A 69,359-nucleotide genomic window follows, 5' to 3' on the forward strand; every position below is an offset into this window, starting at 1 on the left:
ACTTTGCGCCAGAAAGAGGAAACCAGCGGCTGAACAACAGCAGCACTTTTAACCTTGATCAGCTGTTGTTAGAACTTATTTAATATTACTTTCTACACCAGGATCTTTTTCTACGCGGCTGATGGCTGGTAACTGTGCAGGGGCGGATCTAGCAAAGTTTAGTCAGGGGGGCCGATAGGGCATTAACAGGGAAAAGGGGGCACAAAGACATACTTTTCTTTCTTATTCTCATTTTAAATGTCTAGCTTTTAATAAAAAATTATCCGAATCTTACACCCAAAGTTTTAATCTGATGTAAAATGTATAGAAGTCCATTACTGTATATAGTAACTATTAGGTCTAATATACCCTAGTAAGCTATAGTACTTTTTCCTTTGGGAAGATACCATCTGTGCAGTCTGCAATTCTGTTGAATCTATTTAATTATTCTTGAAAAATAATTTATTTTTGTGCATTTTTTTCACACTGCATCAAATTAAAGTTGATTACGTCGATTAAGCATCACGAGGTGGAGGGTGCGGGGTGGTTCCCTATTTTTTTTTTTTTTTTTTTTTTTTTGCTGGGAGTTTTAGAGCCCTATTAGTTAGGTTGCTTAATATTTCTGCTAAGTACTCTTTAAAATACCAGAATAGGGAGGATGGAGTAGGTTTAAGTTTATTAGATTGATCAGTATTGCTGAACTATGAAATATTTTGGGTGCAGTGTATTTTTTTACATACAGGTATAACAGAATAGCTTTAGTGTTTTTGTTTTTTTTAACTTGAGTATGAACTTGTACAAAAAGCAGCAAGATATTAAAAAAAACAGTTTTATTGATTAAAAACCACTATATCGGATTCATATCGGTATCGGCAGATATCCAAATTTATGATATCGGTATCGGACATAATCAGAATCAGAATCAGAAAGGGGTTTATTGCCAAATGTTGAGCAGGTTTACAACATTAGGAAATTGCTGATAAAAAAGTGGTATCGTGCCATCTCTAATATAAATGCATAAACCATCTTCTTAAGCACACCTGCTTAAATCTTCGTTAATCAGCCAATCACATGGCAGCAAATCAATGCATGTAGGCATGTAGACACAGTCAAGACAACCTGCTCGAGTTCAAACTGAGCAACAGAATGGAGATAAAATAATTTAAGTGACTTCGAACGTGGCACAGTTGTTGCTGCAAGATGAACTGGTCTGAGCATTTGTAGAAATTCTGGAATGATTGTGGGGGCACTTTCCCCCACAACAATCTCTATGGTTCACAGAGAATAGTCTGAAAAAGAGAAAATAGCCAGCTCTGCAGATGAAAATGACTTGTTTATGCCAGAAGCAAGAGGAGAGTGGCCAGGGTGTTTCAAGCTGAAAGTAAGGCAACTTTACCTCAAGTAACCACTTGTTAAAACCAAGGTATCGCTGAACCTTTAAGTAGATGAGCTACAGCAGCAGAGGACCACACCAGGTTCTCCTCCTGTCAGCTAGCATGAGGAAACTGAGTCTAGAATTGTCATGGGCAATAGAAGAGTGGAAAAATGTACCTTACATCAGTGGTTCAGGCTGGTGGGCTGGGAGTAATGGTGTGGCACATTTTGGGACAATTAATACCAACTGAGCATTGTTTAAACATCACAGCCTACCTGAATACTGTTGCTTACCATACTCATCCCTTTGTGATCAACTGTACCAATCTTCTAGTGGATGCTTCCAGCTGGATAAGGCACCATGCCAAAAAGCTCAGATCCTGCCAAGCTGGTTTCTTAAAACGTGACATAAAATATGCTGTCCTCAAGTGGCCTCCACAGTTAATCCACTTTTGGGATGTGGTGGAGTGGGAGACTCATCATTGATGTACAGCTGACAAATGTGCAGCAACTGTATGATGTCATCACATGGATCAAAATGTCTGATCAATGTTTTCAGCACCTTGTTGAATCTATGCCACAAAGAATTAAAGCAAAAGCACAAGCAAAGTGTACCTAATAAGTCAGCCAGTGAGTGTATATTTAGCATTAGCATATTTAGCACTTGTGTAATCATGAATACTAGCATCAGTATAGCTGAGCAATAGGGTCGTTTACAATATTATTATTATTACAATATTATTACCTTCATTATTATTAAAAAACAAACAAAGTAGATAAATCACATGGCCTGAACATCAACACTGTCAGATCAAATAAAATTCAATAAACATTTCCCAGCCATTTCCACAGACAGAGCCAGTTGTTGAGGACATTAATATCCACTGCTGATATCAGCAATTGCTTTGTTACATCTCATTAGTTGTTTCCCAGTCATTAGTCTGAGACCTGTCACTTGAGGAAATGTAACAGGGAGGAGTAAAAATGTAATTGTTCCATAATCAGGCCTTAGGAAGTCCCTTTAGTTAAAAATGCCTCTAGTAACTTTTATTTCATAAAGCTTCACAGCAGGCAGATGGACGGAGGTCTGCTGAATGATGGAGAGGACAGACAAGCTCCGGGCGTCTAGTCTGGTTCTTATCTGCTCTGCCGGCTCTTTTCCCAGTCCAGCCCCGATAACCCAGGTCGACAAGCAAAATACAGGATATGACCCAGTAACCTTGAATGGCAGCAGGGGAGTAATAGTGTTTTATTAGGGAAGGTCTTTTCTGTAAACCTTTCTAAAAGGCCGAACGTCTTCAGGAGCTTGACATTTGTGCTTCCCTACAGTATTAGAAACAAAAAAAGGTACTCGAAATAACTAAACCAAAAACAATCAGTAATTTTTGTTGTAAAACAAGACAGATGACAGATTTATTTTTGCACTTTTATTTATTTTTTATTCACAAATTACTGCACTCAGCATGTGTGAACTTCACTTAGCTAAGCTTACAACAGAGCCACACTCTTCCGTACCAGATAGAGCTTTCTGTGCGAGTCCAGACGGGGAACGGGCGCAGATGTTAAACGGTTCGGGGTTTGTTGGCCACTCTTGCAGGGGAAACTCGTCACCCTCCTGTTGTTTTGCTGTTGCTTTGCTCCAGTGTGTATTTGCTGCTTCAAAATCCCACTAGAAAATAAGAACATGTCAAAGTAATCGTACAAAGAATTATAGCAAAGTCATATAAACAGCTAATATTCTGAGACTAATGTGTCTGCTATGCTATAAAAGCATTTGGCGATAATCACATGGCACATATGATATATTAATGCACCCTAATGTTGATTTAAAATACAAACAAAGTATGTATTGATGAATTGGGAGGCAGCTCAGAAGTGTACCATACACTAAGTTAGGGCTGGGCCATATTATACCGTTCACGATAATACCGGTATAATGTTAGGCAACGATAGGAAAATGAAATATCGCGATAGAATGGGAGTAAAACGCGCATGCGCAGTGCCTTTGTTTTCATACGCACATGGCCGGTCGTTGAGTGAAACAGATGAACCAGAATTGGTTTGTAAAAATGGTTTAACTTCAGTGATGTGGAACTGGTTTGGTGTTTGTCCGTCAGATACACAACAAAGCACATTTTTTTTGCAGAACATGCAAGCGGCCATCGTTATTGTCGTATTTGTCGGACTAAGATGCTCTTAAATCTGGGAGTAATCTGGGTCCTAAACTCCGTATATTTCAGGTCAAACAACACTGCAGCATCACTTAAGAGTTAAAAACTGTCTAAATTCTTTCATCTTTAATAAAACGATCAGCATTGCTGCTTTACCAGGTGTAACTATAAAGTTTAACTTCCAGGCATCCATGAAAACAAAAGTTATTACATTTAACGGAGTTAGAAGTTAGCAAGAAGCTAGCGGAAGTTAGCTCGCTAGTTTCGCTAGTTACCTAAGCATGATATAGCATGTTCTGACTGAGAGATTTCTGAAAAAAAAAATCAAACGTACAGCTCTGCTATCACTTCCAACATAAATGAAGACAGGAAACTAAACAGCAGTGACGTTTGTAGGGTTACTGAAGTTGGGCTAGCTGGTATATAATGATGTGCTACGTGATCGCTAGCGACACAGCTATGTTAGCATAACATAAGCAGTGAAGCTGGAGGACGAACACTAACACTTTTCCACTTATAAAAGTTAATGTGAAGGTTCTTCATGGTTAGAGACAAATGCAATCGCATGGCAGGATGCTGTAAACGGACCAAACTTCAGTCAGGAGAACAACTGAGATAATCCATCCACAATACGAGGTTAGTTATTAATTTACTGCAACAACATGGGAATAGAGCAGCTGCCAGAGAATTCAACATTAATGAATCAATGTTACAGAAGTGGAGGAAGCAAGAAGAATGAGTTTAATAAAGTTTGATTTATCTGACTGCTTTGTTTCGCTTAATGTGCCTTATAATCCTGTGCACCTTATGGTCCGAAAAATGTGTACTGCACACTGCAGTTTAATGTTGCAAAGCACCTCTTTTTAACTTCAGTGGATATTATACATGGTTATGCTCAGGATATGTCAGCCCATTTCTACTGGAAATGCCTTTTGGTTAAACTTTCAGCAAGGAATTTGCATTTGCACTGTTACATTTTTATAAAGCTTTAATGTACATAAAAACCAGCTTCTTGTTTAAGTGAAAATAAATGGAAGGTTGTCTTTTTGCGCTAGTAATGTTGTGGAGTTGTATTTTGTCTCGCATCAATTATATCGTCGGTTATATCGTTATCGCAAATTTTCAAATATATATCGTGATAAATATTTTTGGCCATATCGCCCTGCTCTACACTAAGTGTTCCTTAGTTTTCTAGGGGGGCTCATCAATGGTGGTCGTGTTGGATCATGCCCCATGAGAGCGTCAACTCGACACCTACAACACAGGTCTTGTATTGTTCACACAGTGACATTCCTGGCCAGCGAGAGTCAAACAACAGACTATAAACATCTCCCAAAATAGCAGAGGGTACTGGCCCCCTATAGACAAGGCAACCATTTTGCACCACTTCCTAGGCAGACAGACCCAGCCCACTGTTGGTCTTTAATCAAAGATCCTTTACAGCAGAACAATTGGACCACATGGCAAATCTCAAACAATTCCACCCATCACTGTAGCCCTAAGCCTCAGCTCAGCCAAGAACCAGAACTCAGCAGTAATGTGCGTGAAACACAGCACAATGGAGGTTTCAAGCTGCCGGCTGAGGCGACTGTCCAATTATCAGGATCACATGTAAAGTAGGAAAAGCCACTCATTTAAATACTTCAAAAAATGCTCTGTAATCTTTGTTTTAGTTCCCAGTTTGCTTTAAGGCTGTTAGGAAGTTAGGTAACCAAATAAAAAGTAAAAGATTCACTGATAGACCTGAACTCCTCTGGAGCTCTTTGTAATCAGGATTAAACATTAGACACAAAGTCATCTTGGAAAGAATCATTCTTTGTAAGATCGAGTAAAGAGCATCAGTAAATTCCAAGTGCATCAGACAGAAACGGCCCGGCTAAACTTTAAATTGCCTCCTGTTGTCTTTGTGAAGATTAAGCTGAGTGTTCACAGCCAAACAAAGTTATACTTTGTCACATTCAGCATAAACTTACACTTTTCCAACTCGCCTTTACTTCTCGAACAAACCAACTGTGCTAAAAGGGCATTCATGTCTTTTGTTTTTTCCTGTTTGGTGAACAGTATCAACCTGCGATTGTTTGTGCTTTCACCATTTGCCTTTGTTTCTGATTAAATGACATCCTCCATAGCCTGGCTTTCTAGTAAGGGAGTTTTTATGAGCATAAAGGCCTGACAAAGAAAAAAAAACACTTGGAATTTGAATCCTCTTGCAAACTCAGACTGTGTTTTTCAAAAAAGAGAAAACTATATAAATATGAACTGTTCTCTAAAATAAGACTAGTGAAGATTTGATACTGGCTCAGCTATACACTGCAGAAAACTAAAATACAAAACACTGAGCTTGCACTCAGAAAACCACATGCACATCTCTCCATAGACTTCAACTTGTCTGTCCAATAAGAACATGCTGACTATTGTCTCCTTATAAGAACGTCTGAGGGCTGTCTTCTGACTTACTTCCCCCAAAGTCACATGTGCAAAGCACTAAGCATAGTTGCACTATTACGTCTACTTATGAATTCTTCTTACTGCATTTTCATATTTTCATACGCAGACAGTCAATACCATTCCTTTATAATAAAGGATCTCAATCCTAAAGTGGCACTAAAACATAGGCAGTTTTGTCAGTGCCATTCTTATTCACCATTTCCACAAGCTGACTCCAGACCCCCTGTCTTATGATAATGAGTCATGAAGTCATTACCTCTTTAGGAACTTCACCACTGCTGTTGTGCAAATGACTCAATAGCTTAAACTCATAAAAAGACTCATACTAACAGAATCAGGTCATCACAGCATTTCATGTAAGGTGGCGTTACACAAAGGGTTATGTTCATTCATATTTTTATAACAGCCATGCACACTATCCAGCATACAAACATGCTGTCACCACCTAGTGGCACTTTGGAATAACTACATATTATAGCTATCCTTTACACCAGGGGTGGGCAATTCCAGGCCCCGAGGGCTGGTGTCCTGCAGGTTTTAGATCTCACCTTGGGTCAACACACCTGAATCACATGATTAGTTCATTACCAGGCCTCTGAAGAACTGCAGGAGCTAATTTAGCCATTTAAATCAGCAGTGTTGGTTCAAGGACACATCTAAAACCTGCAGGGACACCAGCCCTCAAGGCCCGGAGTTGCCCACCCCTGCTTTACACGGTGAGAACTGACATTTGATGTATTAAGATTACCAGCTTTTTGAAAATATATCATAGCTTTAGAGAGAGGGGGAGAAATGTTTATTTAGTGGTAAATTTGATTCATTTCTTAATTTAAGTGATTGTATCCAAGTAGTCCAAGTCACCTCCAGATCCGAGCTGACCGGCGAGGAGTCACAGGATGTGTCTGTGGAGCAGAAGCCGTCGGCTCTGATCGCTCCAACCCTCCTGCTGGGAGGCTCGCTTCCCACGTCTCCCCTGGGTGACGTCACCTTCTCGAGGGGCATTTTCAAAAATGAAAGCACATCTAGTATTTGAAGAATAACGGTGTGCAGTGAAGAGTTCCTATCAAACAAACTGCTGTTGTAAAAATGTAGTGTCACAACAGATTCTTTGCTTACTTTTCTCGCAGGTTGACTGTTGACATCCATGTATTGGCCCACCTCTCTCATCTTCTGGAGATTTTTTATCTTTGAAGAAAAAGAATACTATTATAGTCACACCAAGGCTTTAGTAAACAAACACTATTAGAAGAACAATGCTAATAGTGTTTGTTGCAGAACGATGCCTGCATAGTGCTACTTCCAAATAACTTAATCCACACAAGAAAGCAGTAAGTAAAAATCCAATATTATCAGTATTACAGTAAAAAGCATGTTTATTATGGAAGTCTGATTGAAAACAAGCTATTAAATTCACTCTGAGAAATCCGAGAAGCAGCCTTGCACACACAATAACAAAAAAGTGGTATGATTAAACAAAACAAGCTTACTTTTGTTTGTGCTGATGAAGGAATTTGCTCTTTTGTCTGTCTCTTCATGGCAGTGTTATTCTTTGCAGGGCGCCGTGAACCACCTAAAAGGCGCTCTGTATCTGCAAAAAGTCTCATAGCCTTCTTGCTGGAGCCTCTCTTGCACCAATGAGTAATTACAATCTGACATGACAGGTTAAAGGTCAACAAACCACACCACAGCATGACTGGCACAGACTCAAGCAAATCACCTAGATCTAGATGTAATGGACAGTAGCCCCGGTTTTAGTGAGAATCCACACTCACCATCAATTTTGTTAGGTACACATGTTCAGCCACTTGTTATTGGAAGTATCTAATCAACCGATCACAGCAGCAACTTCATGCATTTACACATGGTCAAAATGACCTGCTGAAGTTCAGACTGAGCATCAGGATGGGAAAGGAAGGCGATTTAAGTCACTTTGAATGTGGCATGGTTGGTGCCAGATGGGGTGGTCTGAGTATTTCAGAAACTGCTGATCTACCAGGAGTTTCCCAAACATTCTGGTTTACAGAGAATGGTCAGAGAAATAAACAGTGACTCAAATAACAGTCAGTTGTCACAGTCTAGGCAAGCAGAAGAGGATCTCTGAATGCACAGTAGCTTTGGAATGTGGTGGAACAAAAGCTTCACATCATGGATGTAGGGCTGACAACTCTGCAGTAACTGTGTGATGCAATCACATCAATATGGACTCAAACGTCTGAGGAATGTTTCCAGCACCTTGTCGAATCTATGACACAAAGCTCTGAAGGCAAAATGAGGCCCGACCCCATACTAGCAAAAGTGAGTTGTGAATCTCTACACAGTTTGAGTGATGCGTGGTCACACTTACTGTGTAAGGATACAAGAAGGTCTAGAGTCACACAGCCTGCTGATGACAGAAGCCATGGCATCGCTCTCATAAGAAATCTAAACTGAGTGTCACAGAGGAGTATGGCTGCAGTGTAGAGGGCACCAGCCAGTGAGCACAACAGTCCAGAGAAAATGGCAGTGTGGGTCACTTTATGTCCATTGCACTAAAAGGAAGAATACAAATAACACTAGGAACTTTATTAGAACAGTAACATGATTTTAAGTGAATGGTTTGTCACTTACTACTCTGCAGAGTTTGGGGATCCTGGAGGTACAGGCTATGACAAAAGACAGCAGCCCCAGTAGGTAACCCACGATTTCAGTGTTGTCCTACAGACAGACGGTTTTACGATGCAGCAGAAGGACATTTAGAGTAGCTGCAAAATGGCAATTCAAAAACAACAAAACAACCCAGGTGACAGCACTCATACACATGTGTCTGTTTGTGTAACCACACCATTGAAGAACTCCAGCTGGAGACTTGAAGGACAACATGCAGCAGCGTCCTCCCTTTGACGGGCTGCAGTGCTGAAGTATGGGAGACCCTGGACTTCAGAAAACCTCCTGCAACTACCATCAAGACACACACTGCTAGGAGATGCTGTCTCCTCCTCCTCTTCATCATCCTCAGCCTTTTTTCTGAGAGAGAACACCAGAGAGGACGGTTACAGTTAGAAAGCATTTCAATAGGTCCCCTGTTCATTTGTATGGTTATCTGTAGCGCCTCTCTGATAATTGTACCTACTGTTTTGCCAAAAGGGTTTGGTCGGCTGGATGACAATATTTAAACACCTGTGCTACCTTGCTGCTGCACTTTGAATAATGCACAATTGCTAAATTGTTTGGGAATGATAAGGTTTGCATTATTAAGATAAGGAATTTTCTTAATCATACCTGCTTTCGAATTCCAACACAGGAACACTGGAAAGCACCACAAAATACAGTTCACAAAATCCACAGCGGCAGCAAAAGCACCCATTAAAATCTGCAGAGAGGGCAGCGATAAGGAGTTACGGTATTTTAATGCATAAATAGAGTGAAAATACTTGGTTACACGTAGAACTGTGTTACCTGTATATGCAGCTGCCTGGACAGGATGGCTCCAGTTGTACTGCACAGGTTACCGATGAAGCAGTAGAAGAAAACCGCGGTTTCTCCCGGATTTTCTCCCCGAATTTTGCACCTCTGATACACGAACCTTCACAGTTACCACAGGTCAATGTTAGATATGTATTAAATGAATGGGGCCGGTGGGTGATTAATGATAATCTACTTACAGGAGACATGATAGCAGCAAAAGCAGCGCAGAAAGAAAGGTGAGACCAACAGGGACGCAAAGTGTGTCTGCGTCACGGGACAAACAGGTGTTAACTGAATCCACGCAAAAATCAACCAAACTAGTCAGGAAATAGTCTGATCGTTCCCCGACTTGACCATCCGCGATGTGCGCACTTTTCTTCATTTTAAGCGCAAATGCTCAGCGACAATCCGCAGAACCGATCAGAAACTGAGCCATGCTCCTAGTGCACATTTGACTTCTTGCTCATCAAAAGCACAGCGGCAGCTCTCCAAACGGCCCGCACGCGGCAGGGAGGGGCTTACCTGTGCCACCTGTCATTATGGAAATACGTTCAAAGGCACAAGTGAAAATGTGGATTTTCACGCTCTTTCTGTGTTTAGAGATGCCAAAAAATAAATCATCATCCATTTATTTAAAGAGGCGCGTTCATTTGTAGCATTGCGTGTACCTTAGTCCGTTTCAGGAATCTTACGCTTGATCACAGTGACCGCTTGCCAAAAAACGACTACAAATTGTTGTCAATGAGTTGTTGGGCTATGATCTGTCAAGCATATCTCTCATGAATGATAACAAGTGATTTTGAGCCACAAAGCACGTTCCTGTCACAAATGTAGAAGCTGCAGTCAGTTTTTGGCAAATTGACTTTTATATATATCCTTTATTTATCCAAGTCTCAGCAGAAATCTCACCAAATATCACATACAGCTGTTCTTTCAATACATTTAAAGTGGTCAAAAAGGATTGGATCGATTATAATTTAGAACACAGATTAGCTACAATAACAGAGTCATAAAAATACTCGAAAAACAGCTAATGTCTTTGCTTTAGACATAAACCCTTCATAAATCAGGCTGGTTTCAGTCTATCTACCAATATAAGCAAAGACATTAGACATAAAAAAACAGAAACATCAGAAATCACTGCCACAGGTCAGGGGTGTTTGCGATTATTTATTGTATATTATTAATTTGACACTCATGGGAGTTCCCACTTGTTCCCAGGTTTACAACATTTTGTAGCTTGTAGCTATTCTGTGATGGTAAGAAAATCAACTCCAAATTTATTATCTGGTTGATAAATACTCAGTAAGAATTAGAAATGCTCTCAGATTCTTAGACACCTACAACCCTCATGTACTTCTTTAACCTCCTAGGACCTGGCGTCCACATATGTGGACATCACATTATATATATTATAGGGGTGGCTATAGCTCAGGCAGCTGGCTCCCCCAGTTTGCATGCCAAATATCCTTGGGCAAGATACTAACCCCTACTTGCTCTACGATGCATCCATCGGAGTATGAATGTGTATGAATGATAGTTACAAAGCACTCCCTGTATAGATAATAGTGCTCGTGTGAATGGGTGTGTATGGGGTTAATGTGGCGTGTTGTAGAGTGCTTTGAGTACTCCAGGAGAAAAGCGCTATATAAGAACCAGTCCATTTTACATTTTGGGTTGTCTAGACCAAAATACCAAATTTTGCTCTACAAGGGCCTGATATCCACTTACGAGGATGTTATACTGCCTCTGTTTCATTGAAATTTAAAGCCAATGTCCTCATGAGTGGATCTCATTTTTCTCAGAAACAAAACTCTGACACAAAAAAATAAAAATCACATCATTCTTTGTTTTTACATTCATCAGGTCCCAATCAGCCCAAAGTGCAAGGAGAAATTAAAAATGCATCCCATGAAGGAGTTCGGGTAGTTTAACTTATTCAGATTACAAAACTTGCTATTTCATAGTCTTCTATTACAAATACAAAATATTGTATTTACACTGAAGCATTAAGTAATATATTGTTATGGAAATATGACAAAAAAGTGTCACACCAACATGAAAGCACGTGTTTATTCTACGTAACCCGGTTAAGTTACAAAGAGCATTGCTTTAAATGTATAAAAGTCAACATACAGTATTTTAACTGATTCATAGAGACTTTATGTGTCCTCCTTCAATACAATTTTGGATGTTGAATCGATTGGTTGCTCTTTAACTGGTGATCAGCCTGACGGAGTGCACTGCACCATTTTGTTAAAACCAGAGCCGACAGATTATGCACCTCATTAGTTAATGTCATGACGGCCTGACTTTTCCACACTCACAGGATTAAAGGGGGCCTTCATCTTTACAAAGCACTCAGAATTGATTCCCTTGGAATCACACATGAACCGTGCTTCAGGGTTTTTCCTAAAGTACAGTTCACAGATCTAAGTTGCTCAAATTAACTTAGATTTTCTGATCATAATCAGGCATCCAGATGCTTAGTAATCCGCCGTACTTTCTCCTTCTTGTTCCTGTTGCCGTGTTTTTTCCAGGGTTTGCCCACTGCCATCTCTGATTCAGCTTTGCCTGGACCCACAGGTCCACTGCCTGGTTTGTAGCCCATCACAGACTGAATTCCTTTGGAGAGTGCCCGCACGTTCTCCTAAACAGAGGTTCATCATCAACAAAAAGAAAAAATCATTTAACTTCATAATAAACTGCTCCTCTGCTGCAGACACACTTTATATTACCAAAAGTGTTCACTCGTCTGCCTTCACACTCATGTGAACTTGACTGACATCCCATTTTTAATCCATAGAGTTTGATATGATGTCCATCCAACCCTTGCAGCTATAACGGCTTCAACTCTTGTGGGAAGATTTTCCAAAAGGTTTAGGTGTGTTTATGGGAATTTTTGACCATTCTTCCAGAAGTGGATTTGTGAGATTACCACTGAGCTGCTGTCATTCCCAGTGGCTTCCACATTGTTATAATACCACTAAGGCTACGTTCACACTACAGGCGAAAGCGCATCAAATCCGATTTTTTTGACCCTATGCAACCCATATCTGATCATGGTATGACAGTGTGAAAGGCTCAAATCCGATATTTTCAAATCCGATCTGGGTCATTTTCATATGTGGTACTGAATCCGATACATATCCGATGTTTTAGAAAGCGACTGCTGTTTGAACGGTCATGTCGCATTAAATCCGTCTTTTACGTCACTGACACAAGACAGACGCCAAATATCAGCGCCGGAGAAGACATCGCGAACGCTTCCTGGCCCTCCAGCGTAGATGTCAGTGAAACTGCTGGGAAGACAACGTTGGAGAAACGTGAACATTTTATTTGTACTGTATAATCTGCAGATTCTGACAGAAATCTGCAGCTATCCTTTGAAGCACCGCTCCTCTAAAACAGCAATAAGCATAATTATTCGGTTATTTACATTATTATGTAAATAACAAAATAACTTAAAGCAAAAATTGGGAAACGTGAAGTCTGAAGTCTTTATATTAAGGGCCATCAGTCAAACAATATTGTTTGCTCTGGGTCTAAACAGAGCGCCTTGTGTGTGACGTCTTCTTTTGCACATGCGGCCGCTTTGGTTCACACTAGAGCGCGTTTGCTGTCGCATTTTATTTGTAGTGTGAACAAGCAGACAAAAAAATCGGCTTTGATCAAAAAAATCGGAATTGAGCAATAAGACCTGCAGTGTGAACGTAGCCTAAGAGTTAAGTGTGGAATATTTATTAGTGAGGAAATTTCACAACTAGCATTCGATCCCTGGAATTCACTGAGCTCCTGAGAGCATCCCATTCTTCCACAAATGTTTGTTGATGCAGTCCGCGTGACTAGGCGCTTGATTTTACACACCTGTGGGCCTGGAAGTGATTGAAACACCTGAATTCAACGATTGGGATGGGTGACAGAACACTTCTGGTAATATAGCTTATATTACAACATCTACTGACCAAAAATAAGAGATCAGCAGGAATAATTTACCTGATGGAAAAAGTTCTTGTCAACCACGTTTTCGATTCTCTTAATTTTGTGTTGTCTGTTCATTACTGTGGAGAGGTCACTGCTGTCTGAGTCTCTCTTCTCAAACTTTTTGTGCTGCGGCTGGAAGTCTTCAGCTTTTATATGTGGAGGGGGATGGCAGTGCAGAAGCTTGCCCTGTAAGGAAAAGAGCTATCTTAGGCAAAGGACGTTGTAAACATGATGCATAACGTTACAAGAGAACAGCTACACCTTACAAAAGACTGAAGACCTCCACAGTCTGCTTAAACACATAGCCGAACCACAGATGTGCTACAGCTACACTGTTTAACGCTGCAGGTGACAGAGCTGAGCCAAGATGAAAATAACTTATTTATCTCTCCTAGAATTTTCATCTGTTTTTTCCTCCCACTTTGTTAGGCTAAACATTTCATTAATGACCCACACTCACTCAACCACAGTCCAAAATTAAAACGTAAACACAAGCAACATAACTGTGTGTTTTTTCCAACCCACAACAGTTTGCAGTTGTGAACTTACGCTCACATAATCCTTCAGGACGTAACGGGCCGATCTGGACTGATCGGGCTGGCCGTGCGACGTCATGAAACCTCTCATATCTGAAACAGACAAAAAAGAAAAGGCTATGTTATAAAACAAAGAAATTACATCAAGGGGAAAGACAGCTAGCAGCATCTAAGGGTGCCACAGTGAGGTGACAGTATCACAATTTGAGCTAGGGACCTCTGATCAAGGAGGAACACAATACATAAAATTAAATCTATAAAATAGTTTTTTTTAAAGAATCTAAGATGGTTTACTCTCTCGAGTTGTACATATTTCACCTATTGTTAATCTATTCTATCCAGACTCATGATAAATGTCTATTAGCCTCACATCCATATGCCATCAGCAGCTCTTCCGCAGTGGGCGGTCTGTCAGGGTCTTCATCTTCCCGCGGTCTGATAATATTGATGCCATAGGTGCCTTCTAACACATGCCGAGGGATCGTCTGACATATGTGACCAATCTGTTAAGAACTACGTGTCGTAAGCATCAGAATCAATTATAAAGCAGAACAGGCAGAGTCTAGCTTTCTGTCACGTAAAGGATATGAGTGAGATCGCAGGTACGTGGTCTCTCATCTGGTCTATGGGCAGAATCCCAGAGCAGATCATCTCAGCTTTGGTAGAAACGAAGGAGGGCATGACCAGTCCTGGGCAGTCACAGAGACACAGGCCTGGCTCCACATATAACGTCTGTCATAAATGTCAAAAACAAAAACACACAAAAAACACCATCATAATCATCCATCCATCCTTTTTCAGGGGCGCGGGGGGGGGGGCTGGAGCCTATCCCAGCTGTGTTAGGGCGAGAGGCAGGGTACACCCTGGACAGGTCGCCAGTCTGTCGCAGGTCTAACATCATTATTATAATAATTATCATTATTATTAAGCTTCTTGCTGGTGGAATCCCTAACCTGCATTTGAGCAGTAAGTACCTACCTGAAAGTGTTTAGTGTGTCCAGGAGTGGCTGAGACAGAAACCTTCTTGTTCCTCAGAATAGTGTTGATGGTTGAACTCTTTCCCACATTAGGATACCCGACCTGTTGGTTCCACCACATAATGAACATTTAATTGCTTTAAAATAACTCATACTGAGGAAAGTGTGGAGCTTCTTCCCCGACTATGAATCCAATTAAAATGTTTCCTGTTCCTACGATTCTAGTAAAGCATTAAAAAGCACTCCTGGTGAATTCTGCAAAGTGGTTCAAATGCTCTTACTAAATATAAATATACAACTCGATCCCAAAATTCAAAGGCGGTGTGGCTACAGCATGCAATTTACGCTAGACTGACAGATAGATGGTCCTTTTACTCACCAGTCCCACTGTCAGCTGCCCTTCTTTAACCCTGGAGCCGTTGTGAACAGCCTTGAACATTTCCAGCAGCTCATCCTTGCGCAGCAGACGGCTGGAGTTGTGGAAAGATGCATCAGATGAACCAGCAGTCTCTCCCTCTGCTTCTTCCTCGCCTTCTGAACAGGTCTTCCAGTCCTCCTCATCTACGCTTACCTCTTCCTGCTCTTCCTCTATGTCACTCTGTTCTCCCCCGTTGTCCTCATCCTCCTTATTCTTTACCTCTTCCTCTCCATCTGCACCTTTCTGACTCACATCTTCTTTAATTTTCCATCCTCCTTCTTCTGGATCACTCTCTTCACACTCTGGATCGGCCACCTCCATGCCCTGTGAGGGGACAAGTTTCTGCACTATTTTTCACTGGGATTAAAGACGGCAGGATGATGCCAAAAGGTGAGTTTTTCTTCAGTACAATAAATTATCTGTTCCCTAAAAAAAATACAAATGCATCACAGTTCAGAGAAGAGAGAAAAGTTCATCAAGCCTCCGCGCTCTCACCTTTTCCTCTGCATCCAGCCTGTTGCCTTCAGCCAGAGCAGACCAGAAAACTGCCCTCAGCCCCTCTTTCTCAAAGTATTTGGCCCAGACTCGCCTCTGCTCCCTGGTCAGTAGATCAGCTTTGTTCACCAGAAGCATGTTCACCTTATGCTCTGTAACTTCTTTAACATAGGACTCCTGGTGCCACACAACCAGAGAATTATTACAATCACTGCAGTACAGTTTAAATGTATGTAATGATGGATACAAGCAAATGTTGACAGATGAAATATGCAAAATGATTAAACAAAGTGCAATTATTTTCATATATGAAACCAGATTTCTATCATCTGTCCATTATTGAAACAAAGCACTTACAAGGTCCAGACATCTGAACAGCAAAGGATTTCTGGCATCAACAATTTGAACAACGACGTCACTAAAATAAGTAAAAAGAAATGTTTGGGGGTTTTTTTCCCTCAGCATCACATAATGAGAACAGATTCCTCAGGAAATGTGATATGCTGTTGATTTGGGTTCTACCTCCTCTCAATCACTCTCCACAGCTGTCTCCAAAATTCAAGGTTTCTCTCAAACGGGGTGAGAATTAACTTCTGCTCCTCTTCCAGCCTTTGAAGAGAACACTTGTAATTAGATTACAGGCAACAATAATCCAGCACAAATGTATCATAAGTCATTAATTAGAAAATTTTGAATGGTTATCCCTGCATTTCACTACTGATTCTTAACACCAAAAGTGACTCAGAGTACAGAAAAGCTGCATACTGTGCAAGTGCTCGTCTCCACTCCAAGAAGCTGTCTTTCTCTGTCTGTTGAAGCTCGTCTGGACTGGTGCTTTCATCCCAGTGGGGTCTTATAACAAGGAAATACACAACAGATCTTATCAATGCAACATATTATTTATACGTTAGACAAATTAACCTGTGAAAACATGTCGACTCAAATCACCGTCTCGGAATTCTGAGGAAATGTTTGTTGTCTTCGTGCAGCTTCATCAGTTCGCTTTTCTCCTCAGCTGTTAATAAGCCCGCTCGAGCTTCTGCCGGCACAAACTTGATATTGAGCTTCTCTAAGAAAACACAGAAATGAATGAAAGTGATTAGATTAACAAGCAGAATCAAAAAGGCAGATCTGCAGTGGAGATCACATAATATTTAAGACAAAAAATACTTAAAAATACAGGAAGAATTACTTCTGTTAGGTTTATACACGTAAATATTGTGGACTAAAATTCGATGTGGAAGGCTCATTCCCAGTTATCGCAAACACTCGATTGCAGTTGTTGCTACCCAAGGACAACCAGTTGCTAGGTTTATGGGGACAATTACTTTTCCACATAGAACCAGGCAGCTTTGATTTGTCTTTTTCCCTTAGTAAATGATGTCATCATTGAACAATTATCTTTGTCTAATTTATCATTTAATTTGTTGATGTCCTGAAATGTGCAAGTGTGACAATTATTCAAAAAAATAAGAATTCAGAAATGGGACAAATACTTTTTCAGAGCACTGTAGTTTCCCATGTTTAATAAGTAAAAAAAAGAAACATACCTACAATTCACCTGAAAACTAAACATGAGTGAATCAAATTGTTATTTACCTGCAACAAACTCTGTTCCTGCCAGTTCAGCTGTGGCCAGAAAGTCATCCATGGAACTTTGTTCTGTCACTGACTGCAGGTTCAGCCGCCCCCAGTCGTAGCCATCATTCAGTTCACTGGTGTGGAGCTGAAAATATAAAGAAAAAACAATGACAACAAACTTTCAGTAGCTTGACCAGCAGTAAGTGCATGTGAAAAAGCGTCGAGATTAAACAAAGCAGCTGTGACTGGAACATCATCGCCAAATAGCGGATCATTTTCACATCCTTGCATCCAAACCACCCTTTGACTTGTTCTAAAAATAGTTGAGATTTTGTTAAAACAATTTCCCAGAAAAGTTTATCCCCATTACAAACGTACCCCAGTCATTCATTTATTTACGTAATAGTCCTTGCGCATTAGTTCGTTTGCTCTAAAACAACAGCATCAGTAAATTTACATCCTGGTAAGCCCGTGTGGGGTGATCGTAACACTAATACTAACAGCTAAGTGGAATTAAAAGAGTTGAGTGGCATTTAAAAACGGGGTCACAACTGCTTAGGGGATGATACTATATCACGAAAGGTCTCATATCTATATCTGTGATTATCTGAATACGTTTAACACAAACTAAAAAAAAAAAAAACCTGTGTCATACCCAAGAGTCGCCCCTTTTGTTTCCCCGGCCTGCCTGGAGCCTCTCCTTGATCAGAGCTCTGCCCAGCACGGCTCCTCCGCCCGCCTTCTTCTTGCCCATAATATCCTCCGATGCTGTCACTTCACAAAATACAGGAGGAATACAAAACTGAAGAATACTGCGGACAGCCACTCGCTTCAGAGACCCATGTGCACTACCTACAGCCTTGTTGTCGTAAAAACCGGAGATGGAACAAACCAAACGATTAACATATCCGGACAATTAAATTGGTGTTGGACTTTAGAAGTCATGTTATTTTATAAAAAGCTACCCTTTATATTCTTTATACTGTTAATAAAATAAACTCTAAAACAGTAACATACATTATCTTATAATTTATCTTATCTGATAAATGCAGGCGGGAGAGTAGCTGTGGTACATTCCGGTTACACGCTCAGCGGTTAAATGTGCCCTGAAGAAACACCGACAGAAACAACATGAGTTCCTCGTGTGTCACACTTGGGAGTACCGTAATCGGGATGTTAGAATTAGATCAGAAAAGAGTATATCTGTACTGTGCGATACTTCTAAAGGCAAATTGCTTTCCATACTTTGGTATCGTTCCAATACAACGTAAATGCAGTACTACACATAGTTTTACCCTATAAAGACAGCTTAAATGGGAGAAAGCAGTGTGATTTATGAGATAATTCATCATTCTGAACACATTTTAATGACCACCTTTTAATGTCAACAATAATTAGTTAATGCAAGAAAAAAAACATAACTTTCAGACTATCCTGTATTTTGAAATTGGGTGTTTTGGAGACATGGAATGTAAATGTGCATGTCTCTAAAGGACTTTGCGTCAGCATCTGTTGTTTAGATGTGTTATGGGCTATAAATAAAATGACAGTCAATACAAAAAGGTTCAGTCATTTTTCATAGTGCATGTTTGAGATATATTTTTTCATTAACAAAACCACCAACACAACACAGTTAACACAGTTCAGTGGGCTACATACTGAACTTAGAGGAGAGAAACAAAGTAACAATCATATCTCCCTAGTATTGATTAGATACCAATATCAGTGTTGGTATTGACAGTATCAATATCTGGACTGATCCTCCCACCCCTGGGGTATATGGCCCTCTCAATCTGAGCTGTCCCTCAGATCGGGGTATAGTTAGAAGGGCAAGAGTGAGATGTTTTGGACACCTCCTAAAACGGAGGGAGGATGCCAGGCACCAGCAGCAGCAGCAGCTCATAGGGGAACAAACCATCCCCTTGGTGCCTCTCAGGAAGCTGCTGAACAGACAGTGCTACTACAAACCCCTGGTGGAGCGCAGCCGGAGTGCACCAAAATTGGGCTCTATCACGGAGGACTTGGTGGGGGAGGAAGAGGAGGAGAAAGCAATGCACTTTGAGTGTGAGGACATTCTGGACACGGACAATGATTGTGGTGCCAATGGCAAACAAGAGTTGACTCAAATTATTAATGACTTGGGAGAGATGAGCATAGGAAACGACGATGTTTTCAGGGTTTTTTTTTTCTGCGCTGCAGAAAATTGTAAAACTACTGTGAACTTGGTGGATCTGTCCAGATCTTTGACTGGAAACTACTTCTATGAATGAGTGGTTCAAAAATGTGTAAGTGAAAAGCTGCCACATTTCAGGTCCCAAAGTCAAACGAACACTGAGGGATCACTGAGAGCTAAAAACGGTCCAACTTCTTTCATCTTTAATAAAATGATCAGCATTGCTGCTTTACCAGGTTTAACAATTAAGTTTAACATCCAGGCATCCATGAAAACAGAGTTTATTCTATTTAGCTGAGTTAGAGGTTAGCGGGAAGTTAGCTCGCTAGTTTCCACCTAAACACGATCCTCATAATCAGTGTTACTAATTCATACACTGGTTTATCATCTAGACTTTTTGTCTCATCCAGCACCATGATCAGGTCCAGTTTTTATTTCATCTTTGATTTTTCAGCTGCTGTGCCTGAGCAGCCTCCAAGAGACCCTTTGTTGCAGTTAGTCTTTCTCCAGAAGCCATCTGGCTGCTTGATCCAGCTCTGGCTGCTGCACCGGGAAAGAGCAGTGAGGAGGTGGATTGATGAATGAAATTCATAACAAAAATTCATAATGGACTTTTTCCATTTAGAAATGATAAAAATCAGCTTTCTTTTTAATTGCTATTAACTGACAGTCAGATAACCAGCTTTTAAAAACATATTCATAAACACTTTGCAGTCAACAAAATTTGCACAGAGGTTATAGATGAAATAAAAGTATCACGTGTGTTCAAGGTGTGTTTATAACTCTGTTATTGTACATATTCTGTGTTATACATCATAATCATTCCAGTCATTTTTTTTACTGTTTTAATCTTTATAAAACTGTTATTTATTTATTTATTTTTGTGATTTCTGCTGCCCTATTGGTCTGGTCTCTCTTGAAAATCTGAGAATGTGATATTCATAATAAAAGGATTTAAGTTTACTGCCAAAAAATGATTGCACTTCATAACAGAAATGTGCTAACTGGCTTGAAATAGATTGAAACTGTTATGAGATTGCTTCAGGGAGCAGACATGACACCGTCTTTTAGGTTTCGCCATCACTTTGTATTATGCGCACAACACCACCCTCCTCTGGCTTCCACATGAACTGCACCTTAAACATCAACTGTTTACAAATGTCATGACACAAACAAACGTTTCAATACCGTAAATCACTTTTTGGACTGCGATCACTTTTTGGCACAACATCGGCTCTGATAACATTTAAAGCGCACTGAAAAACTATTCTTTAATGCTAAAAACCCATTATCAATTGTAATTATTTATTTATTAATTTAAATTTCAGATATCGATCTTCATTTTTGTAAACTGGTGAATTAATGATTTTTTAAAGAATTAAAACGACAAAGTTTGGCAATATATTTTTTAAAAAGGATGAATAAAGCAGTAAAATAAAATGAGAAATATATATATTTTTTAAAATCTATGATAATTAGACGAACTTTATTTTAAATAAATAAAATTGATTTTCGGTGACCCTGGGTGTCATGGTGATGATGACGTGTTTGAGTGCAGGTATAAAAGCAGGAGGAAAAAGTGGAATTCGGGTTTCACGTTTGAGCGCAAACAGGAGCTTTTTCCCACTAGTGCTGTGAAAACTCGGATTTTTCAAGCTATAGCTAACGTTTGAAAATCTTCAAGAAGGATTTGCAAAATGACTTCTTCAAACTTGAGTCGCGAGATGCACCTGCTCTCCCTTTTCATTGAGGAGGTGTTAGATCAACGCTATGGTGAGTACAGCAGGCTAATATGTCAGAGTGCTAGCAAACAAATACAACTTAGATTTTTGTCTTTTATTGTTTGGAAGTAGGACTTCATGAGTGTTAACATTTAGGATGAGATGTTTCATACTTGAGTAACATCAATTTTAACATGTGCCAGTACGCTATAAAGATGGCGCCATGTTTTTTTTTAATTGCTAACGACTTAAGGCGTTGGAGGACGCTGACGTCAGCGCGCGGCCGTTTTTGCATGTAGAGGGTTTGAGTTGACATGTTTGGGCTGCTGGCGCTGAGTTATACGTGAACGTTTCATAGATTGTGAATGTGTAAAGCTGGAGAAGCTGGAGTTTTAAAAGTTCACAGAGTCGCAGGATGAGTTTGAGATTGAAACAGTGTGTGCCTGCAATAAGGAGGTGGGAGGTTGCTCACCTAAATGTAGCTGCTTTATCCTCAAAATATCGATGCTCAACTAATATGAAGATATTACTCCTTAATGTGAATGCGTATTAAAACCTCAGTGAAAATCCACGCAGCCTTACACACATGAAAACTTTTACCAGGTGAAAAATGTGAAGGCTTTCATAAACAATGAGTTCTGCTGGGAGCTTCTTACTGTTTGTGTGGAAGAGCTTATGATGATGTAAAGCCATGTCTGGACAATTTAAATTCAGGCTTTAATTTGTGTGATCACATGATTAACGTAGACGCACGCTTTGCTTTCTCGTAGCTGATCTGGTGAGTCCAGTCACTGCACCTCAGATGGTCGTCACTAACTTGAGGAACCGTGAACTGAGCAGGAGGCATCTGAACTCCATGACTCACCTGGTCCTCACTCTTTACCATAGCCTGGTGACTGGGTCCAAGGACTTTCCTTGCATACCTTTTAAAGGATGGTTCCACCGGGACCTGGTGACGACACCATTTGTCCATGTGAGGCAGAGCCAGAGAGAGAACACCACTCCTTCTCCTCCTACGGACTCACCAGCTGGCATGATGCTGCCGCCTGCGGGCTCCAGCTCTCATCCACGCTTCCTGACTCCAGTTCTTCCAGAGAAAGCAGATCTTGCTGTGCTGAAGGCAGATCGGAGGAACTGTGTCCGCACCCTGACTGTCGACGGCCTCCCCGTCACCAGAGTCATCTCCACTGTTTACCAAACAGAGGACACTGAGATGAAGAACCGCTGGAGAGTAACAGACTACAGCGCGGACGGCAGAGTTCTCACTTCGGTGCTCTGCCGTTTTCTAAATATGTCGGCAGAGCGTGCTAAGAGGAAGGCGGAGGAAGAGAGCAGCATCCGGAGCCCGACTCAAGCAAGGAAGCGCTTGAGATTATAATATACAGTGAAGCATGTCGAACGTCAGCAAGCCTGAACAAAGTGGTAAGTAGTAAACAGTGCTTAAGGTTGTTTCTAAAAGAATGTCCTAAAATATTTGAAAATCGTCGAGGTTTTAACTTTTATTCTTTCTTTTCTGCCTCTTGTTTCTAAAAGTCAGGCAAAAGAGTCACGCTGCGAAGAAACACCACACAGAAGATTTTCCCTCAGTAAAATGGTGAATATTTTCATCTTGTTATGACGTTTGCTCACAATAACCAGGAGTGTTTCTGAAGTGATTCACTCTCATTTGGTGTTATTTGATCCAAAGACAACTGAGGGTCTTCAGAGCAGCGTGAACGGGCGTCATCTGAGAGCAAGACAGTCCTGGCGCCTTTGTGGTTCCCTCCAGGTACTCCAGCTTCATCCCACAGTCCAGAGAGATGCAGTTAGGTTGAATGTGAGTGTGAATGGTTGTCTGTTTCTCTGTGTTAGACTGACCTGTCCAGGTTATACCCCCCGCCTCTGGCCCCATAACAGCTGGGATGGCTCCAATGGTTAAGCAGAAGAAATGGATGGAAGGATGATCCAAAGAGAAACATTGAAGGCCCTCTCACAAAAAAAGATAAGAACTCATTTTACACATTGTTGAAACATCCTGAAAGTTATTTGTTGTGTTTAGAAACTGGTTGAACTGTCATTAGAGTTTGTTTCGACTTGTTGTTCATTTCTTATTCGGTTCAGCTGTGTTTCTATGTGTCCTTAGTTCCCATAATCAGCCTCCTGTGTGTAAATATAGTGTCAGTCTCCCTTTGTCCCTTGTCAGAGTGTTAGTCTCCGTCCCCTCGTGTTTCCTTGCCTCAGTAGTTCTGTTTCCTACAGTTTTCCCCCAGTATAGGTTTTGGTTAGACTTTTTCAGTTCCCTTTGTCAGTCTTTGTATTTGGTATTTCCTCATCAGTCTCATCACTTTCCTCTCCAGAAAGAAAACAATAAAAAGACCTGAAGAGACGTCTATGCAAACGCTCTCATTGTGAAAGATAAGTATACATCCAACTAATCTGTGACTCTGTCACAGCTCTGATCAGCAATTCTTTCAGGTTTGTCTGTTTTGATGATGTTATTAATTGTTATTATCCTTTATCCAGTTAACTTTCAGAGAGGAGCGGAGGGAGGAGCGAAGCCAGCGTGCTCTGTAAACTGTCATTAAAAAAAAGATAAGTATATATTGATTTTATATTATTATGACAGCTCCTCCTCAGTGAACACTTCCTCTAGTTGCTGAAATCATTTACTAATTTTTTTCTTCCCATTTGTCTTTTGTTTTTCAGAGAAAACAGAGGAGCCAAGGTGACATTAAGACCTAAGACAGGACGGATTGAACCCTTTCTCGTAAAAAGATAAGTATTCACTCTGCTTTTAATCAGAATATTGATAAATATCTAAAATTCTGCTCACCTGGTTGATAAAGTTACTAAATTGATTCCCTCTTTTCTGTCATTTGTCCTTTAGAGAGAAGATGAGGAGAGTGAACGTCAGCAAGAATGAACAAAGTGGTAAGTAGTAAATAGTGTTTAAGGTTGTTTCTAAAACATCCCAAACATTAAAAAAATTGTTGAGGTTTTAACTTTTATTCTTTCTTTTCTGCCTCTTGTTTCTAAAAGTCAGGAAAAAGAGCCAAGATGAGAAGAAACTCCACACAGAAGATTTTCCCTCAGTAAAATGGTAAATACATTCATCATGTTATGACGTTTGCTCACAATAACCAGGAGTGTTTCTGAAGTGATTCACTCTCATTTGGTGTTATTTGGTGTTTGTCTTTGAAAGGAGAGGAGCAGTAACGACACTGGGAGACAAACAACAGGATGATCCAAAGAGAAACATCAAAGGCCCTCTCACCAGCTTTCATTTATTAAATTTGTCTTTACTGAACGATTTCTGGTGTGTACTTGTGTTGATACTCAGACAACAGCTCGTCTTTCTGTTTGTGCTGGAAGATTCAGGCAAACACATATTACATATATAGATTGTTATATGACACAGTTTCACATTTAGTGCTATATGATAATGATAAGGTCCAGTTTAATGGTATTGCTAGTGTCTAATGAAATGAACACGTGATTTTCAGATCCAGCAAAGTGAAGATTTTTCACTGTGGATAAATTACATGGAAACGTTTAATAATAATAATAATAATAATGGATACTTTATTGATCCCCATGGGGAAATTACTTGTTTTTTCTCTGCATTTGACCCATTCACTCAGTGAAGCAGTGGGCAGCCCACTAAGCAGGCGCCCAGGGAGCAGTGTGTAGGGACGGTACCTTGCTCAGGGGTACCTCAGGGTAGCCGTTAAGTGGATTCGAACCGCCGACCTTCCGATCATGGGGCGACCACTTTACCTACTGAGCTATCCCTGCCCAAAGTCATCAGCTATTTCACTACAAAGATGATGTGATTAAAGGTTCTCATACATGCAGGTCAGAAGTTTTGCTCCATCCTGGATGTTAAATGCTGATCAATGTTTACACATATCTGCACATTTCTAACAGCTCATTTCACAGGTCATCAGTCTCCTGACTGCATATGCAGAGTTTTATCATCACGTGTTCATGGCAGACAAACATAATTATGAATTCTTGTTTTAGTTCCATTCAGTCACTCAACATCAGGTGTCTGCTTGTCCTGAGCTGTGAGAACTACAGTGAGTTGCTTTCCTCTTTAGCTTAGTATTAATAAACCAGGTCGTAGGTGGGCACCTGCATCAAGGAGTCAAGAAGCATATTTTATTGTTTAATGGTGAAAACAATGGATTGTTGGTCATTTGTTTAATGGAAAGACTGAAAGTGCGGCCTGGTGTTGACTTACACTTATTCAAAGTGATGAAGTACCAACAGATACTAAAAGTCACAGCCTGAAACACGTCAACTGCTTTATTATTTCTAGTTATAAATAAACTGTCAGTTTATGGCCCCTGTGGCTCGATCAGGCCCTTCCGGGATGTGGAGATATTTATTATTTACTATAACTTGTGCTTATGTTGGTTTTTGCTGTGGTTTCGCTACTGTGTTTTTCTCTTTTTGCTTGTTTTTATTTTTCCAGCAGGTGATCAAACAGATTTTTAGTGTCTTCTCTCTCTGTGTCTCTCTTCTCCTATCTTTTTGCTTTCCATCTCCTTCTGTTGAGCATCTTCCCAACTTCTCTTTTCTTCATCTTTCTCTTTCCCATCCCCAGTCCTGTCCGTTCTGATTGTAATAATTTCAAAGTAAAGAAAAGAAAGAAATAATAAAGAGCTAATACACTTTGACAATCAAGTGGACCAGTGTGGCAAAAGCTGTAATGATCCATTTGGGAAAATAAATCTGTTGGACTGGTAAACTAATATACTATAGTAATACGGTATGAAAAATGGCAAACATGAGAATTCTGCGTGTTTTCCTTCTTATCTGCAGATTAACAGTCCACAGGTTTGGTGCTCAGACTCTGATTTGTTCCCTGGAGATGGAGGAGAGAGAGCACAGAGGACAGCAAGGTGGAGGAGTGAAGGAGAAGGTGGTGCAGCTCAGTGTCCAATCAGGAGTGAGCATCTCTATATATGTATATAGAATATATATATATTTCAAGTTTTTGTTTTGAGTTTTTGTTGTTTTTTGTTATTTAAAGCAAACACTAAAACTGTCACCCACACCTCTGAAGATAAAGATAACTAATCATAAATAAAGGGAATGTTATGATGATGAGGACACTATCAGAGGTAGTTCAGGGAACTGTTATAGTTCAGATACCAGAAAAATCGTTTTTCTTTTCTTGTTTTTTTGGCTTGACTTCATGGTAGGCAAAATGAAGAAGAGTGCTTGACTGCGCCTAAGCAAGTAAAAGCTGCATGGCAAAACAACACACACCTTCACTGCAGATGCATGCACAGAAACCAGTATTTTTTGTATCTTAAATATTAAGTAGTGTGTGTACAGTAGTCAATATAATGGGATGTGACCTAAAGCAGCAAAAGAAGAGTTCTTACAGCATTTTGCAATATTTAGGATTTTATTGAACACTTTTACCTTTCAACATTTGTAAGATTAATGAGTAATGAAGCATTGCACAATAATCCTGTGTTTTTGATTATTTATTGTACACTACAAGTAAACAACAATAAGTTAAACATCTGTGACATCTGTCAGAAGCTTGGATACATTTACTCCTACAAGGATTTTACTCTTATGAAATGTAAAAAGAACACTGAAATTATATTTTACAGAACACGGAAATTATATTTTACAGTTTTTCACATAAACAGTTTTGCTTTGCTTACAGAAACTATAACTTTAATCTCAGCCAAACCGATTTACTCAGGAACAAATAAAATACTAAAAAAAAGCCAAACGATAACATTTTTAAGTTATCTAAGTGATCTATATATGTTTAACCTGAGTAGCGAAAGACTGCGGTGGGTTTGAAAACGATTTGCCGGGAGTCCGGTGTTCTCACGGCTCTAGTGAGCCTTGCCCCCGGCTCGCTATCGAGCTAGTGGGTAACAGACGTCTCCGAAAACGTCGGAGCGCTTTTGAAAATATGTGGTGTCTTGATAAACTGAGCAGATATTTGAGGTTTACACAGCTACAGTCTCGCCTGAAAATATGTGAAACGTTTATTTTGTGACCCATAAAGAATAATAAGAGTAATATTAAAACTAACTAGCTGCCGCCATTGTTGGAAACTGAGCTGGGCTGCGCTATGAATTCTGGGACACAGCTACTTCTTCTTCTTCGGGGTTTAACGGCAGCTGGCATCCTTGTACATGCAGTGCTGCCATCTTCTGTTTCAGTCCGTTATTACACTCTTAAATCCTACTACTTATTCCTGCGTCTTTTGGGATCTTACAAAGCTTCAAACAACGCGTCGACTTTTGATAGTCAACGTAATCGTGACTCTTCGAGGGGGGGGGGGAAGCCCAAGATGGCGCCCTGAGCAGTCACATATCGCTGAGCTCTGCGAACCTGGCCTTTTTTAAAATATATATTACACACAGTGAACAGAGACTTTATTTACGCCTACGCAATAGTCATCTTTTACTTCTCATTTTGGTATCTATTTGTGAACCAAAATGAGCAAACCCGAGAAGAGAAAGACCGAATCTAAGAAGTTGCATGCTAACAGCGGCTCCGTTAGCAAGCTTGCTAATGTTAGCCAAGCTGCTCAGTCTTCTCTCGCTACTGAGATGCCCGCCGACACTAAAAATACTCTCATCGACTCCATGCACGACTATTTGGAGGCAGTTTCCGAACCGCTTCAGTATTCACGGATGGAAGAAGAGTTTCCCCCTCTCCCTATCACTCCACGTGCCTCTCCCGCGGGTAAGCTAAGAAAAGTTGCGGATACGGAGACATCTACGGTTCTCTCCCAGCTCTCATCACTTACCATGTTGATTAACTCGAGGTCAGACACTTGAAAAAAATGGTGAGTGACAACTCCATAGCCATCTCCGAGATGAAAAAAGCTGTCCAAGAGAACACTGAACATATCACAGCTGTTAAGGAGTCATTTGATGCTGTCTGTGCTGAGTTAAATGATATGAAGAGCAGAGTTGTCAGTGTTGAGGCACAGCTCGAAAAATATAAAGCAATCGCTGAAGCACAGGAAAAGCGCATCTCTCACCTGGAGAGCTATTCACGGCGTTGGAATCTGAAGCTCTACGGTCTGACCGAGAGGGACAAGCAGGACGTGCGGCAGGAGGTAATCAAAGTCTGTAGATCAGTCATACCGGAGATGCAAGATAAATTCCCCGACGTCGTTGACACCGTCCACCGCATCGGTCCCAAGAGGTCCAACAACAACCAACCCAGGGGAATCATCATTCAGTTTACATCCAGGATCTACCGCGATGCTGTCTGGCGCGCTGCTAAGAAGTCCACCTACCTGAAAGGTAACAACCTAAAGCTGGCTGAGGATCTGTCCCCTAACGACCGCGCCCGAAGAAACAGACTCTGGTCGTCTGTGGAAGCTGCGCGCAACGAAAACAAGCTGGCGTTCTTCGTAGGAGGTCGTGCGTTCGTGGAGGGAAAAGAGATTTTTCCAGCCCTATAATTTGATCCAAGGCATTTTGAGGTGAAAACTGAAGTATCTTAAGATTAACTTGGTTTCACTGCCGTTCTTTTTTTGTTTGTTTGTTTTTGTTGTTGGACTCATAAAACGATCAGAGTTAAACTGATGCAGTTTATTTGTTATAAGTTTATTGGTCTTCAGTTTGGCTGCAATATTTTTTACTGAAAATGTTATGAGCAAGCTGGATAAGCTTCTTTTTATTTTTTACTTTTATTCTTTTTTGAATAATTAGTTATTTAAATGGAGCAAGAAAATTTCTATTAAGCTCCCTTTCAATGCTCATATGTGAAGCGTTTATTTATTTTATTTATTTATTTTTACCACATTGGTTTTATTGTTTTAGGCTATTGTATTCCTATTATTATTCAAGTTCACAATTTCCTTACTCAGTATGGAACGCCAGGACTGCCATAATTAATTAATTAAATACACCATTAAATAATTTATTAAATGTGGCAATAATTAATTAATTAAATGTGGCAATAATTAATTAAAATGTGAAATACATAAATAATTAATTAAATGTGTCAATAATTAATTAAATGTGTCAATAATTAATTAAAATGTGAAATACATAAATAATTAATTAAATGTGTCAATAATTAATTAATTACATGTGTCATAACTATTTATTTAATTAATTAATTCCAATTTTAATTAATTATTGCCACATTTAATTAATTATTTAATGGTGTATTTAATTAATTCATTATGGCAGTCCTGGCGTTCCATAACTCAGGGGTTGCAGTTCTCATCTTATATAGGACTCTCTTAAGTGACCAGGTTCAACTGTTCTTCATTTACTTGGTTTAAGCTTTTTCTTATTTGTCACTTTTAATTTTTGTTACTATCATTATTTCTCTGTCTGTTATTTCTTTAAATGCAAGAGGTTTAAGAAACAATGTTAAACGTAAGGCTATTTTTTTGTTTTGCAAGCAGTTCAATTCAGATTTCTGTTTTATACAAGAGTCTCACTCAACAGAACAAGAAAAAACATTTTGGAGATCGCAATGGGGAGATGATCTGTGGATGTCCCATGGTACAGAGCATGCTGCTGGTGTCTGCATACTTAAAGGAAGATTTAATGGTAAAATCTTGAATTCTGACATAGATAAAGATGGTCATTACATTTTTCTAATAGTTGAGGCTGCACACTCTATCTATATTTTAGTCAGTGTGTATGGTTTTAACTGTCAGAGGGAGAATAAACTATATTTTGATAGGTTGGAGGAGCGCCTACTGCGCTGGTTATCTAAATATCCCAATTCTTTTATTATTTTTGGTGGAGACTTTAATACAGTGTTTAACAGCTATTTGGACAGATGGCCTTCTAGAAGTTCAGACTAACTCATTCATAAGACTGTTTGCACAAAGATTCAACTTAGTCGATTCTTGGAGGGATTCTCATTCGTCTCAGATAGCTTATACATGGTGTAATAAGACTCAAACCAGACACTCACGTATCGATTTTTGGCTTATCTCAAAAGATTTAGAAAAAGTTAAAACGGATATTTATCCTGCACCACTCTCAGACCACAAAATGGTTAGCTTATCGATCCCGTTGTCATCCTCCCTAATCACTAAAACCTCTTACTGGAAGTTAAATAGTACCATTCTTGTCATGATCCTGGGTCGTTGACCCAGCGTTTTGTGTTTCTTTTTGGGTTCATCTTGTGTTTGGTGTTTATTCTGATTCTGTATTAATTCTTTGGGTTGGTTGTCGTGTTTATTATCCCTACCTGTGTCTCCCCTCTGTGCTCCGTTCAGGTCCCTGTGTTTTTGTTGCAAAACAGTCTGGGTGTTTCCGGTTTTACTTTGTAGGTCTGCCTCTCATCATGTCCATTAGTGTCAGCTGTGTCCACCCCTGCATGTCATCTCCTCATTACCTAGTGTGTATTTATAGTGTGTGTTGGCTTCTGTTCATCGTCGGATCGTCTGTGTTTCTCGGTGTAACTACGTCTCTCTGCATTCTCCGCTCCCCGTTTCATGCTTAGGTTTGTTATTTAGTTTTCCCAGTCTAGGTTTTTTCAGTCATTCGTCTTGTCTCACTACCTGTTCAGTCGCTCCACTTCTGTAAATAAAACTTCATTCTCATCACCAGTCAACTGCCTGCATTTTGGGTCCTTTTCCTCCTACACCACACGGCTCACGCCGGCAGCCGTGACAATTCTTGAGCATAAAGAAGTGATTTGTGAAGTTCAGAGATTCATTAAACTTTATTGGAGTAAAGCTCTCACAAATAATACATTTTGTAGTAACTGGGAACTTTTGAAATATGAAATTGGAAAATTCTTTAGAAAATATAGCAGTGATTTAGCAAAAAAAAGAAGATCTGATGAGACGCAAGTGATACAAAAGATCACATGCCTTACTTCCAAACCAATAGACACCCTCAGTGAATCTGATAAGATAGAACTGGTTGACCTGCAGCACAGGTTAGATGAGCATAGCAAATAGCACATAGCAAAATATTGTTCAAACTTTTATTGCAAACTTTATTCTTCTAGTTATTGCCCTGAAGCTTGTCTGACTTTTTAAAAATTCTTTAGACAAAATGACTCAGCTGAATGAGGAGGATAGTCAGCTTTGCGACAGATCAATTTCTTTGATTGAGGTTGCAGATGCTATAAAACATCTAAAGATTAACAAATCACCTGGAACTGACAGTTCGCTGACAGTTTAGCCCCGTTTCTTTTAGAAGTTTTTAAGGAAAGTATGGATAGAGGTGCACTCCCTCCCACTTTATGTCAAGGTTTGATCACCCTCATTCCAAAACCAGGAAAGGATCCTTTGCTCTTAGACAATTGGCGACCAATCTCTTTACTGAATAATGATTATAAGATATTGGCACAAATTCTGGCTAATAGAATGAAACCTGTATTAGATAAAGTTATTGATGAGAGTCAGTCTGGTTTCATGCAGAATCGTCATATCTCAAACAACATAAGATTAATTTTAGACATAATAGATTACCCAGAACTTGTACAGGATGATAGTCTTATTCTTTTTTTAGATTTCTACAAGGCGTTCGACTCCTTAGAGCATGAGTTTATTTTTACTGCTTTAAATAAATTTGGGTTTGGTCAGTCCTTCTGTAATGCCGTTCGGACACTGTATTCCAATAGTAACAGCTCCATAAAGCTTGCCACTGGTATTTCCCCAAGATTCTCTCTAAAGCGTGGAGTGAGGCAGGGTTGCCCCCTATCCGTATATTTATTCCTTCTTTCTGTGCAACTCCTTAATTCACACATTAAACTCAGTTCTTTAAAAGGCCTGGTCATTGCTAACAGAGAAATACTCATAAGTCAGCTGGCAGACGATACAGCTCTCTTCCTCAGAGACGCCTCGCAAGTTTCAGTGGCCATTAACAATATACAGCCATTCTCTAAAGCCTCCGGACTTTAACTCAACCTGCATAAATGTGAACTTTTACCAGTTAAAAGTTGTTTAGCAACTTCAATTCATGGAATACCTGTAAGAAATTCTGTAAGATACCTTGGAATTCAAATAATAAAAAATGAGCAATCCAGATGCTCCACAAACTTCATTCCTATTATAGATAAATCCCAAAAAATCTTTAATCATTGGCTACAGCGAGACCTGTCATTGAAGGGTAGAGTTCTGCTATCGAAGGCTGAAGGTATCTCCCGTCTAACCTATGCTGCCCAGTCACTACATGTTGATAATACAACCTGTAAGTCAATTAACAAATTATTATACAATTTTTTATGGAAAAATAAAACTCACTACTTGCGTAAATCAGTAGCTTTAAATTCATATGATAAAGGAGGTATAAATTTTATTGATTTCGGTGCTCTTAACAACACCTTTAAAATAAACTGGATTAAAAAGTATTTAAGAAATCCCACTTCTATCTGGAACTTTATCTCACATCATGTGTTCTCTCATTTAGACGGCCTTAACTTCCTACTGCTCTGCAATTACAGTATTCCAAAAATACCACTGAAACTTTCTCACTTTCATCAATAAATTCTTTTGGCATGGGCGCTGATTTACAAACACAATTTCTCTCCACAAAACTGTTTTATTTGGAATAACTGCAATATTATTTATAAAAATAAAACTCTTTTTTTTAAATAACTGGTTTAATAATGGAATAATCTTGGTTAGTCAGTTATATAGAGAAGATGGACTCTTATATAATTACTCTGAGTTCCTCAGGAGATGTACCGATAACGCCTAAAGAATTCTCAATAGTGTTCGATGCCATCCCATCTGGTCTGTCCATGTTACACAGATGCTCCCACAGTGCTCCACTACAGGTCACTCCCCCGGATGTGTTACATTCTTCTCTTGGCAATGTTTGCTTTTCCTCTCATAAGTCTATAAATACCAAAATAAGATCTCTCTTTCAGGATGCAATGGTCTCTGTTCCATCAGCCATATTTTATTGGGCCAATTTTGTAACAGATATTGAATGGAAAAAAGTTTGGACTTTACCACAAAGGTTTTTCTTAACAAACAAAATTAAAGAGATTTCCTTTAAGTTGATTCATAAGTTTTACCCTACCAAACAATATTTGTCCAAATTTATGGCTGAAATAAATGTACATTGTACCTTCTGTCAAGAGCAACCTGAAACAGTTTCTCATCTGTTTTGGTCATGTAAATTTACGTGTAAATTCTGGAAGGATTTCCACAAGTTTATTACTGACTTTGTTCTCCCTAATCTTCAACTATACTATAAGGATGTTATCTTTGGCTATTATAATTTTAAAGACAAGGACAATGATGCTTTCTTCTTTATAAATTTGGTTTTATTTTTGGCAAAATTTCATATACACAAAAGCAAAGTCCTCGGCAGAAAGCCTGAACTTCTTGGATTAAAAATGGAACTTGCACAATATATAAGGACAATCTCCTCATCAAAAAACACTAAGGCTCTCAAGACTGTTAACATCTATATCCGATTGAAACTGCTAACTTGATTTTGGCTCTTGCAAACTTTTGTTTATTTATGTTCCCCTTAATTTATTTTATTTTTTGTACTCACTTTTGTCTCACTGTCCTTGTCACTCTTTCTGTTCCTCATTGTACTACCACAATGTCATCTTTTATGTGATCCCTGTTTTACTTGACTGTATGTTTAAAATGTGATAAATAAAGTTTAAAAAAAAAATCGTGACTCTTCAACTAATCGTGGCAGCTCTAATTACAGATATCATCTTTCACTTGTGTATTTTAATGTGTTTCAGAACAATATTTCTGTTGTGCAGACTTACGGTTGGTAAACAGCAAATATCCAAGTCATTCAAAATAACATCTGTCATGTAGCTCCTGACTCCCTAAGAGTCAAAAGCTTTACAGTATTTTTTGAAGACATACAAACGTTTATTTTCAAACTAATAACTGAGTTACAGGGTCAAAAATAAAAAAATAACAGTCAGTACTTTTGTTGTTCTTTTTGACAAATTCCTGTTAAATGTATTGGACCCTCTGTTTTTAGGTTTTATTTTTTTCATCTCGACTTCCTTGGAAATGCTAGCAAGAAGTCAGTTCAACAGATGTAACTTATAGTGAGATTGGAGGCGGTGCAGTATTAATATCAGAATCCCTTAGTTTTGATTATTAATCCTCTGGCTGACCCCATATTGCATTTTTTCATCTTAAAATGATGCACAGTCTTTATGTGAAATGTACTGTCTTCTTGATATTTATCAACCCATCAGTTTGTATTTCTGTGTGTTAATAAAGTTCCAACTTTTGTATTGTAACATTTTTGTCTTTTTCTTTCTTTAGTTTTTCAGACAACTCAAACTTTTAAACACTTGTAATGAGCCGAGTGTGTGTGTGTGTGTGTGTGTGTGTGTGTGTGTGTGTGTGTGTGTGTGTGTGTGTGTGTGTGTGTGTGTGTGTGTGTGTGTGTAAGAAGTACCACTTTTAACAACTTCATTAATATTGTTTTGTATCATAGTAATAAAGGTTAGTTTTAACGTCTGTATCTCCTCCTTATTTAATCTGAGATATTCTTTTCTAAAAACCTCAGGATTGTGCAAGTACTTGTTGAGTTTAGAAGGTAAGTGAAACACTAAACAGAAAAGAAAAGAGACAGAGATGTGTGTTTTCTGTTAATACCATAATTGCAGTCATCTTAAACAAACACATGACATTTCTTTGGCACGATTGCTTTTTCACTGATTTGAAACTTTAATGTGTGGTACAACAATTCTTCTAGTTAAATAGAAAAAAAAATGAGCTGTCTGTGTAAAAAGCATAAATGGCTGTTTGTCTTGGTGTATTGGTCTTTTGCCAGCATGGCAAACTAGATCAATCTGCTGGGACATCTGATTTGAGGACAATCACTTGCTTTTCCAAAGGACACTGACAACCAGACATTAGATGCCACAGCCCTGGCCCACGGTATCCCCCCCCCCCTCTCCCCCCCATGCATGCGGTGGGCCTTCTGTAGTAAGAGAGCAGCTTAATGAAGGTGACAAGGTGAAAACAGGAGGATTGATGTGCCGGTGCTGTGAGGGCATGTATAACACCACCTACCCAAGTGATGAATATAAGGAGGCTTTGAAGAATCTACAATAATTGTGTATTGTTTGTACATGAATCACAATGTGTTACTTCAGAGGTGTGATGTTTTCAGGGTTTTTTAAATAAAAATCAGCTTTCTTTTTAATTGCTATTAACTGACAGTCAGATAACCAGCTTTTAAAAACATATTCATAAACACTTTGCAGTCAACAAAATTTGCACAGAGGTTATAGATGAAATAAAAGTATCACGTGTGTTCTAGGTGTGTTTATAACTCTGTTATTGTACATATTCTGTGTTATACATCATAATCATTCCAGTCTTTTTTTTTTTTACTGTTTTAATCTTTATAAAACTGTTATTTATATATTTTTGTGATTTCTGCTGTCCTATTGGTCTGGTCTCTCTTGAAAATCTGAGAATGTGATATTCATAATAAAAGGATTTAAGTTTACTGCCAAAAAATGATTGCACTTCATAACAGAAATGTGCTAACTGGCTTGAAATAGATTGAAACTGTTATGAGATTGCTTCAGGGAGCAGACATGACACCGTCTTTTAGGTTTCGCCATCACTTTGTATTATGCGCACAACACCACCCTCCTCTGGCTTCCACATGAACTGCACCTTAAACATCAACTGTTTACAAATGTCATGACACAAACAAACGTTTCAATACCGTAAATCACTTTTTGGACTGCGATCACTTTTTGGCACAACATCGGCTCTGATAACATTTAAAGCGCACTGAAAAACTATTCTTTAATGCTAAAAACCCATTATCAATTGTAATTATTTATTTATTAATTTAAATTTCAGATATCGATCTTCATTTTTGTAAACTGGTGAATTAATGATTTTTTAAAGAATTAAAACGACAAAGTTTGGCAATATATTTTTTAAAAAGGATGAATAAAGCAGTAAAATAAAATGAGAAATATATATATATTTTAAAAACTATGATAATTAGACGAACTTTATTTTAAATAAATAAAATTGATTTTCGGTGGCCCTGGGTGTCATGGTGATGATGACGTGTTTGAGTGCAGGTATAAAAGCAGGAGGCAAAAGTGGAATTCGGGTTTCACGTTTGAGCGCAAACAGGAGCTTTTCCCCACTAGTGCTGTGAAAACTCGGATTTTTCAAACTACAGCTAACGTTTGAAAATCTTCAAGAAGGATTTGCAAAATGACTTCTTCAGACTTGAGTCGCGAGATGCACCTGCTCTCCCTTTTCATTGAGGAGGTGTTAGATCAACGCTATGGTGAGTACAGCAGGCTAATATGTCAGAGTGCTAGCAAACAAATACAACTTAGATTTTTGTCTATTATTGTTTGGAAGTAGGACTTCATGAGTGTTAACATTTAGGATGAGATGTTTCATACTTGAGTAACATCAATTTTAACATGTGCCAGTACGCTATAAAGATGGCGCCATGTTTTTTTTTAATTGCTAACGACTTAAGGCGTTGGAGGACGCTGACGTCAGCGCGCGGCCGTTTTTGCATGTAGAGGGTTTGAGTTGACATGTTTGGGCCGCTGGCGCTGAGTTATACGTGAACGTTTCATAGATTGTGAATGTGTAAAGCTGGAGAAGCTGGAGTTTTAAAAGTTCACAGAGTCGCAGGATGAGTTTGAGATTGAAACAGTGTGTGCCTGCAATAAGGAGGTGGGAGGTTTCTCACCTAAATGTAGCTGCTTTATCCTCAAAATATCGATGCTCAACTAATATGAAGATATTACTCCTTAATGTGAATGCGTATTAAAACCTCAGTGAAAATCCACGCAGCCTTACACACATGGAAACTTTTACCAGGTGAAAAATGTGAAGGCTTTCATAAACAATGAGTTCTGCTGGGAGCTTCTTACTGTTTGTGTGTGGAAGAGCTTATGATGATGTAAAGCCATGTCTGGACAATTTAAATCCAGGCTTTAATTTGTGTGATCACATGATTAACGTAGACGCACGCTTTGCTTTCTCGTAGCTGATCTGGTGAGTCCAGTCACTGCACCTCAGATGGTCGTCACTAACTTGAGGAACCGTGAACTGAGCAGGAGGCATCTGAACTCCATGACTCACCTGGTCCTCACTCTTTACCATAACCTGGTGACTGGGTCCAAGGACTTTCCTTGCATACCTTTTAAAGGATGGTTCCACCGGGACCTGGTGACGACACCATTTGTCAATGTGAGGCAGAGCCAGAGAGAGAACACCACTCCTTCTCCTCCTACGGACTCACCAGCTGGCATGATGCTGCCGCCTGCGGGCTCCAGCTCTCATCCACGCTTCCTGACTCCAGTTCTTCCAGAGAAAGCAGATCTTGCTGTGCTGAAGGCAGATCGGAGGAACTGTGTCCGCACCCTGACTGTCGACGGCCTCCCCGTCACCAGAGTCATCTCCACTGTTTACCAAACAGAGGACACTGAGATGAAGAACCGCTGGAGAGTAACAGACTACAGCGCGGACGGCAGAGTTCTCACTTCGGTGCTCTGCCGTTTTCTAAATATGTCGGCAAAGCGTGCTAAGAGGAAGGCGGAGGAAGAGAGCAGCATCCGGAGCCCGACTCAAGCAAGGAAGCGCTTGAGATTATAATATACAGTGAAGCATGTCGAACGTCAGCAAGCCTGAACAAAGTGGTAAGTAGTAAACAGTGCTTAAGGTTGTTTCTAAAAGAATGTCCTAAAATATTTGAAAATCAACGAGGTTTTAACTTTTATTCTTTCTTTTCTGCCTCTTGTTTCTAAAAGTCAGGCAAAAGAGTCACGCTGCAAAGAAACACCACACAGAAGATTTTCCCTCAGTAAAATGGTGAATATATTCATCTTGTTATGACGTTTGCTCACAATAACCAGGAGTGTTTCTGAAGTGATTCACTCTCATTTGGTGTTATTTGATCCAAAGACAACTGAGGGTCTTCAGAGCAGCGTGAACGGGCGTCATCTGAGAGCAAGACAGTCCTGGCGCCTTTGTGGTTCCCTCCAGGTACTCCAGCTTCATCCCACAGTCCAGAGAGATGCAGTTAGGTTGAATGTGAGTGTGAATGGTTGTCTGTTTCTCTGTGTTAGACTGACCTGTCCAGGTTATACCCCCGCCTCTGGCCCCATAACAGCTGGGATGGCTCCAATGGTTAAGCAGAAGAAATGGATGGAAGGATGATCCAAAGAGAAACATTGAAGGCCCTCTCACAAAAAAAGATAAGAACTCATTTTACACATTGTTGAAACATCCTGAAAGTTATTTGTTGTGTTTAGAAACTGGTTGAACTGTCATTAGAGTTTGTTTCGACTTGTTGTTCATTTCTTATTCGGTTCAGCTGTGTTTCTATGTGTCCTTAGTTCCCATAATCAGCCTCCTGTGTGTAAATATTGTGTCAGTCTCCCTTTGTCCCTTGTCAGAGTGTTAGTCTCCGTCCCCTCGTGTTTCCTTGCCTCAGTAGTTCTGTTTCCTACAGTTTTCCCCCAGTATAGGTTTTGGTTAGACTTTTTCAGTTCCCTTTGTCAGTCTTTGTATTTGGTATTTCCTCATCAGTCTCATCACTTTCCTCTCCAGAAAGAAAACAATAAAAAGACCTGAAGAGACGTCTATGCAAACGCTCTCATTGTGAAAGATAAGTATACATCCAACTAATCTGTGACTCTGTCACAGCTCTGATCAGCAATTCTTTCAGGTTTGTCTGTTTTGATGATGTTATTAATTGTTATTATCCTTTATCCAGTTAACTTTCAGAGAGGAGCGGAGGGAGGAGCGAAGCCAGCGTGCTCTGTAAACTGTCATTAAAAAAAAGATAAGTATATATTGATTTTATATTATTATGACAGCTCCTCCTCAGTGAACACTTCCTCTAGTTGCTGAAATCATTTACTAATTTTTTTCTTCCCATTTGTCTTTTGTTTTTCAGAGAAAACAGAGGAGCCAAGGTGACATTAAGACCTAAGACAGGACGGATTGAACCCTTTCTCGTAAAAAGATAAGTATTCACTCTGCTTTTAATCAGAATATTGATAAATATCTAAAATTCTGCTCACCTGGTTGATAAAGTTACTAAAATGATTCCCTCTTTTCTGTCATTTGTCCTTTAGAGAGAAGATGAGGAGAGTGAACGTCAGCAAGAATGAACAAAGTGGTAAGTAGTAAATAGTGTTTAAGGTTGTTTCTAAAACATCCCAAACATTAAAAAACTTGTTGAGGTTTTAACTTTTATTCTTTCTTTTCTGCCTCTTGTTTCTAAATGTCAGGAAAAAGAGCCAAGATGAGAAGAAACTCCACACAGAAGATTTTCCCTCAGTAAAATGGTAAATACATTCATCATGTTATGACGTTTGCTCACAATAACCAGGAGTGTTTCTGAAGTGATTCACTCTCATTTGGTGTTATTTGGTGTTTGTCTTTGAAAGGAGAGGAGCAGTAACGACACTGGGAGACAAACAACAGGATGATCCAAAGAGAAACATCAAAGGCCCTCTCACCAGCTTTCATTTATTAAATTTGTCTTTACTGAACGATTTCTGGTGTGTACTTGTGTTGATACTCAGACAACAGCTCGTCTTTCTGTTTGTGCTGGAAGATTCAGGCAAACACATATTACATATATAGATTGTTATATGACACAGTTTCACATTTAGTGCTATATGATAATGATAAGGTCCAGTTTAATGGTATTGCTAGTGTCTAATGAAATGAACACGTGATTTTCAGATCCAGCAAAGTGAATATTTTTCACTGTGGATAAATTACATGGAAACGTTTAATGAGTCATCAGCTATTTCACTACAAAGATGATGTGATTAAAGGTTCTCATACATGCAGGTCAGAAGTTTTGCTCCATCCTGGATGTTAAATGCTGATCAATGTTTACACATATCTGCACATTTCTAACAGCTCATTTCACAGGTCATCAGTCTCCTGACTGCATATGCAGAGTTTTATCATCACGTGTTCATGGCAGACAAACATAATTATGAATTCTTGTTTTAGTTCCATTCAGTCACTCAACATCAGGTGTCTGCTTGTCCTGAGCTGTGAGAACTACAGTGAGTTGCTTTCCTCTTTAGCTTAGTATTAATAAACCAGGTCGTAGGTGGGCACCTGCATCAAGGAGTCAAGAAGCATATTTTATTGTTTAATGGTGAAAACAATGGATTGTTGGTCATTTGTTTAATGGAAAGACTGAAAGTGCGGCCTGGTGTTGACTTACACTTATTCAAAGTGATGAAGTACCAACAGATACTAAAAGTCACAGCCTGAAACACGTCAACTGCTTTATTATTTCTAGTTATAAATAAACTGTCAGTTTATGGCCCCTGTGGCTCGATCAGGCCCTTCCGGGATGTGGAGATATTTATTATTTACTATAACTTGTGCTTATGTTGGTTTTTGCTGTGGTTTCGCTACTGTGTTTTTCTCTTTTTGCTTGTTTTTATTTTTCCAGCAGGTGATCAAACAGATTTTTAGTGTCTTCTCTCTCTGTGTCTCTCTTCTCCTATCTTTTTGCTTTCCATCTCCTTCTGTTGAGCATCTTCCCAACTTCTCTTTTCTTCATCTTTCTCTTTCCCATCCCCAGTCCTGTCCGTTCTGATTGTAATAATTTCAAGGTAAAGAAAAGAAAGAAATAATAAAGAGCTAATACACTTTGACAATCAAGTGGACCAGTGTGGCAAAAGCTGTAATGATCCATTTGGGAAAATAAATCTGTTGGACTGGTAAACTAATATACTATAATAATACGGTATGAAAAATGGCAAACATGAGAATTCTGTGTGTTTTCCTTCTTATCTGCAGACTAACAGTCCACAGGTTTGGTGCTCAGACTCTGATTTATTCCCTGGAGATGGAGGAGAGAGAGCACAGAGGACAGCAAGGTGGAGGAGTGAAGGAGAAGGTGGTGCAGCTCAGTGTCCAATCAGGAGTGAGCATCTCTATATATGTATATAGAATATATATATTTCAAGTTTTTGTTGTTTTTTGTTTTTTAAAGCAAACACTAAAACTGTCACCCAGACCTCTGAAGATGAAGATAACTAATCATAAATAAAGGGAATATTATCATGATGAGGACACTATCAGAGGTAGTTCAGGGAACTGTTATACTTCAGATACCAGAAAAATCATTTTTCTTTTCTTGTTTTTTTGGCTTGACTTCATGGTAGTCAAAATGAAGAAGAGTGCTAAGTAAGTAAAAGCTGCATGGCAAAACAACACACACCTTCACTGCAGATGCATGCACAGAAACCAGTATTTTTTGTATCTTAAATATTAACTAGTGTGTGTACAGTAGTCAATATAATGGGATGTGACCTAAAGCAGCGAAAGAAGAGTTCTTACAGCATTTTGCAATATTTAGGATTTTATTGAACACTTTTACCTTTCAACATTTGTAACATTAGTGAGTAATGAAGCATTGCAGAATAATCCTGTGTTTTTGATTATTTATTGTACACTACAAGTAAACAACAATAAGTTAAACATCTGTCACATCTGTCAGAAGCTTGGATACATTTACTCCTACAAGGATTTTACTCTTATGAAATGTAAAAAGAACACTGAAATTATATTTTACAGAACACTGAAATTATATTTTACAGTTTTTCACATAAACAGTTTTGCTTTGCTTACAGAAACTATAACTTTAATCTCAGCCAAACCGATTTACTCAGGAACAAATAAAATACTAAAAAAAAGCCAAACGATAACATTTTTAAGTTATCTAAGTGACCTATATATGTTTAACCTGAGTAGCGAAAGACTGCGGTGGGTTTGAAAACGATTTGCCGGGAGTCCGGTGTTCTCACGGCTCTAGTTAGCCTTGCCCCCGGCTCGCTATCGAGCTAGTGGGTAACAGACGTCTCTGAAAACGTCGGAGCGCTTTTGAAAATATGTGGTGTCTTGATAAACTGAGCAGATATTTGAGGTTTACACAGTTACAGTCTCGCCTGAAAATATGTGAAACGTTTATTTTGTGACCTATAAAGAATAATAAGAGTAATACTAAAACTAACTAGCTGCCGCCATTGTTGGAAACTGAGCTGGGCTGCGCTATGAATTCTGGGACACAGCTACTTCTTCTTCTTCGGGGTTTAACGGCAGCTGGCATCCTTGTACATGCAGTGCTGCCATCTTCTGTTTCAGTCCGTTATTACACTCTTAAATCCTGCTACTTATTCCTGCGTCTTTTGGGATCTTACAAAGCTTCAAACGACGCGTCGACTTTTGATAGTCAACGCAATCGTGACTCTTCGAGGGGGGGGGGGGAGCCCAAGATGGCGCTCTGAGCAGTCACGTATCGCTGAGCTCTGCGAACCTGGCCTTTTTTAAAATATATATTACACACAGTGAACAGAGACTTTATTTACGCCTACGCAATAGTCATCTTTTACGTCTCATTTTGGTATCTATTTGTGAACCAAAATGAGCAAACCCGAGAAGAGAAAGACCGAATCTAAGAAGTTACATGCTAACAGTGGCTCCGTTAGCAAGCTTGCTAATGTTAGCCAAGCTGCTCAGTCTTCTCTCGCTACTGAGATGCCCGCCGACACTAAAAATACTCTCATCGACTCCATGCACGACTATTTGGAGGCAGTTTCCGAACCGCTTCAGTATTCACGGATGGAAGAAGAGTTTCCCCCTCTCCCTATCACTCCATGTTCCTCTCCCGCGGGTAAGCTAAGAAAAGTTGCGGATACGGAGACATCTACGGTTCTCTCCCAGCTCTCATCACTTACCATGTTGATTAACTCGAGTTCAGACACTTGAAAAAATGGTGAGTGACAACTCCATAGCCATCTCCGAGATGAAAAAAGCTGTCCAAGAGAACACTGAACATATCACAGCTGTTAAGGAGTCATTTGATGCTGTCTGTGCTGAGTTAAATGATATGAAGAGCAGAGTTGTCAGTGTTGAGGCACAGCTCGAAAAATATAAAGCAATCGCTGAAGCACAGGAAAAGCGCATCTCTCACCTGGAGAGCTATTCACGGCGTTGGAATCTGAAGCTCTACGGTCTGACCGAGAGGGACAAGCAGGACGTGCGGCAGGAGGTAATCAAAGTCTGTAGATCAGTCATACCGGAGATGCAAGATAAATCCCCCGACGTCGTTGACACCGTCCACCGCATCGGTCCCAAGAGGTCCAACAACAACCAACCCAGGGGAATCATCATTCAGTTTACATCCAGGATCTACCGCGATGCTGTCTGGCGCGCTGCTAAGAAGTCCACCTACCTGAAACGTAACAACCTAAAGCTGGCTGAGGATCTGTCCCCTGACGACCGCGCCCGAAGAAACAGACTCTGGCCGTCTGTGGAAGCTGCGCGCAACGAAAACAAGCTGGCGTTCTTCGTAGGAGGTCGTGCGTTCGTGGAGGGAAAAGAGATTTTTCCAGCCCTATAATTTGATCCAAGGTATTTTGAGGTGAAAACTGAAGTATCTTAAGATTAACTTGGTTTCACTGCCGTTCTTTTTTTGTTTGTTTGTTTTTGTTGTTGGACTCATAAAACGATCAGAGTTAAACTGATGCAGTTTATTTGTTATAAGTTTATTGGTCTTCAGTTTGGCTGCAATATTTTTTACTGAAAATGTTATGAGCAAGCTGGATAAGCTTCTTTTTATTTTTTTTTTATTTTTATTCTTTTTTTGAATAATTAGTTATTTAAATGGAGCAAGAAAATTTCTATTAAGCTCCCTTTCAATGCTCATATGTGAAGCGTTTATTTATTTTATTTATTTATTTTTACCACATTGGTTTTATTGTTTTAGGCTATTGTATTCCTATTATTATTCAAGTTCACAATTTCCTTACTCAGGGGTTGCAGTTCTCATCTTATATAGGACTCTCTTAAGTGACCAGGTTCAACTGTTCTTCATTTACTTGGTTTAAGCTTTTTCTTATTTGTCACTTTTAATTTTTGTTACTATCATTATGTCTCTGTCTGTTATTTCTTTAAATGCAAGAGGTTTAAGAAACAATGTTAAACGTAAGGCTATTTTTTTGTTTTGCAAGCAGTTCAATTCAGATTTCTGTTTTATACAAGAGTCTCACTCAACAGAACAAGAAAAAACATTTCGGAGATCGCAATGGGGAGATGATCTGTGGATGTCTCATGGTACAGAGCATGCTGCTGGTGTCTGCATACTTAAAGGAAGATTTAATGGTAAAATCTTGAATTCTGACATAGATAAAGATGGTCATTACATTTTTCTAATAGTTGAGGCTGCACACTCTATCTATATTTTAGTCAATGTGTATGGTTTTAACTGTCAGAGGGAGAATAAACTATATTTTGATAGGTTGGAGGAGCGCCTACTGCGCTGGTTATCTAAATATCCCAATTCTTTTATTATTTTTGGTGGAGACTTTAATACAGTGTTTAACAGCTATTTGGACAGATGGCCTTCTAGAAGTTTAGACTCTAACTCATTCTTAAGACTGTTTGCACAAAGATTCAACTTAGTCGATTCTTGGAGGGATTCTCATTCGTCTCAGATAGCTTATACATGGTGTAATAAGACTCAAACCAGACACTCACGTATCGATTTTTGGCTTATCTTATAAGATTTAGAAAAAGTTAAAACGGATATTTATCCTACACCACTCTCAGACCATAAAATGGTTAGCTTATCGATCCCGTTGTCATCCTCCCTAATCACTAAAACCTCTTACTGGAAGTTAAATAGTACCATTCTTGAGCATAAAGAAGTGATTTGTGAAGTTCAGAGATTCATTAAACTTTATTGGAGTAAAGCTCTCACAAATAATACATTTTGTAGTAACTGGGAACTTTTGAAATATGAAATTGGAAAATTCTTTAGAAAATATAGCAGTGATTTAGCAAAAAAAAGAAGATCTGATGAGACGCAAGTGATACAAAAGATCATATGCCTTACTTCCAAACCAATAGACACCCTCAGTGAATCTGATAAGATAGAACTGGTTGACCTGCAGCACAGGTTAGATGAGCATAGCAAATAGCACATAGCAAAATATTGTTCAAACTTTTATTGCAAACTTTATTCTTCTAGTTATTGCCCTGAAGGTTGTCTGACTTTTTAAAATTCTTTGGACAGTCTGTCTGACATCTGCATTTGCTCATATTTGTTTAACAGCCCGGGTCTGCGCTCAGGTGTCGCACTTTGGATAAATAAGAGCCGCTAAGTCTGACGTGAAAGTCATTTCTCAGTAGTCAAGTACGCGAGTCCGTACAGCGCAATCGTTTGAAAGTGTACTTGATGACATTTCTGTTACAGAGTTTTTACTGCCACCCCCTCTTAATTTAAATATGAACAGAAATTACACAGATAATTAAAAAATGTATTTTAAGCACGTTGGGACCATTAGCTTACATGTTTTCAGTTTTCAGTTTTATTTGTCATATGCAAGTTAGCACAGGGTCAACATTGCAATGAAATGTGTTTGACGAGCAGCAGTCACTCAGCAGCTTGATACAGTAGGAGAAAATATAAGAAAATAAAATAATAAGAAAAAATAAAAATAGTAAGGAGCAAAATATTAGAGAGACATGGTAAAAGAGAAAAGATGACTAAATATATATTTATCTATAAATATAAATATATGTACACTAGTGATTAAATAAGAAAATCTTGAAAAGAAATATGACGGGAGGGCAGATGGGATATTGCACAGGAATGAGCAGCAGAAAATTACAGTATTGCACTTTTAAATATAAATATCAATGACAATAACGTGGAGTGACCAGTGCAGATTAAACATTATATGTATTATGAAACAGGTGGTTTGGTGACAGTGGTCCAGGTAAATGCTACATGGACACCTGATCAGAGGACAAGGGCTTAAAAGGTGTCTGTGTGTCTGTATGTTTCTATAATTGTACATATGGAGGACAGATAGCTGCATCGATGTGTTGCTCATCAATGACCAGCAATTAAGGGAGAGATACCAAATGACAGTTTGTAAAAAGATGGCATTACATCCCAAGCCTCCACTGTCCCAGTAACAACAGATTACCATGGAGAATATGGTTTTCAGCTGAGATTTCAGAAGGGTGGTAAAGCAAAGATGAATACATAAATAAATAAATAAAAAATAAAAACAATAATGAAAATGTCATTCTGCCTAATTCAAAATTTCCTAAAACCATACTGGCTGATCAGTTACCGTACAGTGAGATACCGTTTTCTTACTCAAGTACATAAAGGTTGGCTAGATTATAAGAGCGAAAGGTGAACAGTGAAGCTGTTAGTATGTTACTTGAAATTATAAAAAATGGACTTTATAAAATAAATACCTAAAGGTTTTTCAGAAATTATTACATAGAATAACAAAGCCATACTTTTACATATACTGAAAACAAAAAAAGCTTTATCTTAAATGTACATAGTATCAGGGTAGGGGAGCTTGAAAGGAGCATGAAGGGTTTATATTCTCGATTTATTGGTCCTTTCCCAGCGGAAGCAAAGTTAAATCCTGTTACCATTCAGCTGGTTCTGCCTATTAAGGTGAAGATGGATAATATTTTTCATGTCTCCCAGGTGAGGCGAGTTTGTGCAGAAATAAGTGTGTGTGTGTGTGTGTGTGTGTGTGTGTGTGTGTGTGTGTGTGTGTGTGTGTGTGTGTGTGTGTGTGACAGAGAGACAGACAGAGAGAGAGAGAGAAATCACCAAGCACTAAAATTCAAATTTTGCACTGCAGACCTCACAGTGTCTGTCTGTCTGTGTGTGTGTCTGTGTTTGTGACAGACAGAGAGAGAGAGAGTGACACTTGCTGTGTATTTAAAAAACAAACGAAAGACAATGACAGACGCAGAAGGCGATTGGACTGTTTGTGGCAACAGACGACTCGTTGCTCTCCCCTTGTACAGTGCATCCTGAAGGCATGTGTGGACCAGGAGATGATGCAGTGCTCCAAAGGCCTGGTTCTGCTGTCCCTCTACACCTCTTACTTTTTCAGTTATTCCACTTTTGTCCCATCCTCTCCTGGCTTTTTCCCCATAACCCTAACCTAACCCCTAACCCTGACCTTCGGGGTCCGTGCTCCCAAATTTGATTTACCCTAACCCCTTGTTTTCCCTAGCCCTTCCGGACTCTTTGGTTGTGTTCCCCAGGGACACATAAGCCCTCACGCCACGTCAAGGCAGAGTCCATGTGAGGGTATGTTTTTTTTTGTTTTTTTTGTTTTTTTTGGGGGGGGGGGGGGTAGGATTTTGGAAAATTTAACTTTTTTTTTTTTCATTTTCTCTCACAAATGTTTACAAAAATAACATACATTATTTTCATCTCAACAATGATTTTTTTAACAGAACATGATGTCAAAAACAGAATTATCAGATATATTTACAAAGCGAACATTTATTGTTTGATTACAAGAATTACGTTTTCAAAGCAAACAAGGTAAAATTAACAATTTTGGAAACATGTTTACAACCGTAACATGGCATCACACTCGTGTAACATGGGGAAAAAAATCAAAACTTAGTTTAAAAAAAAAAGACAATAAGTTTTTCATCACACCATAACTTGAAAAAGCACTGGATTGGTGAATTCTGTAACACCAATTCTTTATTTGTCCAACATTGACACCAAGTGCAGTCTTTTCTTGACAAATGCCTGGTAAGACCGGGCAGACAAGCCTGCAGCCTTGCAATCCCGCACATACTGTGCATATGCATTCTTTACCCTGACTGAAGGGTCCGTGTTCACAAAGCCTATCTCTATGTCTGACCAACGCCTGCTGACATTGGCAGGGATGAACACTGCGCTTGTGCTCACAACCTGAGGCTCTTCATCCTCCAGCAGGACGGGAAGTTCCACATGATCAAGCTCCAGTTGCAGTGTTGGAGGCTTCTTTTTTGGATGCACTGGCTGGATCACCATACGATATGGGATGTCGTAGTACAGTTTGTACAGGGTGAATCCAAACGTACGCTGACATGGAGATGTAGACAGAATCTTACATTTCTGAAGGTCCGCTTGACTGACCTTTAGCTCGAGTAGCAGATCCTTGATTTTCTCAAAAGATACGAAATCCCGGTTCATCAGGAGGCCAACTGAACTCACCAGAACGAGAATTTTCTTCTGAGTTTCAGGATCGATCTGTTTTGGAAGCCTTTTCAGTACGTCGACCAACCATGGCATGCCATGTTCCTTGTATCTGTCAAGATTCCGGGCATAGCAAAGCGAACGTCGCTCCATCTCCATTGAAATATCTCCAACCATGGCTGATGACTGTGCCTCCACTGAAGGCTGTTGGTCATCGTTGGTCAAGGTTTGATCACCCTCATTCCAAAACCAGGAAAGGATCCTTTGCTCTTAGACAATTGGCGACCAATCTCATTACTGAATAATGATTATAAGATATTGGCACAAATTCTGGCTAATAGAATGAAACCTGTATTAGATAAAGTTATTGATGAGAGTCAGTCTGGTTTCATGCAGAATCGTCATATCTCAAACAACATAAGATTAATTTTAGACATAATAGATTACCCAGAACTTGTACAGGATGATAGTCTTATTCTTTTTTTTAGATTTCTACAAGGCGTTCGACTCCTTAGTAAAACCTTAATAAAACTCACTACTTGCGTAAATCAGTAGCTTTAAATTCATATGATAAAGGAGGTATAAATTTTATTGATTTCGGTGCTCTTAACAACACCTTTAAAATAAACTGGATTAAAAAGTATTTAAGAAATCCCACTTCTATCTGGAACTTTATCTCACATCATGTGTTCTCTAATTTAGGCGGCCTTAACTTCCTACTGCTCTGCAATTACAGTATTCCAAAAATACCACTGAAACTTTCTCACTTTCATCAACAAATTCTTTTGGCATGGGCGCTGATTTACAAACACAATTTCTCTCCACAAAACTGTTTTATTTGGAATAACTGCAATATTATTTATAAAAATAAAACTCTTTTTTTTAAATAACTGGTTTAATAATGGAATAATCTTGGTTAGTCAGTTATATAGAGAAGATGGACTCTTATATAATTACTCTGAGTTCCTCAGGAGATGTACCGATAACGCCTAAAGAATTCTCAATAGTGTTCGATGCCATCCCATCTGGTCTGTCCATGTTACACAGATGCTCCCACAGTGCTCCACTACAGGTCACTCCCCCGGATGTGTTACATTCTTCTCTTGGCAATGTTTGCTCTTCCTCTCATAAGTCTATAAATACCAAAATAAGATCTCTCTTTCAGGATGCAATGGTCTCTGTTCCATCAGCCATATTTTATTGGGCCAATTTTGTAACAGATATTGAATGGAAAAAAGTTTGGACTTGACCACAAAGGTTTTTCTTAACAAACAAAATTAAAGAGATTTCCTTTAAGTTGATTCATAAGTTTTACCCTACCAAACAATATTTGTCCAAATTTATGGCTGAAATAAATGTACATTGTACCTTCTGTCAAGAGCAACCTGAAACAGTTTCTCATCTGTTTTGGTCATGTAAATTTACGTGTAAATTCTGGAAGGATTTCCACAAGTTTATTACTGACTTTGTTCTCCCTAATCTTCAACTATACTATAAGGATGTTATCTTTGGCTATTATAATTTTAAAGACAAGGACAATGATGCTTTCTTCTTTATAAATTTGGTTTTATTTTTGGCAAAATTTCATATACACAAAAGCAAAGTCCTCGGCAGAAAGCCTGAACTTCTTGTATTAAAAATGGAACTTGCACAATATATAAGGACAATCTCCTCATCAAAAAACACTAAGGCTCTCAAGACTGTTAACATCTATATCCGATTGAAACTGCTAACTTGATTTTGGCTCTTGCAAACTTTTGTTTATTTATGTTCCCCTTAATTTATTTTATTTTTTGTACTCACTTTTGTCTCACTGTCCTTGTCACTCTTTCTGTTCCTCATTGTACTACCACAATGTCATCTTTTATGTGATCCCTGTTTTACTTGACTGTATGTTTAAAATGTGATAAATAAAGTTTAAAAAAAATAAAATAACAAATCGTGAGTCTTCGACTAATCGTGGCAGCTCTAATTACAGATATCATCTTTCACTTGTGTATTTTAATGTGTTTCAGAACAATATTTCTGTTGTGCAGACTTACGGTTGGTAAACAGCAAATATCCAAGTCATTCAAAATAACATCTGTCATGTAGCTCCTGACTCCCTAAGAGTCAAAAGCTTTACAGTATTTTTTGAAGACATACAAACGTTTATTTTCAAACTAATAACTGAGTTACAGGGTCAAAAATAAAAAAATAACAGTCAGTACTTTTGTTGTTCTTTTTGACAAATTCCTGTTAAATGTATTGGACCCTCTGTTTTTAGGTTTTATTTTTTTCATCTCGACTTCCTTGGAAATGCTAGCAAGAAGTCAGTTCAACAGATGTAACTTATAGTGAGATTGGAGGCGGTGCAGTATTAATATCAGAATCCCTTAGTTTTGATTATTAATCCTCTGGCTGACCCCATATTGCATTTTTTCATCTTAAAATGATGCACAGTCTTTATGTGAAATGTACTGTCTTCTTGATATTTATCAACCCATCAGTTTGTATTTCTGTGTGTTAATAAAGTTCCAACTTTTGTATTGTAACATTTTTGTCTTTTTCTTTCTTTAGTTTTTCAGACAACTCAAACTTTTAAACAGTTGTAATGAGCCGAGTGTGTGTGTGTGTGTGTGTGTGTAAGAAGTACCACTTTTAACAACTTCATTAATATTGTTTTGTATCATAGTAATAAAGGTTAGTTTTAACGTCTGTATCTCCTCCTTATTTAATCTGAGATATTCTTTTCTAAAAACCTCAGGATTGTGCAAGTACTTGTTGAGTTTAGAAGGTAAGTGAAACACTAAACAGAAAAGAAAAGAGACAGAGATGTGTGTTTTCTGTTAATACCATAATTGCAGTCATCTTAAACAAACACATGACATTTCTTTGGCACGATTGCTTTTTCACTGATTTGAAACTTTAATGTGTGGTACAACAATTCTTCTAGTTAAATAGAAAAAAAAATGAGCTGTCTGTGTAAAAAGCATAAATGGCTGTTTGTCTTGGTGTATTGGTCTTTTGCCAGCATGGCAAACTAGATCAATCTGCTGGGACATCTGATTTGAGGACAATCACTTGCTTTTCCAAAGGACACTGACAACCAGACATTAGATGCCACAGCCCTGGCCCACGGTATCCCCCCCCCCTCTCCCCCCCATGCATGCGGTGGGCCTTCTGTAGTAAGAGAGCAGCTTAATGAAGGTGACAAGGTGAAAACAGGAGGATTGATGTGCCGGTGCTGTGAGGGCATGTATAACACCACCTACCCAAGTGATGAATATAAGGAGGCTTTGAAGAATCTACAATAATTGTGTATTGTTTGTACATGAATCACAATGTGTTACTTCAGAGGTGTGATGTTTTCAGGGTTTTTTAAATAAAAATCAGCTTTCTTTTTAATTGCTATTAACTGACAGTCAGATAACCAGCTTTTAAAAACATATTCATAAACACTTTGCAGTCAACAAAATTTGCACAGAGGTTATAGATGAAATAAAAGTATCACGTGTGTTCTAGGTGTGTTTATAACTCTGTTATTGTACATATTCTGTGTTATACATCATAATCATTCCAGTCTTTTTTTTTTTTTTACTGTTTTAATCTTTATAAAACTGTTATTTATATATTTTTGTGATTTCTGCTGTCCTATTGGTCTGGTCTCTCTTGAAAATCTGAGAATGTGATATTCATAATAAAAGGATTTAAGTTTACTGCCAAAAAATGATTGCACTTCATAACAGAAATGTGCTAACTGGCTTGAAATAGATTGAAACTGTTATGAGATTGCTTCAGGGAGCAGACATGACACCGTCTTTTAGGTTTCGCCATCACTTTGTATTATGCGCACAACACCACCCTCCTCTGGCTTCCACATGAACTGCACCTTAAACATCAACTGTTTACAAATGTCATGACACAAACAAACGTTTCAATACCGTAAATCACTTTTTGGACTGCGATCACTTTTTGGCACAACATCGGCTCTGATAACATTTAAAGCGCACTGAAAAACCATTCTTTAATGCTAAAAACCCATTATCAATTGTAATTATTTATTTATTAATTTAAATTTCAGATATCGATCTTCATTTTTGTAAACTGGTGAATTAATGATTTTTTAAAGAATTAAAACGACAAAGTTTGGCAATATATTTTTTAAAAAGGATGAATAAAGCAGTAAAATAAAATGAGAAATATATATATTTTTTAAATCTATGATAATTAGACGAACTTTATTTTAAATAAATAAAATTGATTTTCGGTGACCCTGGGTGTCATGGTGATGATGACGTGTTTGAGTGCAGGTATAAAAGCAGGAGGCAAAAGTGGAATTCGGGTTTCACGTTTGAGCGCAAACAGGAGCTTTTTCCCACTAGTGCTGTGAAAACTCGGATTTTTCAAACTACAGCTAACGTTTGAAAATCTTCAAGAAGGATTTGCAAAATGACTTCTTCAGACTTGAGTCGCGAGATGCACCTGCTCTCCCTTTTCATTGAGGAGGTGTTAGATCAACGCTATGGTGAGTACAGCAGGCTAATATGTCAGAGTGCTAGCAAACAAATACAACTTAGATTTTTGTCTTTTATTGTTTGGAAGTAGGACTTCATGAGTGTTAACATTTAGGATGAGATGTTTCATACTTGAGTAACATCAATTTTAACATGTGCCAGTACACTATAAAGATGGCGCCATGTTTTTTTTTAATTGCTAACGACTTAAGGCGTTGGAGGACGCTGACGTCAGCGCGCGGCCGTTTTTGCATGTAGAGGGTTTGAGTTGACATGTTTGGGCTGCTGGCGCTGAGTTATACGTGAACGTTTCATAGATTGTGAATGTGTAAAGCTGGAGAAGCTGGAGTTTTAAAAGTTCACAGAGTCGCAGGATGAGTTTGAGATTGAAACAGTGTGTGCCTGCAATAAGGAGGTGGGAGGTTGCTCACCTAAATGTAGCTGCTTTATCCTCAAAATATCGATGCTCAACTAATATGAAGATATTACTCCTTAATGTGAATGCGTATTAAAACCTCAGTGAAAATCCACGCAGCCTTACACACATGGAAACTTTTACCAGGTGAAAAATGTGAAGGCTTTCATAAACAATGAGTTCTGCTGGGAGCTTCTTACTGTTTGTGTGTGGAAGAGCTTATGATGATGTAAAGCCATGTCTGGACAATTTAAATTCAGGCTTTAATTTGTGTGATCACATGATTAACGTAGACGCACGCTTTGCTTTCTCGTAGCTGATCTGGTGAGTCCAGTCACTGCACCTCAGATGGTCGTCACTAACTTGAGGAACCGTGAACTGAGCAGGAGCCATCTGAACTCCATGACTCACCTGGTCCTCACTCTTTACCATAACCTGGTGACTGGGTCCAAGGACTTTCCTCGCATACCTTTTAAAGGATGGTTCCACCGGGACCTGGTGACGACACCATTTGTCAATGTGAGGCAGAGCCAGAGAGAGAACACCACTCCTTCTCCTCCTACGGACTCACCAGCTGGCATGATGCTGCCGCCTGCGGGCTCCAGCTCTCATCCACGCTTCCTGACTCCAGTTCTTCCAGAGAAAGCAGATCTTGCTGTGCTGAAGGCAGATCGGAGGAACTGTGTCCGCACCCTGACTGTCGACGGCCTCCCCGTCACCAGAGTCATCTCCACTGTTTACCAAACAGAGGACACTGAGATGAAGAACCGCTGGAGAGTAACAGACTACAGCGCGGACGGCAGAGTTCTCACTTCGGTGCTCTGCCGTTTTCTAAATATGTCGGCAAAGCGTGCTAAGAGGAAGGCGGAGGAAGAGAGCAGCATCCGGAGCCCGACTCAAGCAAGGAAGCGCTTGAGATTATAATATACAGTGAAGCATGTCGAACGTCAGCAAGCCTGAACAAAGTGGTAAGTAGTAAATAGTGCTTAAGGTTGTTTCTAAAAGAATGTCCTAAAATATTTGAAAATCGTCGAGGTTTTAACTTTTATTCTTTCTTTTCTGCCTCTTGTTTCTAAAAGTCAGGCAAAAGAGTCACGCTGCAAAGAAACACCACACAGAAGATTTTCCCTCAGTAAAATGGTGAATATATTCATCTTGTTATGACGTTTGCTCACAATAACCAGGAGTGTTTCTGAAGTGATTCACTCTCATTTGGTGTTATTTGATCCAAAGACAACTGAGGGTCTTCAGAGCAGCGTGAACGGGCGTCATCTGAGAGCAAGACAGTCCTGGCGCCTTTGTGGTTCCCTCCAGGTACTCCAGCTTCATCCCACAGTCCAGAGAGATGCAGTTAGGTTGAATGTGAGTGTGAATGGTTGTCTGTTTCTCTGTGTTAGACTGACCTGTCCAGGTTATACCCCCGCCTCTGGCCCCATAACAGCTGGGATGGCTCCAATGGTTAAGCAGAAGAAATGGATGGAAGGATGATCCAAAGAGAAACATTGAAGGCCCTCTCACAAAAAAAGATAAGAACTCATTTTACACATTGTTGAAACATCCTGAAAGTTATTTGTTGTGTTTAGAATCTGGTTGAACTGTCATTAGAGTTTGTTTCGACTTGTTGTTCATTTCTTATTCGGTTCAGCTGTGTTTCTATGTGTCCTTAGTTCCCATAATCAGCCTCCTGTGTGTAAATATAGTGTCAGTCTCCCTTTGTCCCTTGTCAGAGTGTTAGTCTCCGTCCCCTCGTGTTTCCTTGCCTCAGTAGTTCTGTTTCCTACAGTTTTCCCCCAGTATAGGTTTTGGTTAGACTTTTTCAGTTCCCTTTGTCAGTCTTTGTATTTGGTATTTCCTCATCAGTCTCATCACTTTCCTCTCCAGAAAGAAAACAATAAAAAGACCTGAAGAGACGTCTATGCAAACGCTCTCATTGTGAAAGATAAGTATACATCCAACTAATCTGTGACTCTGTCACAGCTCTGATCAGCAATTCTTTCAGGTTTGTCTGTTTTGATGATGTTATTAATTGTTATTATCCTTTATCCAGTTAACTTTCAGAGAGGAGCGGAGGGAGGAGCGAAGCCAGCGTGCTCTGTAAACTGTCATTAAAAAAAAGATAAGTATATATTGATTTTATATTATTATGACAGCTCCTCCTCAGTGAACACTTCCTCTAGTTGCTGAAATCATTTACTAATTTTTTCTTCCCATTTGTCTTTTGTTTTTCAGAGAAAACAGAGGAGCCAAGGTGACATTAAGACCTAAGACAGGACGGATTGAACCCTTTCTCGTAAAAAGATAAGTATTCACTCTGCTTTTAATCAGAATATTGATAAATATCTAAAATTCTGCTCACCTGGTTGATAAAGTTACTAAAATGATTCCCTCTTTTCTGTCATTTGTCCTTTAGAGAGAAGATGAGGAGAGTGAACGTCAGCAAGAATGAACAAAGTGGTAAGTAGTAAATAGTGTTTAAGGTTGTTTCTAAAACATCCCAAACATTAAAAAACTTGTTGAGGTTTTAACTTTTATTCTTTCTTTTCTGCCTCTTGTTTCTAAAAGTCAGGAAAAAGAGCCAAGATGAGAAGAAACTCCACACAGAAGATTTTCCCTCAGTAAAATGGTAAATACATTCATCATGTTATGACGTTTGCTCACAATAACCAGGAGTGTTTCTGAAGTGATTCACTCTCATTTGGTGTTATTTGGTGTTTGTCTTTGAAAGGAGAGGAGCAGTAACGACACTGGGAGACAAACAACAGGATGATCCAAAGAGAAACATCAAAGGCCCTCTCACCAGCTTTCATTTATTAAATTTGTCTTTACTGAACGATTTCTGGTGTGTACTTGTGTTGATACTCAGACAACAGCTCGTCTTTCTGTTTGTGCTGGAAGATTCAGGCAAACACATATTACATATATAGATTGTTATATGACACAGTCTCACATTTAGTGCTATATGATAATGATAAGGTCCAGTTTAATGGTATTGCTAGTGTCTAATGAAATGAACACGTGATTTTCAGATCCAGCAAAGTGAATATTTTTCACTGTGGATAAATTACATGGAAACGTTTAATAATAATAATAATAATAATGGATACTTTATTGATCCCCATGGGGAAATTACTTGTTTTTTCTCTGCATTTGACCCATTCACTCAGTGAAGCAGTGGGCAGCCCACTAAGCAGGCGCCCAGGGAGCAGTGTGTAGGGACGGTACCTTGCTCAGGGGTACCTCAGGGTAGCCGTTAAGTGGATTCGAACCGCCGACCTTGCGATCATGGGGCGACCACTTTACCTACTGAGCTATCCCTGCCCAAAGTCATCAGCTATTTCACTACAAAGATGATGTGATTAAAGGTTCTCATACATGCAGGTCAGAAGTTTTGCTCCATCCTGGATGTTAAATGCTGATCAATGTTTACACATATCTGCACATTTCTAACAGCTCATTTCACAGGTCATCAGTCTCCTGACTGCATATGCAGAGTTTTATCATCACGTGTTCATGGCAGACAAACATAATTATGAATTCTTGTTTTAGTTCCATTCAGTCACTCAACATCAGGTGTCTGCTTGTCCTGAGCTGTGAGAACTACAGTGAGTTGCTTTCCTCTTTAGCTTAGTATTAATAAACCAGGTCGTAGGTGGGCACCTGCATCAAGGAGTCAAGAAGCATATTTTATTGTTTAATGGTGAAAACAATGGATTGTTGGTCATTTGTTTAATGGAAAGACTGAAAGTGCGGCCTGGTGTTGACTTACACTTATTCAAAGTGATGAAGTACCAACAGATACTAAAAGTCACAGCCTGAAACACGTCAACTGCTTTATTATTTCTAGTTATAAATAAACTGTCAGTTTATGGCCCCTGTGGCTCGATCAGGCCCTTCCGGGATGTGGAGATATTTATTATTTACTATAACTTGTGCTTATGTTGGTTTTTGCTGTGGTTTCGCTACTGTGTTTTTCTCTTTTTGCTTGTTTTTATTTTTCCAGCAGGTGATCAAACAGATTTTTAGTGTCTTCTCTCTCTGTGTCTCTCTTCTCCTATCTTTTTGCTTTCCATCTCCTTCTGTTGAGCATCTTCCCAACTTCTCTTTTCTTCATCTTTCTCTTTCCCATCCCCAGTCCTGTCCGTTCTGATTGTAATCATTTCAAAGTAAAGAAAAGAAAGAAATAATAAAGAGCTAATACACTTTGACAATCAAGTGGACCAGTGTGGCAAAAGCTGTAATGATCCATTTGGGAAAATAAATCTGTTGGACTGGTAAACTAATATACTATAGTAATACGGTATGAAAAATGGCAAACATGAGAATTCTGCGTGTTTTCCTTCTTATCTGCAGATTAACAGTCCACAGGTTTGGTGCTCAGACTCTGATTTGTTCCCTGGAGATGGAGGAGAGAGAGCACAGAGGACAGCAAGGTGGAGGAGTGAAGGAGAAGGTGGTGCAGCTCAGTGTCCAATCAGGAGTGAGCATCTCTATATATGTATATAGAATATATATATATTTCAAGTTTTTGTTTTGAGTTTTTGTTGTTTTTTGTTATTTAAAGCAAACACTAAAACTCACCCACACCTCTGAAGATGAAGATAACTAATCATAAATAAAGGGAATGTTATGATGATGAGGACACTATCAGAGGTAGTTCAGGGAACTGTTATAGTTCAGATACCAGAAAAATCGTTTTTCTTTTCTTGTTTTTTTGGCTTGACTTCATGGTAGTCAAAATGAAGAAGAGTGCTTGACTGCGCCTAAGCAAGTAAAAGCTGCATGGCAAAACAACACACACCTTCACTGCAGATGCATGCACAGAAACCAGTATTTTTTGTATCTTAAATATTAACTAGTGTGTGTACAGTAGTCAATATAATGGGATGTGACCTAAAGCAGCAAAAGAAGAGTTCTTACAGCATTTTGCAATATTTAGGATTTTATTGAACACTTTTACCTTTCAACATTTGTAAGATTAATGAGTAATGAAGCATTGCACAATAATCCTGTGTTTTTGATTATTTATTGTACACTACAAGTAAACAACAATAAGTTAAACATCTGTGACATCTGTCAGAAGCTTGGATACATTTACTCCTACAAGGATTTTACTCTTATGAAATGTAAAAAGAACACTGAAATTATATTTTACAGAACACGGAAATTATATTTTACAGTTTTTCACATAAACAGTTTTGCTTTGCTTACAGAAACTATAACTTTAATCTCAGCCAAACCGATTTACTCAGGAACAAATAAAATACTAAAAAAAAGCCAAACGATAACATTTTTAAGTTATCTAAGTGACCTATATATGTTTAACCTGAGTAGCGAAAGACTGCGGTGGGTTTGAAAACGATTTGCCGGGAGTCCGGTGTTCTCACGGCTCTAGTGAGCCTTGCCCCCGGCTCGCTATCGAGCTAGTGGGTAACAGACGTCTCCGAAAACGTCGGAGCGCTTTTGAAAATATGTGGTGTCTTGATAAACTGAGCAGATATTTGAGGTTTACACAGTTACAGTCTCGCCTGAAAATATGTGAAACGTTTATTTTGTGACCCATAAAGAATAATAAGAGTAATATTAAAACTAACTAGCTGCCGCCATTGTTGGAAACTGAGCTGGGCTGCGCTATGAATTCTGGGACACAGCTACTTCTTCTTCTTCGGGGTTTAACGGCAGCTGGCATCCTTGTACATGCAGTGCTGCCATCTTCTGTTTCAGTCCGTTATTACACTCTTAAATCCTACTTACAAAGCTTCAAACAACGCGTCGACTTTTGATAGTCAACGTAATCGTGACTCTTCGAGGGGGGGGAAGCCCAAGATGGCGCCCTGAGCAGTCACATATCGCTGAGTTCTGCGAACCTGGCCTTTTTTAAAATATATATTACACACAGTGAACAGAGACTTTATTTACGCCTACGCAATAGTCATCTTTTACTTCTCATTTTGGTATCTATTTGTGAACCAAAATGAGCAAACCCGAGAAGAGAAAGACCGAATCTAAGAAGTTGCATGCTAACAGCGGCTCCGTTAGCAAGCTTGCTAATGTTAGCCAAGCTGCTCAGTCTTCTCTCGCTACTGAGATGCCCGCCGACACTAAAAATACTCTCATCGACTCCATGCACGACTATTTGGAGGCAGTTTCCGAACCGCTTCAGTATTCACGGATGGAAGAAGAGTTTCCCCCTCTCCCTATCACTCCACGTGCCTCTCCCGCGGGTAAGCTAAGAAAAGTTGCGGATACGGAGACATCTACGGTTCTCTCCCAGCTCTCATCACTTACCATGTTGATTAACTCGAGGTCAGACACTTGAAAAAATGGTGAGTGACAACTCCATAGCCATCTCCGAGATGAAAAAAGCTGTCCAAGAGAACACTGAACATATCACAGCTGTTAAGGAGTCATTTGATGCTGTCTGTGCTGAGTTAAATGATATGAAGAGCAGAGTTGTCAGTGTTGAGGCACAGCTCGAAAAATATAAAGCAATCGCTGAAGCACAGGAAAAGCGCATCTCTCACCTGGAGAGCTATTCACGGCGTTGGAATCTGAAGCTCTACGGTCTGACCGAGAGGGACAAGCAGGACGTGCGGCAGGAGGTAATCAAAGTCTGTAGATCAGTCATACCGGAGATGCAAGATAAATCCCCCGACGTCGTTGACACCGTCCACCGCATCGGTCCCAAGAGGTCCAACAACAACCAACCCAGGGGAATCATCATTCAGTTTACATCCAGGATCTACCGCGATGCTGTCTGGCGCGCTGCTAAGAAGTCCACCTACCTGAAAGGTAACAACCTAAAGCTGGCTGAGGATCTGTCCCCTAACGACCGCGTCCGAAGAAACAGACTCTGGCCGTCTGTGGAAGCTGCGCGCAACGAAAACAAGCTGGCGTTCTTCGTAGGAGGTCGTGCGTTCGTGGAGGGAAAAGAGATTTTTCCAGCCCTATAATTTGATCCAAGGTATTTTGAGGTGAAAACTGAAGTATCTTAAGATTAACTTGGTTTCACTGCCGTTCTTTTTTTGTTTGTTTGTTTTTGTTGTTGGACTCATAAAACGATCAGAGTTAAACTGATGCAGTTTATTTGTTATAAGTTTATTGGTCTTCAGTTTGGCTGCAATATTTTTTACTGAAAATGTTATGAGCAAGCTGGATAAGCTTCTTTTTATTTTTTACTTTTATTCTTTTTTGAATAATTAGTTATTTAAATGGAGCAAGAAAATTTCTATTAAGCTCCCTTTCAATGCTCATATGTGAAGCGTTTATTTATTTTATTTATTTATTTTTACCACATTGGTTTTATTGTTTTAGGCTATTGTATTCCTATTATTATTCAAGTTCACAATTTCCTTACTCAGTATGGAACGCCAGGACTGCCATAATGAATTAATTAAATACACCATTAAATAATTTATTAAATGTGGCAATAATTAATTAATTAAATGTGGCAATAATTAATTAAAATGTGAAATACCTAAATAATTAATTAAATGTGTCAATAATTAATTAAATGTGTCAATAATTAATTAATTACATGTGTTATAACTATTTATTTAATTAATTAATTCCAATTTTAATTAATTATTGCCACATTTAATTAATTATTTAATGGTGTATTTAATTAATTCATTATGGCAGTCCTGGCGTTCCATAACTCAGGGGTTGCAGTTCTCATCTTATATAGGACTCTCTTAAGTGACCAGGTTCAACTGTTCTTCATTTACTTGGTTTAAGCTTTTTCTTATTTGTCACTTTTAATTTTTGTTACTATCATTATTTCTCTGTCTGTTATTTCTTTAAATGCAAGAGGTTTAAGAAACAATGTTAAACGTAAGGCTATTTTTTTGTTTTGCAAGCAGTTCAATTCAGATTTCTGTTTTATACAAGAGTCTCACTCAACAGAACAAGAAAAAACATTTTGGAGATCGCAATGGGGAGATGATCTGTGGATGTCCCATGGTACAGAGCATGCTGCTGGTGTCTGCATACTTAAAGGAAGATTTAATGGTCAAATCTTGAATTCTGACATAGATAAAGATGGTCATTACATTTTTCTAATAGTTGAGGCTGCACACTCTATCTATATTTTAGTCAGTGTGTATGGTTTTAACTGTCAGAGGGAGAATAAACTATATTTTGATAGGTTGGAGGAGCGCCTACTGCGCTGGTTATCTAAATATCCCAATTCTTTTATTATTTTTGGTGGAGACTTTAATACAGTGTTTAACAGCTATTTGGACAGATGGCCTTCTAGAAGTTCAGACTAACTCATTCATAAGACTGTTTGCACAAAGATTCAACTTAGTCGATTCTTGGAGGGATTCTCATTCGTCTCAGATAGCTTATACATGGTGTAATAAGACTCAAACCAGACACTCACGTATCGATTTTTGGCTTATCTCAAAAGATTTAGAAAAAGTTAAAACGGATATTTATCCTACACCACTCTCAGACCACAAAATGGTTAGCTTATCGATCCCGTTGTCATCCTCCCTAATCACTAAAACCTCTTACTGGAAGTTAAATAGTACCATTCTTGTCATGATCCTGGGTCGTTGACCCAGCGTTTTGTGTTTCTTTTTGGGTTCATCTTGTGTTTGGTGTTTATTCTGATTCTGTATTAATTCTTTGGGTTGGTTGTCGTGTTTATTATCCCTACCTGTGTCTCCCCTCTGTGCTCCGTTCAGGTCCCTGTGTTTTTGTTGCAAAACAGTCTGGGTGTTTCCGGTTTTACTTTGTAGGTCTGCCTCTCATCATGTCCATTAGTGTCAGCTGTGTCCACCCCTGCATGTCATCTCCTCATTACCTAGTGTGTATTTATAGTGTGTGTTGGCTTCTGTTCATCGTCGGATCGTCTGTGTTTCTCGGTGTAACTACGTCTCTCTGCATTCTCCGCTCCCCGTTTCATGCTTAGGTTTGTTATTTAGTTTTCCCAGTCTAGGTTTTTTCAGTCTTTCGTCTTGTCTCACTACCTGTTCAGTCGCTCCACTTCTGTAAATACAACTTCATTCTCATCACCAGTCAACTGCCTGCATTTTGGGTCCTTTTCCTCCTACACCACACGGCTCACGCCGGCAGCCGTGACAATTCTTGAGCATAAAGAAGTGATTTGTGAAGTTCAGAGATTCATTAAACTTTATTGGAGTAAAGCTCTCACAAATAATACATTTTGTAGTAACTGGGAACTTTTGAAATATGAAATTGGAAAATTCTTTAGAAAATATAGCAGTGATTTAGCAAAAAAAAGAAGATCTGATGAGACGCAAGTGATACAAAAGATCACATGCCTTACTTCCAAACCAATAGACACCCTCAGTGAATCTGATAAGATAGAACTGGTTGACCTGCAGCACAGGTTAGATGAGCATAGCAAATAGCACATAGCAAAATATTGTTCAAACTTTTATTGCAAACTTTATTCTTCTAGTTATTGCCCTGAAGCTTGTCTGACTTTTTAAAAATTCTTTAGACAAAATGACTCAGCTGAATGAGGAGGATAGTCAGCTTTGCGACAGATCAATTTCTTTGATTGAGGTTGCAGATGCTATAAAACATCTAAAGATTAACAAATCACCTGGAACTGACGGCCTTACTGCCGAGTTTTACAAACAGTTCGCTGACAGTTTAGCCCCGTTTCTTTTAGAAGTTTTTAAGGAAAGTATGGATAGAGGTGCACTCCCTCCCACTTTATGTCAAGGTTTGATCACCCTCATTCCAAAACCAGGAAAGGATCCTTTGGTCGCCAATTGTCTAAGAGCAATCTCTTTACTGAATAATGATTATAAGATATTGGCACAAATTCTGGCTAATAGAATGAAACCTGTATTAGATAAAGTTATTGATGAGAGTCCGTCTGGTTTCATGCAGAATCGTCATATCTCAAACAACATAAGATTAATTTTAGACATAATAGATTACCCAGAACTTGTACAGGATGATAGTCTTATTCTTTTTTTAGATTTCTACAAGGCGTTCGACTCCTTAGAGCATGAGTTTATTTTTACTGCTTTAAATAAATTTGGGTTTGGTCAGTCCTTCTGTAATGCCGTTCGGACACTGTATTCCAATAGTAACAGCTCCATAAAGCTTGCCACTGGTATTTCCCCAAGATTCTCTCTAAAGCGTGGAGTGAGGCAGGGTTGCCCCCTATCCGTATATTTATTCCTTCTTTCTGTGCAACTCCTTAATTCACACATTAAACTCAGTTCTTTAAAAGGCCTGGTCATTGCTAACAGAGAAATACTCATAAGTCAGCTGGCAGACGATACAGCTCTCTTCCTCAGAGACGCCTCGCAAGTTTCAGTGGCCATTAACAATATACAGCCATTCTCTAAAGCCTCCGGACTTTAACTCAACCTGCATAAATGTGAACTTTTACCAGTTAAAAGTTGTTTAGCAACTTCAATTCATGGAATACCTGTAAGAAACTCTGTAAGATACCTTGGAATTCAAATAATAAAAAATGAGCAATCCAGATGCTCCACAAACTTCATTCCTATTATAGATAAATCCCAAAAAATCTTTAATCATTGGCTACAGCGAGACCTGTCATTGAAGGGTAGAGTTCTGCTATTGAAGGCTGAAGGTATCTCCCGTCTAACCTATGCTGCCCAGTCACTACATGTTGATAATACAACCTGTAAGTCAATTAACAAATTATTATACAATTTTTTATGGAAAAATAAAACTCACTACTTGCGTAAATCAGTAGCTTTAAATTCATATGATAAAGGAGGTAAAAATTTTATTGATTTCGGTGCTCTTAACAACACCTTTAAAATAAACTGGATTAAAAAGTATTTAAGAAATCCCACTTCTATCTGGAACTTTATCTCACATCATGTGTTCTCTAATTTAGGCGGCCTTAACTTCCTACTGCTCTGCAATTACATTATTCCAAAAATACCACTGAAACTTTCTCACTTTCATCAACAAATTCTTTTGGCATGGGCCCTGATTTACAAACACAATTTCTCTCCACAAAACTGTTTTATTTGGAATAACTGCAATATTATTTATAAAAATAAAACTCTTTTTTTTAAATAACTGGTTTAATAATGGAATAATCTTGGTTAGTCAGTTATATAGAGAAGATGGACTCTTATATAATTACTCTGAGTTCCTCAGGAGATGTACCGATAACGCCTAAAGAATTCTCAATAGTGTTCGATGCCATCCCATCTGGTCTGTCCATGTTACACAGATGCTCCCACAGTGCTCCACTACAGGTCACTCCCCCGGATGTGTTACATTCTTCTCTTGGCAATGTTTGCTCTTCCTCTCATAAGTCTATAAATACCAAAATAAGATCTCTCTTTCAGGATGCAATGGTCTCTGTTCCATCAGCCATATTTTATTGGGCCAATTTTGTAACAGATATTGAATGGAAAAAAGTTTGGACTTGACCACAAAGGTTTTTCTTAACAAACAAAATTAAAGAGATTTCCTTTAAGTCGATTCATAAGTTTTACCCTACCAAACAATATTTGTCCAAATTTATGGCTGAAATAAATGTAAATTGTACCTTCTGTCAAGAGCAACCTGAAACAGTTTCTCATCTGTTTTGGTCATGTAAATTTACGTGTAAATTCTGGAAGGATTTCCACAAGTTTATTACTGACTTTGTTCTCCCTAATCTTCAACTATACTATAAGGATGTTATCTTTGGCTATTATAATTTTAAAGACAAGGACAATGATGCTTTCTTCTTTATAAATTTGGTTTTATTTTTGGCAAAATTTCATGTACACAAAAGCAAAGTCCTCGGCAGAAAGCCTGAACTTCTTGGATTAAAAATGGAACTTGCACAATATATAAGGACAATCTCCTCATCAAAAAACACTAAGGCTCTCAAGACTGTTAACATCTATATCCGATTGAAACTGCTAACTTGATTTTGGCTCTTGCAAACTTTTGTTTATTTATGTTCCCCTTAATTTATTTTATTTTTTGTCTCACTTTTGTCTCACTGTCCTTGTCACTCTTTCTGTTCCTCATTGTACTACCACAATGGCATCTTTTATGTGATCCCTGTTTTACTTGACTGTATGTTTAAAATGTGATAAATAAAGTTTAAAAAAAAATCGTGAGTCTTCGACTAATCGTGGCAGCTCTAATTACAGATATCATCTTTCACTTGTGTATTTTAATGTGTTTCAGAACAATATTTCTGTTGTGCAGACTTACGGTTGGTAAACAGCAAATATCCAAGTCATTCAAAATAACATCTGTCATGTAGCTCCTGACTCCCTAAGAGTCAACAGCTTTACAGTATTTTTTGAAGACATACAAACGTTTATTTTCAAACTAATAACTGAGTTACAGGGTCAAAAATAAAAAATTAACAGTCAGTACTTTTGTTGTTCTTTTTGACAAATTCCTGTTAAATGTATTGGACCCTCTGTTTTTAGGTTTTATTTTTTTCATCTTGACTTCCTTGGAAATGCTAGCAAGAAGTCAGTTCAACAGATGTAACTTATAGTGAGATTGGAGGCGGTGCAGTATTAATATCAGAATCCCTTAGTTTTGATTATTAATCCTCTGGCTGACCCCATATTGCATTTTTTCATCTTAAAATGATGCACAGTCTTTATGTGAAATGTACTGTCTTCTTGATATTTATCAACCCATCAGTTTGTATTTCTGTGTGTTAATAAAGTTCCAACTTTTGTATTGTAACATTTTTGTCTTTTTCTTTCTTTAGTTTTTCAGACAACTCAAACTTTTAAACACTTGTAATGAGCCGAGTGTGTGTGTGTGTGTGTGTGTGTGTGTGTGTGTGTGTGTAAGAAGTACCACTTTTAACAACTTCATTAATATTGTTTTGTATCATAGTAATAAAGGTTAGTTTTAACGTCTGTATCCCCTCCTTATTTAATCTGAGATGTTCTTTTCTAAAAACCTCAGGATTGTGCAAGTACTTGTTGAGTTTGGAAGGTAAGTGAAACACTAAACAGAAAAGAAAAGAGACAGAGATGTGTGTTTTCTGTTAATACCATAATTGCAGTCATCTTAAACAAACACATGACATTTCTTTGGCACGATTGCTTTTTCACTGATTTGAAACTTTAATGTGTGGTACAACAATTCTTCTAGTTAAATAGAAAAAAAATGGGCTGTCTGTGTAAAAAGCATAAATGGCTGTTTGTCTTGGTGTATTGGTCTTTTGCCAGCATGGCAAACTAGTTCAATCTGCTGGGACATCTGATTTGAGGACAATCACTTGCTTTTCCAAAGGACACTGACAACCAGACATTAGATGCCACAGCCCTGGCCCACGGTATCCCCCCCCTCTCTCCCCCCCTCTCCCCCCCATGCATGCGGTGGGCCTTCTGTAGTAAGAGAGCAGCTTAATGAAGGTGACAAGGTGAAAACAGGAGGACTGATGTGCCGGTGCTGTGAGGGCATGTATAACACCACCTACCCAAGTGATGAATATAAGGAGGCTTTGAAGAATCTACAATAATTGTGTGTTGTTTGTACATGTGTGATGTTTTCAGGGTTTTTTAAATAAAAATCAGCTTTCTTTTTAATTGCTATTAACTGACAGTCAGATAACCAGCTTTTAAAAACATATTCATAAACACTTTGCAGTCAACAAAATTTGCACAGAGGTTATAGATGAAATAAAAGTATCACGTGTGTTCTAGGTGTGTTTATAACTCTGTTATTGTACATATTCTGTGTTATACATCATAATCATTCCAGTCTTTTTTTTTTTTTACTGTTTTAATCTTTATAAAACTGTTATTTATATATTTTTGTGATTTCTGCTGTCCTATTGGTCTGGTCTCTCTTGAAAATCTGAGAATGTGATATTCATAATAAAAGGATTTAAGTTTACTGCCAAAAAATGATTGCACTTCATAACAGAAATGTGCTAACTGGCTTGAAATAGATTGAAACTGTTATGAGATTGCTTCAGGGAGCAGACATGACACCGTCTTTTAGGTTTCGCCATCACTTTGTATTATGCGCACAACACCACCCTCCTCTGGCTTCCACATGAACTGCACCTTAAACATCAACTGTTTACAAATGTCATGACACAAACAAACGTTTCAATACCGTAAATCACTTTTTGGACTGCGATCACTTTTTGGCACAATATCGGCTCTGATAACATTTAAAGCGCATTGAAAAACTATTCTTTAATGCTAAAAACCCATTATCAATTGTAATTATTTATTTATTAATTTAAATTTCAGATATCGATCTTCATTTTTGTAAACTGGTGAATTAATGATTTTTTTAAAGAATTAAAACGACAAAGTTTGGCAATATATTTTTTAAAAAGGATGAATAAAACAGTAAAATAAAATGAGAAATATATATATATTTTAAAAACTATGATAATTAGACGAACTTTATTTTAAATAAATAAAATTGATTTTCGGTGACCCTGGGTGTCATGGTGATGATGACGTGTTTGAGTGCAGGTATAAAAGCAGGAGGCAAAAGTGGAATTCGGGTTTCACGTTTGAGCGCAAACAGGAGCTTTTTCCCACTAGTGCTGTGAAAACTCGGATTTTTCAAGCTACAGCTAACGTTTGAAAATCTTCAAGAAGGATTTGCAAAATGACTTCTTCAGACTTGAGTCGCGAGATGCACCTGCTCTCCCTTTTCATTGAGGAGGTGTTAGATCAACGCTATGGTGAGTACAGCAGGCTAATATGTCAGAGTGCTAGCAAACAAATACAACTTAGATTTTTGTCTATTATTGTTTGGAAGTAGGACTTCATGAGTGTTAACATTTAGGATGAGATGTTTCATACTTGAGTAACATCAATTTTAACATGTGCCAGTACGCTATAAAGATGGCGCCATGTTTTTTTTTAATTGCTAACGACTTAAGGCGTTGGAGGACGCTGACGTCAGCGCGCGGCCGTTTTTGCATGTAGAGGGTTTGAGTTGACATGTTTGGGCTGCTGGCGCTGAGTTATACGTGAACGTTTCATAGATTGTGAATGTGTAAAGCTGGAGAAGCTGGAGTTTTAAAAGTTCACAGAGTCGCAGGATGAGTTTGAGATTGAAACAGCGTGTGCCTGCAATAAGGAGGTGGGAGGTTGCTCACCTAAATGTAGCTGCTTTATCCTCAAAATATCGATGCTCAACTAATATGAAGATATTACTCCTTAATGTGAATGCGTATTAAAACCTCAGTGAAAATCCACGCAGCCTTACACACATGAAAACTTTTACCAGGTGAAAAATGTGAAGGCTTTCATAAACAATGAGTTCTGCTGGGAGCTTCTTACTGTTTGTGTGGAAGAGCTTATGATGATGTAAAGCCATGTCTGGACAATTTAAATCCAGGCTTTAATTTGTGTGATCACATGATTAACGTAGACGCACGCTTTGCTTTCTCGTAGCTGATCTGGTGAGTCCAGTCACTGCACCTCAGATGGTCGTCACTAACTTGAGGAACCGTGAACTGAGCAGGAGGCATCTGAACTCCATGACTCACCTGGTCCTCACTCTTTACCATAGCCTGGTGACTGGGTCCAAGGACTTTCCTTGCATACCTTTTAAAGGATGGTTCCACCGGGACCTGGTGACGACACCATTTGTCAATGTGAGGCAGAGCCAGAGAGAGAACACCACTCCTTCTCCTCCTACGGACTCACCAGCTGGCATGATGCTGCCGCCTGCGGGCTCCAGCTCTCATCCACGCTTCCTGACTCCAGTTCTTCCAGAGAAAGCAGATCTTGCTGTGCTGAAGGCAGATCGGAGGAACTGTGTCCGCACCCTGACTGTCGACGGCCTCCCCGTCACCAGAGTCATCTCCACTGTTTACCAAACAGAGGACACTGAGATGAAGAACCGCTGGAGAGTAACAGACTACAGCGCGGACGGCAGAGTTCTCACTTCGGTGCTCTGCCGTTTTCTAAATATGTCGGCAAAGCGTGCTAAGAGGAAGGCGGAGGAAGAGAGCAGCATCCGGAGCCCGACTCAAGCAAGGAAGCGCTTGAGATTATAATATACAGTGAAGCATGTCGAACGTCAGCAAGCCTGAACAAAGTGGTAAGTAGTAAACAGTGCTTAAGGTTGTTTCTAAAAGAATGTCCTAAAATATTTGAAAATCAACGAGGTTTTAACTTTTATTCTTTCTTTTCTGCCTCTTGTTTCTAAAAGTCAGGCAAAAGAGTCACGCTGCAAAGAAACACCACACAGAAGATTTT

The 69,359-nt window shown here is 38.9% G+C and overlaps 5 protein-coding genes and 4 long non-coding RNA genes across 14 annotated transcripts in view; 7 read left to right on the forward strand and 2 right to left on the reverse strand.

Annotated features, from left to right (window-relative positions):
* Positions 1–2,765: 2,765 nt before the first annotated feature.
* Positions 2,766–9,946, reverse strand: tmem44 (transmembrane protein 44). 2 transcript variants are annotated; one of them, XM_026142509.1, is made up of 10 exons: positions 9,614–9,946; positions 9,408–9,534; positions 9,231–9,321; positions 8,794–8,975; positions 8,580–8,666; positions 8,330–8,500; positions 7,460–7,621; positions 7,089–7,157; positions 6,834–6,959; positions 2,766–3,022 (listed from the first exon to the last, which is right to left on the reverse strand). In XM_026142509.1, the coding sequence occupies exons 1-10, from the start codon at positions 9,796–9,798 to the stop codon at positions 2,828–2,830; spliced, it is 1,395 nt and encodes a 464-aa protein (XP_025998294.1). In that variant the 5' UTR covers positions 9,799–9,946; the 3' UTR covers positions 2,766–2,827. The 2 variants fall into 2 exon arrangements, with proteins under 2 accessions (XP_025998294.1, XP_025998293.1); XM_026142508.1 differs by having other exon boundaries at positions 6,834–6,962.
* Positions 9,947–11,475: 1,529 nt separating this feature from the next.
* On the reverse strand, positions 11,476–30,532 carry lsg1 (large 60S subunit nuclear export GTPase 1). Of its 3 annotated transcripts, none has more exons than XM_026194299.1 (15): positions 30,497–30,532; positions 18,063–18,181; positions 17,426–17,552; positions 16,775–16,895; positions 16,592–16,678; positions 16,349–16,435; positions 16,184–16,244; positions 15,827–16,003; positions 15,293–15,655; positions 14,915–15,016; positions 14,525–14,668; positions 14,307–14,430; positions 13,950–14,029; positions 13,413–13,586; positions 11,476–12,066 (listed from the first exon to the last, which is right to left on the reverse strand). In XM_026194299.1, the coding sequence occupies exons 2-15, from the start codon at positions 18,159–18,161 to the stop codon at positions 11,887–11,889; spliced, it is 1,926 nt and encodes a 641-aa protein (XP_026050084.1). In that variant the 5' UTR covers positions 18,162–18,181; positions 30,497–30,532; the 3' UTR covers positions 11,476–11,886. The 3 variants fall into 3 exon arrangements, with proteins under 3 accessions (XP_026050084.1, XP_026050082.1, XP_026050083.1); XM_026194297.1 differs by lacking the exon at positions 30,497–30,532 and adding an exon at positions 18,425–18,544; XM_026194298.1 differs by lacking the exon at positions 30,497–30,532 and adding an exon at positions 18,264–18,405.
* Positions 21,136–23,876, forward strand: LOC113037332 (uncharacterized). Its single transcript, XM_026194302.1, has 5 exons — positions 21,136–21,353; positions 22,072–22,723; positions 22,835–22,895; positions 22,989–23,069; positions 23,153–23,876. The coding sequence occupies exons 1-2, from the start codon at positions 21,278–21,280 to the stop codon at positions 22,677–22,679; spliced, it is 684 nt and encodes a 227-aa protein (XP_026050087.1). The 5' UTR covers positions 21,136–21,277; the 3' UTR covers positions 22,680–22,723; positions 22,835–22,895; positions 22,989–23,069; positions 23,153–23,876.
* LOC113037335 (uncharacterized) lies at positions 24,062–26,122 on the forward strand. 2 transcript variants are annotated; one of them, XR_003274615.1, is made up of 4 exons: positions 24,062–24,211; positions 24,320–24,380; positions 24,483–24,596; positions 26,108–26,122. It is a non-coding gene; the product is annotated as an uncharacterized LOC113037335 (long non-coding RNA). The 2 variants fall into 2 exon arrangements; XR_003274616.1 differs by lacking the exon at positions 26,108–26,122 and having other exon boundaries at positions 24,324–24,380; positions 24,483–24,590.
* Positions 30,533–36,302: 5,770 nt separating the features above from the next.
* Positions 36,303–39,049, forward strand: LOC113037330 (uncharacterized). The gene is made up of 5 exons (XM_026194300.1): positions 36,303–36,525; positions 37,246–37,897; positions 38,009–38,069; positions 38,163–38,243; positions 38,327–39,049. Exons 1-2 carry the CDS (start codon positions 36,450–36,452, stop codon positions 37,851–37,853), a joined length of 684 nt encoding a protein of 227 aa, XP_026050085.1. The 5' UTR covers positions 36,303–36,449; the 3' UTR covers positions 37,854–37,897; positions 38,009–38,069; positions 38,163–38,243; positions 38,327–39,049.
* Positions 39,050–39,234: 185 nt separating this feature from the next.
* On the forward strand, positions 39,235–41,054 carry LOC113037336 (uncharacterized). The gene is made up of 4 exons (XR_003274617.1): positions 39,235–39,384; positions 39,497–39,553; positions 39,656–39,769; positions 41,040–41,054. It is a non-coding gene; the product is annotated as an uncharacterized LOC113037336 (long non-coding RNA).
* Positions 41,055–52,525: 11,471 nt separating this feature from the next.
* LOC113037331 (uncharacterized) lies at positions 52,526–55,298 on the forward strand. Its single transcript, XM_026194301.1, has 5 exons — positions 52,526–52,774; positions 53,495–54,146; positions 54,258–54,318; positions 54,412–54,492; positions 54,576–55,298. The coding sequence occupies exons 1-2, from the start codon at positions 52,699–52,701 to the stop codon at positions 54,100–54,102; spliced, it is 684 nt and encodes a 227-aa protein (XP_026050086.1). The 5' UTR covers positions 52,526–52,698; the 3' UTR covers positions 54,103–54,146; positions 54,258–54,318; positions 54,412–54,492; positions 54,576–55,298.
* Positions 55,299–55,482: 184 nt separating this feature from the next.
* Positions 55,483–57,543, forward strand: LOC113037333 (uncharacterized). Of its 2 annotated transcripts, XR_003274613.1 has the most exons (4): positions 55,483–55,632; positions 55,741–55,801; positions 55,904–56,017; positions 57,529–57,543. It is a non-coding gene; the product is annotated as an uncharacterized LOC113037333 (long non-coding RNA). The 2 variants fall into 2 exon arrangements; XR_003274614.1 differs by lacking the exon at positions 57,529–57,543 and having other exon boundaries at positions 55,745–55,801; positions 55,904–56,011.
* A 10,043-nt stretch (positions 57,544–67,586) lies between these two features.
* Positions 67,587–69,359, forward strand: part of LOC113006817 (uncharacterized) — a 2,767-nt gene continuing 994 nt past the window's right edge. The window contains exons 1-3 of the long non-coding RNA XR_003269810.1: positions 67,587–67,831; positions 68,550–69,201; positions 69,313–69,359. The exon at positions 69,313–69,359 is cut by the window's right edge and continues 14 nt beyond it. This is a non-coding gene — a long non-coding RNA (uncharacterized LOC113006817). The remainder of the gene's footprint in view (positions 67,832–68,549; positions 69,202–69,312) is intronic.

The sequence above is a fragment of the Astatotilapia calliptera genome, chromosome 15, assembly GCF_900246225.1.
Source record: "Astatotilapia calliptera chromosome 15, fAstCal1.2, whole genome shotgun sequence".
Classification (NCBI taxonomy): Eukaryota; Metazoa; Chordata; class Actinopteri; order Cichliformes; family Cichlidae; genus Astatotilapia; species Astatotilapia calliptera.

Excerpts from the sequence above, each read along its gene's own strand:
- LOC113037331 (XM_026194301.1), top strand. The coding sequence starts at position 52,699 with ATGACTTCTTCAGACTTGAGTCGCGAGATGCACCTGCTCTCCCTTTTC. Across the intron at positions 52,775-53,494 it reads GGTGTTAGATCAACGCTATG|CTGATCTGGTGAGTCCAGTC; the intron begins GTGAGTACAGCA and ends GCTTTCTCGTAG.
- LOC113037332 (XM_026194302.1), top strand. The coding sequence starts at position 21,278 with ATGACTTCTTCAAACTTGAGTCGCGAGATGCACCTGCTCTCCCTTTTC. Across the intron at positions 21,354-22,071 it reads GGTGTTAGATCAACGCTATG|CTGATCTGGTGAGTCCAGTC; the intron begins GTGAGTACAGCA and ends GCTTTCTCGTAG.
- tmem44 (XM_026142508.1), bottom strand. The coding sequence starts at position 9,798 with ATGAAGAAAAGTGCGCACATCGCGGATGGTCAAGTCGGGGAACGATCA. Across the intron at positions 8,667-8,793 it reads CCAGCTGGAGTTCTTCAATG|GACAACACTGAAATCGTGGG; the intron begins GTGTGGTTACAC and ends GTCTGTCTGTAG. Across the intron at positions 7,158-7,459 it reads CTTCATCAGCACAAACAAAA|ATAAAAAATCTCCAGAAGAT; the intron begins GTAAGCTTGTTT and ends TTTTCTTCAAAG.
- lsg1 (XM_026194299.1), bottom strand. The coding sequence starts at position 18,161 with ATGGGCAAGAAGAAGGCGGGCGGAGGAGCCGTGCTGGGCAGAGCTCTG. Across the intron at positions 15,017-15,292 it reads GGCAGCTGACAGTGGGACTG|GTCGGGTATCCTAATGTGGG; the intron begins GTGAGTAAAAGG and ends TGGAACCAACAG. Across the intron at positions 12,067-13,412 it reads ACAAGAACTTTTTCCATCAG|GAGAACGTGCGGGCACTCTC; the intron begins GTAAATTATTCC and ends ACCTCTGTTTAG.
- LOC113037330 (XM_026194300.1), top strand. The coding sequence starts at position 36,450 with ATGACTTCTTCAGACTTGAGTCGCGAGATGCACCTGCTCTCCCTTTTC. Across the intron at positions 36,526-37,245 it reads GGTGTTAGATCAACGCTATG|CTGATCTGGTGAGTCCAGTC; the intron begins GTGAGTACAGCA and ends GCTTTCTCGTAG.